This window comes from Symphalangus syndactylus, chromosome 11 (genome assembly GCF_028878055.3).
Source record: "Symphalangus syndactylus isolate Jambi chromosome 11, NHGRI_mSymSyn1-v2.1_pri, whole genome shotgun sequence".
Taxonomy (NCBI): Eukaryota; Metazoa; Chordata; class Mammalia; order Primates; family Hylobatidae; genus Symphalangus; species Symphalangus syndactylus.
Genome location: NC_072433.2, coordinates 23089878 through 23161966, shown reverse-complemented (window position 1 = coordinate 23161966; position 72089 = coordinate 23089878).

Sequence of the window (72089 nt, the reverse complement as noted above, 5' to 3'; positions counted from 1 at the left end):
CCATTAAAATCCTACAAGAAAACCTAGACAATACCATTCAGGACATAGGCGTGGGCAAGGACTTCATGTCTAAAACACCAAAAGCAATGGCAACAAAAGCCAAAATTGACAAATGGGATCTAACTAAACTAAATAGTTTCTGCACAGCGAAAGAAACTACCATCAGAGTGAACAGGAAACCTACAGAATGGGAGAAAATTTTTCCAACCTACTCATCTGACAAAGGGCTAATATCCAGAATCTACAATGAACTCAAACAAATTTACAAGAAAAAAACAAACAACCCCATCAAAAAGTGGGCGAATGACATGAACAGACACTTCTCAAAAGAAGACATCTATGCAGCCAAAAAACACATGAAAAAATGCTCATCGTCACTGGCCATCAGAGAAATGCAAATCAAAACCACAGTGAGATACCATCTCACACCAGTTAGAATGGCCATCATTAAAAGTCAGGAAACAACAGGTGCTGGAGAGGATGTGGAGAAATAGGAACACTTTTACACTGTTGATGGGACTGTAAACTAGTTCAACCATTGTGGAAGTCAATGTGGCGATTCCTCAGGGATCTAGAACTAGAAATATCATTTGACCCAGCCATCCGATTACTGAGTACATACCCAAAGGACTATAAATCATGCTGCTATAAAGGCACATGCACACGTATGTTTATTGCGGCACTATTCACAATAGCAAAGACTTGGAACCAACCCAAATGTCCAAGAACGATAGACTGGATTAAAAAAATGTGGCACATATACACCATGGAATACTATGCAGCCATAAAAAATGATGAGTTCATGTCCTTTGTAAGGACATGGATGAAACTGGAAAACATCATTCTCGGTAAACTATCGCAAGGACAAAAAACCAAACACCACATGTTCTCACTCATAGGTGGGAATTGAACAATGAGAACTCATGGACACAGGAAGGGGAACATCACACTCCGGGGACTGTTGTGGGGTGGGGGGAAGGGGGAGGGACAGCATTAGGAGATATACCTAATGCTAAATGACGAGTTAATGGGTGCAGCACACCAACGTGGCACATGGATACATATGTAACAAACCTGCACATTGTTCACATGTACCCTAAAACCTAAAGTATAATAATAAAAAGATTTAAAAAAATACAAAATTAGCCAAGTGTGGTGGCGCATGCCTGTAATCCCACCTACTTGGAAGGTTGAGGTGGGAGAATCACTTGAACCTGCGAGGTGGAGGTTGTGGTGAGCCAAGATCGCACCATTGCACTCCAGCCTGGGAAACAAGAGTGAAACTCCATCTCAAAAAAAAAAAAAAAAAATCATTCAAGATTAGAAATGGTTACAAAGTACCCAGGCAACAAGTGAATATGGCAGAAATTTCATATAAACAAGGATTAAACATTTCAGAGAGGAGGGAAGACCTAATATGAATAGCATCAGCTTTCCCAATAGGAGCTCTGGAAATTAGAAGATAATAAATGTTTAGTAAAAATTATTTCCAGTGTAGAACTTAATGCCCAGCCAAAGTGTTGCTTAAGCATGAGGGTAGGATTTACCCTGCCCCCACCACCCCACCTTTATACTGATAAAGATGGAAACCTAAAAAAAGAACTCATAAGTATTCAGGGAATAGGTGATTGAACACCAGAAGGAGGCAAATGGAATTCTCAGGATGGTGGTGAAGAAACATCTCAGACTGCAGGGCAGAAGGCTTTTTAGAAACCCAGTCTAATTTACAGCAATAAGACTAGAGCTCTAGGTAACTCTGAGAAACAAAAAATGACTAGGATATATAGGATAGATTGTCTGATGTATTTAAATTTATTCACAGAAAATTCATTTATGTGGAAGAATTTGGGGATAAATTATTGGTAGATACATAGAAAACAGAGCAGACAGAAAAGCAAGGATGTTACTAACTCTTGGAAAAACAAAAAGTTGATACAAAAGAACTGTAATTATAATAAACCACATGGCTTATGTGTGAATAATGTTTATTAATAATACAATTATAATGTATACAGAAAGTAGTATTGTAACAAAACTGTTATGTAACTATATAATGAGAATGTTGTGTGTGTTCCTGTGCACACATGATGTACTTAGGAATTGTAAGAGATTTGAATCCTCATTTTCCATAGTTTGAAATCAAACAATATTTTAAGAGAAAAGCAGGAAACATTAGTAAACACAGATTAGTTAGAAATATGGAGGCAAATACCAGAAGAAACAACTAAAAGAGCTGAAAGTGGTTTCCTCTGGGAAGCAGGAATTAGGTGTGGGAAGAAGGTGAAGCATGGGACCACTATTCCTCATTAGAGGACTTATGAGACTGTTTGACTTTTTCAAACTGTGTGTGTGTATATATATATATATATTATTTTGTTAAAAATAGTTTGTTTTAACTTTTTTTAATTTTTGAGACAGTCTTACTCTTTCACCAGGCTGGAGTGCAATGGAGCAATCTCGGCTCACTGCAATCTCTGCCTCCTGGCTTCAAGCAATTCTGCCTCAGCCTTCCGAGTAGCTGGGGCTACAGGCACGTGCCACCACCCCCAGCTAATTTTTGTATTTTTAGTAGAGACGGGGTTTCACCACGTTGGCCAGGATGGTCTCGATGTCTTGACCTCATGATCTGCCCGCTTTGGCCTCCCAAAGTGCTGGGATTACAGGCGTGAGCCACTGCGCCCAGCCAAAAAATAAATTTAAAAACAATTTTGGAAGACAGCATCTGTCTTTCTTTTTTCTTTTTTGGTCATGGTTAGGGAAGAGACCCATGATCACCATGTATTGGTATTGCTTTCTAGGTTTCAGGCACTAGACACGTTAAGCATGTTAAGCACGTCTAGTAGGTTAAGCCCTTGACATGTATTTTATCATTTAATCCTTTCTATCATCCTGAGATGTTATCTCTTTTATTCCCCTTTTATAGCTGATGGAATTGAAGTTCAGAGAGGTTCAGTAATTTACTGAAGTCACATAGCTCTGTATGATTCCACAGCCCAAATGCTTGCCTGTCTCCTTTTTTTTTTTTTTTCCTGCCATCTCTCCAAAACAGCCAGGCATCTTCCTGTGATTTGCTGCCCTCACCATTTTCTCAGTGAGACTGTGCTCGTGCAGGCATCCCATCTAGAGAACACCCTTTCTTGCTTTCCCTTCTGTCTCCTTTCCTTGTTTTTTAAAGACATCTGGGGTTTGACAGGTTTCCCGTTCTTAGGAGCAGCATCAACCTGGTATGGATGCTACCAGCTGAAACAGGTGGAGTCCAGGGTAAGGTGAAACTCAGTGCTGAGGACAACTCTGTGTAATTTCCTGCTTCTTACTAGCTGTATGACCTTGAGCAGGGCATCTGATTTTAGTTTCCTCATCTGGAAAATGGGATGATAGTAGTAACTATCTTATCAGATTGTTGCAAAGATTAAATGAGTTAATCCATATAAAGTCCTTACTACTGTGACCGGTACATAGTGTTATCAGTGGTTATTATTTGCAATCAGTACTCATTTACAGCTGACTAACAATGGACAGAAAATATATGAATCTGAGTAAATCAATCATCAATTTCCTAGAATAAAATGGGAAAATTTCCCAGATGCTGTAGGTCACAACTTTCCCTCTGGGGTTTTTCCAGGTTAAAAAAGCAACAGCGAATTTTGACTGTTGTCCACCTTCACCTCCCATTCTTTCCTGGGTGTCATCCTTAGATTGGGTTCTCCAGAAAGAGCATGAGGTGGAGATTTGTGTGAAGGAGGTTTTGGGGACATACACTGGGGAACAACATGACTAAAGGAGGAAAGGAAATGGGATTGGACACAGGAAAGAGTTGAACAGTGGCGTAGTTGCAGCAGAGGCCTCAGCAGATCCCATAGGGAGTTCTAAGGCTGGGTTGGCCATACAGATTTGTCTCTAATTGGGGAATGGGGATTGGGGCCTTTATAAACACATTAACTAGTCATTGGTTGCAGGTTGTGCCTGGGGTGGCTCACCTTGGCCAGGTACTCAGCTCTGAGCCACCAAAGCCAGCTCTCCGTGCAGCTGGAGAATGAGTGCCTTAGACATGCAGCTGGGAGCGGGCTGCTCACCATGGCCTCCATTTCAGTGTCCCACTCTCTCTCTGGCAACTAGCACTTCCATATTGCCCCAGCATCTGAAGTTGGGGAAAATAGAGAATCCCATAGAATTATCTATCCTGAAGTTTTCACCTATTGTGTTAGTTGGAATAGATTAGCTTGTGCTGTGGTAACAAATTAACTCCCAATTTGCAGAAGCTTAGCACAACAGTTTATTCCTAATAAACAGTGCATATTTCACTCAGCTCAGTGTTGGATAAGGGTCTGCTGCATGTAGTGATTCAGGGACCCAGTCTTCCAGGTCCGCCTTCTTGCAGCAGACAACCTGGAACCCAGGATTTCCTTTATTGCAGAGAAGGACAGAACCAGAGGGTCATGCACCAACTTTTAATGCTTCTACTCAGCAGTTAATCTTGTCACTCCTCCTCAGAGCCCACTTTTCAGACCTATTCATTTGGCCTCGTCTAACCACAAGAGGAGCCACAGATAATCAGTGGGCAGCCCATGCTTCTGCTACACTTCACTCAAGGATATTCATGTTCTCTAAGGGGAAGGATGGCAGATGAATAACTGCCACCAGAAAAGAGCTAGGCTTGAAGCGTCCTTCAAGTCCTACTCTAAATTAGGGACCTGAAATAGCTGCTCATGAGTGGGCTTCCAGGGATAATGGGCCCTTTAACATTACATGTAAAATTTTGCATGTGTTATACATATTTCTGGGGTAGAAGGTCTGTAACTTTTGACAGATTCTCCAAAGGGGTCTGTGACCCAAAACAAGTTAGAGGTCTCGGCCTTGTAGGTCACTACCTAATGTATCAGCACTTGGATTCACCTACCCAACAAAACAGAAGCTCAAGCTTTATCTCTCCATAGGTCTCAAGATTTACATTTGTCATTTGGAGACAGGAGCTCCATGTACGGTTACCTTTGTACAGAGCCAGCTGAGCATCTGAAGCACAATTCCTGACCAAAGAGAGTCTTCCTGTAGAGATCAGGACTCTGAACTGGGCAATGGGGACCCTGCCTGGGCTTTTAGTCTGAACTTTTCTCAACTTCCAGGGTAACCTTCTTGTTTATTTTATTTATTTTATTTTATTTTATTTTATTTTATTTTATTTTATTTTATTTTATTTTTGAGATGGAGTCTCACTCTTTCGCCCCCGCTTGAGTGCAGTGGCGCGATCTCAGCTCACTGCAACCTCCACCTCCTGGGTTCAAGCGATTCTCCTGCCTCAACATCCTGAGCAGCTGGGGTTACAGGTGTGCACCACCACACTCAGCTAATTTTTGTATTTTTAGTAGAGACGGGGTTTCACTATGTTGGTCAGGCTGGTCTCAAACTCCTGACCTCGTGATCCGCCCACCTCGGCCTCCCAAAATGCTGCAATTACAGGCATGCGCCACCACGCCCGGCCCCTTGTTTATTAAATAGAGGATCAAGTTAAAGATGGTTTCTTCCAGCTCTAAGTTCCTATGACTCTGGCTATAATCTATACCGAAAGTCAGCACAATTCTTCTGTAAAGGACCCAATAGTAAATATTTTTCACTTTGGAGGCCACACAGTCTCTGTTGTAATGACTCAGGTCTGCCACTGTAGTGTGAGACAGCCATAGATGTTATGTAAATGATGAGTGTGGCTGTGTTCTAATAAAACTTGATTTACAAATACAAGCAGTGGGCCATCGTTTGCCAAACCATGATCTACACCAGTGGTTCCCAAAGTGTGATGCAAGACTATCAGCAACGTGACCTGGGAACTTGTTAGAAATATAAATGATCAGGCTCTAGCCTTATAATCGAGCTGCTTCATCAGAATCTTTGGGGATAGGGCCTTACAAAGGCCTTCAGGTAAAATTCTGATGAATGTTGAAGTTTGAGAATCATGGATCTCACGGAAAAAAGCATCGTGATTCCAGATTTATACAGCTACGTTACCTGCTCTCTTGCTCAGGTAATGAGGCAGGGAGTGTTAAATAAAGTAACTAGGTTTAACACTCCGACTTCCTAGAAAGCCCCCAAATTACATTAATTTCCTCATCTTCCCAAGCAAATGGTCCCTTTCTCTTTTGTTCATCATAATCACTGCTAAAGCTTTTAATATAGAAGAAGCAAAAGCTGTAGTTTTTACATGCAAGTCTTCTTCATTATTGTTATTGAGTAACTGATATTACCTTTCATGTGTACCCAGGGACTTCCCTGTAAATAGCAAATAGGTATCTAAAAAAGCAGCCTTTGAATAGTAATAGCACTTGGCAGTTATGTTGTGCTTTCATGACAGGCACTCTGCACATATATCCACTCTTAAAATATGAAGTTATTCACAAATGGAAAGAAATTAACAGAGAATGATGAGTCTGCATCAGAATTCAACTGCAATGAGGCCAGGCACGGTGGCTCGTGCCTGTAATCCCAGCTCTTTGGGAGGCCCAGGCGGGCAGATTACTTAAGGCCAGGAGTTTGAGACCAGCCTCGCCAACGCAGTGAAACCTCGTCTCTACTAAAAATACAAAAATTAGCTGGGCATGGTGGCGCATGCCTGTAATCCAGCTACTTGGGAGACAGAGGCACGGGAAATGCTTGAACCCAGGCGTCGGAGGTTGCAGTGAGCCATGATCATGCCACTGCATTCCAGCCTGGGTGGAAGAGTGAGACTCTGTCTTAAAAAAAAAAAAAAAGTTCAGGCATGGTGGCTCATGCCTATAAACTCAACACTTTGGAAGGCCGAGGCGGGCAGATTACCTGAGTTCAGGAGTTCGAGACCAGCCTGGCCAACATGGCAAAACCCCGTCTCTACTAATAATACAAAAATTAGCCAGGCATGGTGGCGCATGCCTGTAGTCCCAGCTACTCAGGAGGCTGAGGCACAAGAATCATTTGAACCCAGGAGGCGGAGGTTGCAGTGAGCCGAGATCGCACCACTGCACCTGCAACCCAGCCTGGGGGATAGAGTGAGATTCTGCCTCAAAAAAAAAAAAAAAAAAAAAAAATTCAAATGCAGTGAGTTTTGCTGGTTTACAGGAAGGAGTCTGTAAACTCCTTCTGATGGCAGAAGCTATCTCAGTCATGACTTCATGGTGACTGCTAGGTGAAGAGAGGAAAAAAAAAAAGTCTTAGAAAGGCTTGGGATCCAGTGCTTTGGGAGGCTGAGGCGGGTGGGTCATGAGGTCAGGAGATCAAAACCATCCCGGCCAACATGGTGAAACCCCATCTCTACTAAAAATACAAAAATTAGCTGGGCGTGGTTGTGCGTGCCTGTAATCCCAGTTATTCGGGAAGCTGAGGCAGGAGAGTTGCTAAAACCTAGGAGATGGAGGTTGCATTGAGCCAAGATTGCGCCACTGCACTCCAACCTGGCAACAGAACGAGACTCTTTCTCAAAAAAAGGAAAGGCTCGGGATTGTTGTTTCATCAGAGGTATCTTTGTTGTACAATGGAAGTGTAATGCATTTCTGCTTTCACTGTTGACCGGTGCTTCTCTGCCTTGGATTTTCATTTGTGGAATGATTCATGGTCCTAGTAGATTAGGACCTTATCTATCTTTGTGGGTCTTAAATGTTTCACCTTGCACATGGCAGATACGGCAAGGTAAATGAGAGAATGAATAAATGAGCAACGTGTGGGATTTTAGGACTCGGGATAGGCAACCTCATTCTTTGGATTTTCTTCTCGATTCCATACTAGGATGAAACACCCACCACCTCCTTCTCCCTTTCTTCATCATTGTCATTGTTGTCTTTTTCTCAGATGAATTCTGTTCATCACTAACTTAAAAATTAATTTCTGGGCAATTACTATAACTGAATAGTGTTTCATTCCAACATAGCATTATTGTATTTACTGATTTTACTGTGGTAGTCTTTGAATGTGTGAATTTGAGCTCAGTCAATAAAGAAAAAAAATCACCCCCAGAATTCCCAAGATACACTTTGGCACATGTTGGGAGGCTCGGGAATGCTATAGCCATATGCTGGTTTCTGTGTTCCAAATGCAAGACATGGGTTCTGTGTGCCACTCTGGAGCCATCTGGTGGGGCTTCCATCTGGACCACCCACCCCCACCCTAGGGCAGGGCTGGGGACACTCAGGCTTCTTCTGGAGCAGATGAATCCTAGATGTTCAGAGAAAACAGTTCTAGCTTTTGTCATTTTCCACTCACTTGTGCATTTTCCATTCAGAAACTTAACAATTAATATTCCACAGAAGAACAATTCCTACTTTCACCTTCCCAGATGCTCCCTAATGTGAAGTGATCTTGACTTTTCTTCAGCTCAGGCACAAACTGTTAGTCATTGTTTTTGGATTGATATGATTTCTGGTGTTATTTGGAGCCAGCAATCCTGCATTGCCATCTTACCATTGTATTTTCATCAGAAGAAACTGTAAGCTCTTGGAAGGCAACAGCAAGGAGTTTCAGGACTTTCTAAATCCTTTAGAATTTAGCGCTGTGCAGAGGCACACGCAGGGAAAATGATTGTCATTTTGAATAGGTAATAAGCAAATACACTAGTGGTAGGTTTCACTATTAGGATTTTTCCTAAGTCTGACTTTGGAAAATAGTTAGAACCCAGCTTAAAACAGCAGCTTAATACAAATTGCTGCTACCACTGAGGGAATTATTGTGATTTTAAACTTACATTTGAAGAATATGTTGTTTTGCAAAATATTTTCACCATTCGTTTAATACAACTTTTGTAGACAAGGTAAGGTAATTAAGAGATAGAGAAATTGAAATCTCACAGAGCAATTTTCTCACTTGTCACATGGTGATCAAATGAATAAATGCCCAAATGGTAAGTGACATCAAAATAGAACTAGATTTCATTTTGAGTTGAAGTCTAATGCTTTTTTTTTTTTTTTAACACTCCTTCAACAGTAAAGATAGTGGTTTGTGTGGTGTCTCTTAGACGAGAGTTGTTGCATAAGAATTATTAATATAGCCATTTCTCTTCCTCAGCATGGGTCATTTTCAACATCTGCTCTATTTCTTGGGAGTGAGCTTTTAAAAAATATTTTGTTTTATTTTATTTTTTTCATTTTTATTTTTTATATTTTTATTTCTGGAGACAGGGTCTCACTCTGTCACCTAGGCTGAAATACAAGGGCATGAACATGGCTCATTGTAGCCGGAGTGAGTTTCTGGGAAGTCAGCTTAACATCCAGGAATTGACTTTGCTATTTTGTGACATTCCATCTTTCTCAATCCCTTTCAGATACTTCCAGATACTCCCTTTAGCTACAGAGAAAAAAAAAAACCCAGTTCTGATTCTTGCAGTTGTTGGAAACCTGAGGCAGTAACCTGCCTGAGCCTCAGTTTCCTTACATGCAAAATGGAAATAACATGTCACCCAGACATAGCAAGTGTGAGGATTAGATGAGGTACTGGATGTTAAGTGCTTAGCACCATAACTGGCACAGAGTGAGTACTCATTGGGTATCAGCCATCGTTATCATTGATACAGCTGGAAAGATGCACTGAGAAAAAAAGATTTGGGGACAGTGTCATGTATGTAGTAGAAATGAAATAAATAAATGTTTTCTTAATTCTGTTAAATTAGATTTAACTCAGCTTTTTTTTTTTTTTTTTTTTTTTGAGGCAGAGTCTCACTCTGTCACCCAGGCTGGAGCTCAGTGGCATGATTTTGATCTTGGCTCACTGCAACCTCTGCCTCCCAAGTTCAAGCGCTTCTCCTGCCTCAGCCTCCTGAGTAGCTGAGACTACAGGCACGCACCACCACACCCGGCTAATTTTTTATATTTTTAGTAGAGACGGGGTTTCACCATATTAGCCGGGCTGGGCTTGAACTCCTGACCTCATGATCCTCCTGCCTTGGCCTCCTAAAGCGCTGGGATTACAGGCATGAGCCACTGTGCCCAGCACTTAACTCACCTTTCTAAAGGAGGCTCGTTGATCCAGGGAGTGGCGGAGGACAGGGATCCTTGCCCTGCACATATGAGAAAGGGAAATTGTGGCAGGACCACAGCAATCAGGATTGATGTGTTAGATGGTGTGTGTTCCTTCTTACAAAGCCTGGTGATGCTGGCTTGTGAAATAGGGGAATGCAATACCTCCTTTACGTTCATGGGAGAAGATGAAGAGCGATCCTAGCTCCGGATGTTGCCTTCCTTCTAGGAGTAGGGGATTGGCCCAATCCAAGTGCACAATGTGCATGGATGTAAATCCGATAATGTTGTTCCTCAAAAAAAAAAAATAAAGCAAGCAGGCCATACTGATTGCTTATATGGACAGCTGGCGCACCTTAAGAAGTGCGAACGGTTCAGGCGGGAATGTAATAAGGCCTAGGAAAGTGGCAGCATGAAAGGGATGACCTTTATTTGCAATCATGGCTGAGATTTACAGTTTATTACTGATAGCTTTTATAAAGAGCCATTCAGTTCAGAGGTGAGAGGTTTGTCATCTGGAAATGCAATTAACTTTACCTTATCCCAATCCCCCTGGTCTTAGTGTGAGAGCCGCATTCGAGCACTTCAGCAATATCATGATTTCTCCTCTAATTTCATTTCTGTCTATTGCATCCCCAGGTCCCTGGCATTAACGCAGTTGCATATTTTTACTATTATTATTTTCTATTATTGCTACTCCCTGTCGTCGATAGCCAGAAGGCACTTGTGTATTTTTTTTTAAAGATCTAAATTATTTGATTTCTGAAAGAGGAAACCTCAAAGCATAAAGCCTTTTTTAAACCACAGCAGTTAGAGTAGCACATAGAACCGGGGCATGTCGTCTTAGCTGTCTGAAATTAATTACGGAAATGGAGAGGTTCTGGGAAGGTAGAGTTGTTGTTTTACATAAAGACGGGACCCTAACAGTTTAAGCTCTCCTAGCCCTGCACACGTCAGTGAGAGACACGCTATGCAAAGAAAGACGCCTGCTCCCCATGCCTGCTCAGACCCAGGAGGACGTGGAGGAAGCACAACACGATTTGCAACATGAAAAAATGAAAGCGATTTTGGCACCCCTGCTGTGTGTGTATGAGAAGTCCCAAAAGGTCTATTTTTGTTTCACAGGTTCAGTTTTATGACCCTCTCTTGTCTGTTAAGTCAGGTCTGCAGGAATTTAAGAGCCAGACACAAAAGCAAGAATTTAGTACCTTTTGCCAGTTGGTTTAGGTTATTTGAAATATAGCCTAGTATATTTTCCACACTAGGCTGCTGCCAGATAGATCAGAAAAGGGAAGTGGCTCTAAGAGTCTACAATGTCAGATTTTTCAACCTCTCCAGAATTGAGGGAGAGGAGCAGGGTTCTACTGGGGGCCCCATCACTTAATGGCACATTGTCTGAGGCTCTGGCAAACCCTCCTCTGCCACCAGAAAGCCCCTACACCTGCCTTATTAAAAAATGGAGCAGCCTTTTACAAATTTCTAAGGCTCTCTCTGAAAACTATTTCCTCTGGGGTAAGGTAGAGCAGAATAATTACTACCCCTGCGTTTTTCATCCCGATTTTATTGTGGCTATTATTTTCATCAGTGTTAGAGGTTAATATCCCTATTTTTCCCCTCCACTGCCTAAATATAACTGGGGCTCAGCACACGGCCAAACCAGGTAGTGAAGGAAATAGCATTGCCTCCAAAAGAGGTTTGGATTAGCCTGTCTGCAATGAGGATTTGGGGCCCTAGGGTAAGAATTATCGTGCTGCAGCTGATAGCAGGTAGATTTAAACCCATAGTATTTCTGAGAGAGTATTTCTCATAGTATTCACTGAGAGAGGTCGGGTTAAAAGATTCAGAAGGTGAATAGAGCATGAAACGATGCGCTTATATAACTATATTGGCACTACAATAGGATGGCCTCACTAAGAATAAAAGCATCTAAGAGCCATTTTTAATAGGAAGAAGGAAAAGCGGAGACCTCTCAGTCGTACCTTCTTAAAGAACTCTTTGCAGTCGAAGCAGGGTTGAAGGTGCTTACCTTGAGGGACTGTGCTGAACTTGAGAAGGATATTCTCAACGGTGCTTTCCCATAGGAGTACCTTGAAAATTTACTTTTGGAAATCTCACGTTTTGAATCTTGTTTGTCCCTTAAGCTGTGTCTATACTTGAAAAATGGAATGAGAAGAGGCGGGGGTGGTAGCAGGGTACTATTTCCATGGCTGCTAGCAGAGTCCAGAGAGATGATATCTGGGCTTCGCCCAGGGTCCTGGCTTGGAGATAGAGAGACATAAAAGGATGTAAGATGAATTTTGAAGGTAGAGTGTTCAGGACATACTTCCAGATTAAATATGATTAGGAGCAATTCATGCAACGTTCAGGTCTCGAAATGAGTCCTGAGAACAACTTCCTGGAGCGAACGCATTCATTTACACGCACTGCTCACTCACAGTTCCAAATACTACAGAGTTGAAAAACCACTCCCACTAAGAAAACCAGCGTTGTCTGACTGATAAACCAGAGTTGTACCCAGTTACCATTGGTGGCTCAGTGATGTTGCCCAGCTGTTCCTTGTGCAACGGATGCCTCAAGCTGCAGAACGTAATGGTGCATAACTATCGCCTTCACAAATGGCACCATCTTTGGGGGGTGCGTAGACAAGCATGTTTATTACTTAGGATTAGCATCATCAGCAGATACAGTGGTATGAAGATTGAGACTGGAGATAAGTCAGGTGCTTACATGTAGGAAGAACAGAGCATATGGGTGTTTGTTTGGATACCTGTGGGACACCCAACTCTGGGATCCTGGTGGGTCATGGGTATGTTTGTTCTAAAGCCAGCATGGACTGTGAAGGCAGCAATGAGGGTCATGAAAGGGATGAGCTCAAATCCCCTTTCTCTCAATCTTCATTCATTCACCAAGTACCTAATGAGCTTATACAAGCACCATGCTAGGCCATGGCGATTCTACAGTGAATAATAAAATAGACAATGTCCACCCTTACCCATTACAAAAATGAATTTGGAGAGTTTTTGGACCAAGGAGTCATGAGTAAATAATTGAAGTGAGATTAATAAAAGCTTAGTATCTTTTCAACTTAATTTCTTTAGAGACAGTATATTGCTCTGTCAGCTAGGCTAGAGTGCAGTGGCACAATCATAGTTTACTGCAACCCCTGGGCTCAAACAATTCTCCTGCCTAAGTTCCCGAGTAGCTGGGACTACAAGCACATGCCACCATGCCTGGCTAATTTTTTATGTTTTTTGTAGAAACAGGGTCTCATTATGTTGCCCAGGTTAGTCTCGAGCTCCTGGCCTCAAGAGATCCTCCTAACTTAGCCTCCCAAATTGCTGGGTTTACAGGCATGAGCCACTGCATCTGTCCTCTTTTCAACTTTTTAAAAGTGTTGTACCAGGGAATGTTGGAGTCCCCTGGTACTGAGTTCTAAACCCTCTCTCCTTTCTCTACATTTGCCCCTTAGGTGTTTTCATCAGCACCCATGGCTTTATTTACAATCTTCATGTAACTAACACTGAAATTTATATGTCATGTAGTTCACTTCCGCACTGTGCCCAAATGCTTGCTCACATATCTCTATCTGAGACAGGCCTTCCCGGACGACCCTCTCTCTGTCCCTTTCCTTGCATTCGGGCTTTCCATGGACACATTATTATGTAGATACTTGTTAATTGTTTGTCTCATCCACTGGAATGGAAGCCTCAGGTGGACAGATCCTTATTCACTGCTTATCCCCAGAGACAAGACCAGGGCCTGGCTCATACTGGGAGCTCAGTAAGTGTGTGTTGGATGCATAAAGGTGAGGACCAGCTGTTCTCCATCTCCACTGATACAAAGAGTTTGGTGATAATGGAAAATGTAGCACAAGGGTTGGGGAGAACTACTGCCTGGTGGTGAGGTCTGGGGACCATAAAGAAAGGGAGACTGTGGGACGCAGCTGCCTGGGGTGGCACCCTCCTCTAGAACGTTCTGTGATGGTGGAAATGTGCCATATCTGTGCTGTGCAACACGGTAGCCACTAGCCACTGTGGCCATTGAGCATTTGAGATGTAGCTAGTGAAACCCAGGAACCAAATTTTAAACTTGATTTGATTTTTGTTTGTCTTATTTCCATTTATTTACTTGATTAATTTCATTAATCTACTACTTTGAGTAGCCCCATATGGCTAACGGCCACTGCATTGATCAGCATGGGTCTAAGGACCCAAAATCCTCTGCCTAGGATAGCATGACACAGCCAAGTCCTGGAGCTGAGACCAAAAACAAATGCTCCTGATTTTAGAAATAAATGCTCTGAGATCTCCGCAGGTAGTGGCTGGAGCTGAGACCAAAAACAAATGCTCCTGATTTTAGAAATAAATGCTCTGAGATCTCCACAGGTAGTGTCAGTGTGGGAAATGAGTCATGTCTTTCAAGATGCCTGGAGATTCTCCCAAAGCAAGAATTTTCTAAGAACAGTGTCCGATATGCGGTAGTAATTGTACATATGTATTTAGTGACAGCCAGATTAGATAGCTCAGAAGCACACATATGAAGTTACTATAGAATCAAATGGCCAGGTGAAGAATACCATTGAGAGACAGGAGCTGTAGGCCGAGGATGAGATGCAGTTGTGCTAAATACACAGTTCCTTACTCAGGCAGGTATTCAAACAGCCAAGATCCAAGTGAGAAGGAGACTAGCTAACTGCAGAATGGACATATCTGAAAGACACCTATGGCAGAAAGTAGATGACCAGCCAAATGAGGTATGCACAGTGATATGGTTTGGCTGTGTCCCCACCTAAATCTCATCTTGAATTCTCATGTGTTGTGGGAGCTACCTGGTGGGAGGTAATTGAATCATGGGGGCAGGTCTTTCCCATGCTGTTCTCGTGATGGCAAGTAAGTCCTACAAGATCTGATGGTTTTATGAGGGGGAGTTTATCTGCACAAGCTCTCTCTTTGCCTGCTGCCATCCACGTAAGATGTGACTTACTCCGCCTTGCCTACCACCATGATGTGAGGTCTCCCCAGCCATGTGGAACTGTGAGTCCAGTAAACCTCTTTCTTTTGTAAATTGCCCAGTCTCTGGTATGTCTGTATCAGCAACGTGAAAATGGACTAGCACACACAGCAATGCCAATTCCATCTTCAAAGGAAAGGTCTGTGGTGAGGGAGTGGAGGTGGAGAACTGGATGGTTGTGCCTCACCCAAGAAGATTCTAACCACGTCTGGAAAGTTAGCTGTGGTTCACATCCCCACAGTTTAACAGGGAAATAAAATGTAGAAGAAAGAAAAGAAAGGCCACAAAAATGATATGAATGTTGGGAGAACAAACTTGAGTGGACTGACTGAAGAAGTAATTTATATCCTCCCAGAAGAAAGGCCTCTGTGGGGGAGGTGACCACAGTCTATAAATACTTTCAGGGTAACCATATCAATGAGAGAAAAAGATTAGTCACCATCTTCCTGGATGGCAGGGACCAGGAGCCATGGCCTAAAGTGAAGCAAGAAAAAATATTGTAGCCATTAGTAAAAAAAAAAAAAAAAAATTCTTTAAGGCAATAAGGACTGGACTGTGAGCAGAGTTCTCTAGGGAAGGAAGCCAAGTCCTGTCACTACATTCAGAAGTGATCGAGTGAGATACTAATGGAAATGAAAGGAACATCAGACTAGGGACTCTTATGTCCTGTAAAATAATTGGTCTGATAGGGTCAGAATCTGTCTTTGGCTGTGGTGCATGTGCACAGCCTCAGAGGAAGGTAAGACCTTGGCTTGGTGTTTCTCCAGACCTGCCAAAGCAGGCCAATGAGGAAAATTCCCTACTGACCGTTGCTTTACATAGGCCCTGAGTTTAGAAGTTTCATGTGGTATGACCTCATTTGTCCATGCCTTCCTCATCTGCATGCTTGTTTTTTCTGACCAGCTCTGCTGTGGGAGTTAGGCTGAGTCAGGGACCAGGGTGCCAGCTGTTGGGGCACCATCACCAGGATCTCTTGCTTAAGGGGAAGGTGATCCTGTAGTACCACTTGGAAACTTCCAGGATTCATCCTGGCCCTACTGAATCCGCACAGACAAAGCAGGGCTGTGGTAACATTGGTAGGGATCATCAAAATGCTTGAATTCACCCCTTGCCTGTTTTCTGAGACTTTCTGAATTGATCATCTCCTGAATTTTCCCATCATCACCCCATTCTCTAGCATCCTTGACCTTTGTGTTCCAAGGAGCTTCAGAGCTCATCTTGTATTTTTCACAGTGAGAAAACCAAAGCCCAGAGATGTGAAGTGATTTGCTCAAGATCTCACAGCTAGTTAGGAGCTAGACCAGACTCCTGAATCCCAGTCCTTTATCTTCTTCATGATAGTGTCTTACCTCACGAGGGGAGAAAAGTGATCCACCCGTCCATCCATCCATCCATCCATCCATCCATCCATCCATCCATCCATCCATCCAACACATAATGGTATTTGTTGTCCTCTATAGAAATGACCTCTATATGGCTTTGTGTTAAACTCAGCAGCTATGTTGGGAAACGAGTTGAAATATGCATCAGATACAGATTGTAGCTTCAAGCATGATCATCTTCAAAGCAGAATGTGCCTACCTCAAGGGGCGCAGAAGACAATTCATTAGAGATATCGTAAGAAAATGTTAGGGCTTCTATTTACACTTATTTGGCCTCATCCTTGGAAAATGTCTACTATCTGGTTCCAGATAGCAATGCTATTTTCTTGTTTATTTTGGTTGATCATCTCAATATCTTACTTTTTATGACTCTTATGTTTGAGAGTGATATTATTATCTAAATGTTTTGTTTGACATTGAAAATAACACATAATTGATCATCCTAGAAAGGTGGTGTTTTCATTTCTGTGGTGTTTGTAACAAATTACCATAAACATAGTGGTTTAAAGCAATACAAGTTTACTATTTTATGTATTTCTGGACTTTAGAAGTTCAAAATGGGTCTTCATGGGTGAAAATTGTTTCTTTCTGGAGGCTCTGTTGGAGAATCTGTGTCTTCTCTTTTTCCAGCTTCTGTGACTGTCCTCATTCTTTGGCTCATGGTTCCCTTCCACTTTCAAAGCCAGCAATGGCTGGCAGAGTATTTCTAACATTGCATCTCTCTGACTCTGATTCTTAAGTCACCCTCTTCCACTTTATGGGCCTTTGTGATTACACTGGACCAATTGCAATCATCCAGAATAATCTCCCTATCATCAGGTCATCTGATTAGCAAGCTCAATTCCTTCTGCCACCTTAATTCTCCTTTGCCATGTAACGTAACACATTCATAGATTTCAGGGATTAGAGGGTAGATATCTTTAGGGGATCATTATTCTGCCTACCATGGATGGTAGTCAGTCATCACATCTGAGTGCGCTATGATCATAAACAATGTAATATCACTACTTTCTTTATTCACACACCTAAGCCATCTTTTCCTTTGGAGCTGTAGCTGTGCAGTGGGGAGAGAGTTCTGTTGACCACTGGAGCCAAATACATGGTTCAATAATGGGCAATTCAAAGGGATAGGGATTATGGGTCATAACCCTAGGATTCTTCCATATCTTGAACCCTGGGTATGTTTGTAGGATAACTGGGTTATTGATATGTCAACAAATCTCTGGCAAAAAATGGGTTTCCTTTTAAATATCTTTCAGCTTCAATAAATAAGTAGTTTCAGTGGTTTAAAAGGTAGAAATTCCCATTTTACATCTTAAGTCACTTTTTAGCTGTAATAGGTTTTTGGATTGTCATTGATATTCTATATTTGCAGAAAACTAAATGACTGCCTAATCTGGAACTCCTGCATATAAATATAGATGCTCATGCCTATTAAAATTTGAATAAGAATGGTAGCATGATGCTATTAATTCTGCAAGCATTTGATGAATTTGTATAATATACTGTACATTACAAACTAACACAACACTATTATGAAATGTCATTATGACATTTTCCAGGTCATATTTTCAATCAATCTGAAAGAGCTCGTTAGGGGCCTAGCAGCTTGCAAGGGTTTGCTAGGTGGCTTACAGATTTACTTAAATCCTCATGAAGTTTATGATCTAAGTCAGAGGGGACCCCGTATGTGGAAAGTACTTCTAGTTCTGATTCTGTTTTAACTAGCTGTGTAAAGTTGGGAAAGTTTCTTGCTGTCTATGGGTCTTAGATTCCCAGTCTACCAAGTGGAAAGGTTAGCCAAGAACCTTGTCCAAGGTCAGGGTCAGGCTTGCCAGATTCAGCAAGTAAAAATACAGGATGCCCAGTTTAGTTCGAATTTCAGATAAACAATGAATGCTTTTTTAAGTACATGCCCCAAATATGGCAAGGGGCATATTTGTACCGAAAATGATTCATTGTTTATCTGAACTTCAAACTTAACTAGGCATCCCATATTTGTGTTTGGTGAGATAAAGTAAGTTTCTGGTATGTGGGTTCACTGTCCCTTTCCCTCAGCTGGAATAGTCATGTTTCCTAGCATGTATGAGTACAGCTTTCAATTTCTCTCAATGCAATGCCGTAGGTCGCCACTACTCATCACTTACAGTTGGCATAGATGATAAAATCCAGGCTCAGTAAATATCCGTGGAATGAAAGAGTAGTTGGTATCCCTAATTTAATCTGTTATCTCAATTCCACTTCTAAAGTTTGATGATTCTATAACATTTACATAGTGTAAACAGAAATAAAGACAAACAACAGGAATGTATTAATACAGACAAGAACAAGGTTATGGGCAATCTGTAGAGAGACTGATTTGAATGTTTATCTCAGGAAGGATTAAGGTGACACTCAACACCTCTCTTTTCCTATTGAAAGGTAATAGCTTAAAACAGAAGATAGGATTTTAGGTCTAGCTTAGATTTGAAGAGTAAAACATTGTAGAACTATCAGAAGGGTTGGGCTCAGTAAATACTGGTTAATAATATAAAAGTAACATTGAGTAATAGCATAAAAGTTCAATTTTTTAAGTATTCTGGTATTTTCCATTGGTGCCTCCATGTCTGTTCCCATCCTTTCTTCACCCTCCTTTGTGCCCAGGGGGCTGACCAGAGTAGACCATGTTAGTGTGTCTCATTGCTTTCTGGTTTCCACTGGATTTGACAAATGGGAGGAAAGTCCCACCAAGGGATTGAACTTTATAATCTAAGACAGAAGGAACACAGTCTTGGGATCAAGACTGGATTAGAGAGTAAGAGGAGGGAAAGGTTGGGGTGTTTATTCCACAGTAAGTGGCCAAGGGTTGGTAGCATCACTTTGACCGAAGGCCCTGGATCCTTTCTGGTACCCTTCTCATGTGGCTACTCTTCTAAGGTTGTAGGAATTACCCACGTGCCATTCCTCTTCAGATCTAGGGATGTAAAAGCTCCCTACATTTGCTAGCATTAAGATGCTTCATCCTGTCTTGTTTCCTTAAACTCTTCCTCACGTTTGTAATTAGTCCCTTTGTTGCAATCTCAAATCATTTTGAGAGTGCCATCTGCTTCCTGCTGGGGCTCTCGCTGGTACAAATGGGTACTGCTATCAGCTGATTATGTGAGACTATAGGTCTCATAGAGGTTAAGTCTCCCAGCCCAGATCACATAGCTCATAAATGGCAGAACCGAGACCCAGTACCTCTAGGTGAATTTGAAAGAAACAAGAGAGAAGAGAATGGATGCAGGAAGATCCACGAGAATCTGATCGTGGTCTTGGAACTATGTAATGTATTTCTGTTAATTGCCCTGGAAAATATTCCAAGAAAACAAACCTACATCACCATCCATTATATATCTTGTTTTCTATTTTGGGAAGGTGAGAAAAAGAATTCTTTTGCGTTTATTCTTTCTTAGCTCAAGAAAACTGAGAAATAAACAGTAAGGATAATCTCCAAATCTTGTAATTCTCATGTAGTACTTTCTACTTTACAACAGGATGCTTCTGGTACCTGCAGTCCTCATCACTTTTCCTCAAATCGAAATAATTTTACCTTATAAAGAGAAGATTCTTCTGCTGAGCATGAATGTATTCTTGATAAAGCATTATTATGGACAAGGAGAGTGATATATTAGGTTGGTGCAAAGGTAATTGCAGTTTCTGCCATGAAAAGTAATGGCAAAGGCTGGGCGCAGTGACTCACACCTGTGATCCCAGCACTTTGGGAGGCCGAAGTGGGCAGATCACTTGAGGTCAGGAGTTCAAAACCAGCCTGGCCAACATGGTGAAACCCCGTCTCTACTGAAAATACAAAAAAATGAGCCAGGCGTGGTGATGGGCGCCTGTAATCCCAGCTACTCAGGAGGCTGAGGCAGGAGAATTGCTTGAATCCGGGAGGTGGAAGTTGCAGTGAGCCAAGATCGTGCCACTGCACTCTAGCCTGGGCAACAGAGCAAGACTCTGTATCAAAAAAAAAAAAAAAAAAAAAAAAAAGTAATGGCAAAACCTGCAATTACCTTTGCACCAATCTAATACTTAACACCATAAATGTCCTCTGAGATAATGATTTTGAATGGCTTGGAATTAAGTCACTTTTCTCAGATCAGACCATTTTCCATGAGCTTCCTTTAGTGCCAGCTAACATAGGCACAGCGAGTGGCGACAACTCCTGGGAACCCATGTCACTTCTGGTCTGCAGTCCTGCCCTGACTGATGGGTGCTTTAAACAGCTGGACTGACTGTTACGTTTCCACTCACCTTCTTACGCATTTCTCGCTTAGTCCAACATCCCCCATCATTCTCTCTCCACCAAGGGCTAGCTCCAGAGCTTCAGCTCTTCTTGAATTTTGTCATTTTCTAAGTTTCTTCTTTATTCCCATTGATACTTGCTAGGATAGGATGCATTGGTGGCCCCATATGCACGAGTGATATTGGCAAAGCAGAAATGGGCTATGGATGTCAAAGAGATGCTGCTATCTCTTATTCTTGGATGGAGAAGTTTGATGATACCCAGAAAGATCCAGCATGTCCTAAAAGACCCATGAGAGATGTATAGGCAGTCACCCTGGGGATATAGCTGAACCATTTATTTCAGCAGAAGAAACAAGAGATTTTAAGTTAAAATATCTTGAAATTGTGATACAAGGAGCCAACAGGCCTTCGAGGACTGGTAGGGGTTACATTACCTAAGAAGAAGTTGCTGCTGCATGGTTTTATTTTAGCTAATTTTATAAAACTGGATTTTATGCACGCTGTCACTATGGGGGACTAAAGTGACATTGGAATGGAATGCTTTTTCTGTAACGGATTTTACTGGGGGCAGGGGGTGGGATTGGGAGAACTTTTTTCTTCAATGCCATATGATGCATCTGTTTGAAAAAATTCTTCTCCAGGGACTAGATAGGTCAGAAGTTTTAATTTTTCTTTTCTCCCCAATTCCCAAACCTGAAACTGTATTGAAATGAACTGAGAGTAAGCCTCAGGCTTTATTCTACTCACTATCCATAGAACTCAGTCACAGCAGCCAGTCTTACATGAGCCTCCTGGTCAATGGTGTGGCCAAGGGTTGGGGCAGAAACACATGAACCAGGTTTCAGAACATTCGTCTCCATCCGGGAAAATAGAGCACCTTTACTTGGCGTTGAAACTTCTTTCACAGTTGTATCCAAACTAAGCCCATTATTTTTCGTGGAACTCAAATTAGACCGCTATTTTCTGTTCTGCGTGGAGCAAAGAATTTGGGCGGTGTTTTCCCAAGTTAGTTTGGACTGGTAACTGGCCTTGAACCAAAAATGAACTGAATGACTCTGGTCACTACTGAAATGAAAATGTAACTGACTCAAGTCCCAGGTATCCTTTCCTGATGTTTGATTTAAAGTCTAAATGGAGGCATTTGGCCCAAGAGCCATGAACAGTTGATCCACAGCCTTAACTAGCCTCACAATTCTTTCTATTCTATCTTGTGTAAATCAAGTACGTAAGCAGGACATTCTCTTCATAGGTAGTTAGATCAGTGTATAAGATCAGATTCACTGCGTGCTTCACCAAGTTCATATTTCCCCCATGTACACACATTTTTAAAAAGGTAAAGATATTTTAGTAACTCAAAATGTTTCCCATTCAAACAAGACAGATTAGCATTGCAAAAACAACCACTACCCGTTTGCTCTAGAGAATCTGTCTTTTTTTTTTAACCCTTAGGTAGTGACTTCGGTTGCTTGGGTAACCTATGAGACAGATCAATCAATGTGAATGAGTTCTGTTTTTTAAAGCATCATCCTGGGAGCAGGAGGGCAAGGCTAGGATTTAAGGGAAATGAAGGTGGCCTTTTAGCAACTTTGAGAAGGAAACGAAAGGCAGACATTTCAGGGAAGAGGAAAGAGGAAGAAATAAAGTTGGGGTAATACCCTAGAGAAAAACGGGGATGGGAGAAGATTCTTCAGATCAAACTGTGTATCCTGATCCAGACTTTGAGATAATCCTGAACTGGTGAGGCGTTGACTTCTAGAGGACGTAAAACAGAAGATTTAAAATCTGGCTGCCTGTCAAATCCAAGACGCATAGGTATCAGAGGGCTAAGAGCTGGAGACAGAGATGAATTTAGGGAGACACAGGGTGGCTTAGGCTCATAAACTCTGGGACCTCAAGTCACTGGTTTGTGTCTACGTGGCAGTATTCCACAGGCTGTCTGCTGTTTTTGCTTTTAGAAAATTTCCCATCTGTTCTTTCTTTGGTTGTTCCTTTTCTGTACCTTCATTTTGGCCAAGCATCCTACATGGCTGGACCATGAACCTAGAGAGCTCTCCTTCCTTCTCATCTTGAGCCAGGGATCATTCCCTTTTGTATTGGCTGTTTTCCTTGGAAGCGTGAAGCATGAGCTTTAATCAGTTTATAGAGCCCCTGACCTAATTTTACATCTGCAATAAGATCACTATGAATTCTCTGCTTCCCTATGGAGGATAAAGCTCTGCCTTCCCCCTCCCCTCTGCAGTCTTTCTTTGTGATGGACGTTAGAGAGCCTGGCAGGTTCTGTTCCACACTGCATCTCTCCATGAGCAAATTTATTTATATATTAATTTTATATAAAAAAGATTTCTCATAGGGAGCCAGAGATTGAATCACAGGCAGAAACCTGATTTGAGGTTGAAGGCAGGATGGCAGCAAGCAATGTCAAAGAGCAAAAGCGTTGGGGGCGAGAAGTGAGCAGGGATTGGAAATTTGCTTCCAAAGAGCTCTGTACCTCTCTCCCTCTGGCATCTGACACACTGGCACAGCTTGCGTATTAGTTTTCTGTTCCTGTGTAACAAATGATCACAGATGTAGTGACTTAAAACAATACCCATTTATGATCTCACAGTTTCTGTAGGTCAGGAGTCTGGGACCCTGCTGAGCTAGGTTCTCTGCTCAGAGTCTCACAAGATTGAGATCAAGGTGTTGGTTGGGCTGTGTTCTTATTTGGAGGATCTACTAGGGACGGATTCACTTCCAAGCATGGCCCTCCCGCCCCCTGCCCCTGGTTATTCACAGAATTCATTTCCTTTTGGTTGTAGAATTTATGGCAGCTTGTCTCTTCAAAGCCAGCAAGGGAGAGGGAGAATCTTTGCTGCTTACTCTCTGATCCCAGGACCCTCTTTTAAAGGACTTCCCTGATTAGGTCAGGCCCACCTATGATAATCTCTTTTGATTAAAGCCACCTGCTGAGAGATTTTAATTATATCTACAAAATCTTGTCACTATTGCTATATTCTGTTAATAAGAAGCAAGTAACAGGTTCCACACCCACTCAAAGGGAGGGAGTTATATGACAGTGTGACTCATTGAGTGTCACCTATGGGTGTGACCTCCATACCTCATCAATGCTCCAAGATGCCCAGGGTCCCCAAAAATGTCACCATTAACTCCACCCTATTATTTTAAGCTATTAAATGTGGTGAAAGGAACAGGAAAAGAAGCGTCTTTCAGAATAGCTTACATTTCCTTCCTGCTTGGCAGAATCATTTGTGAGTTCACATAAATGGGTTCATGCAGATAATAACCAAGAAATGGGAAGACATTAATTAGAATTGATTTACAATTACACACCTCACTCAAGCCCATTAGTTACATTCTGTTTTTCAAAATTGCTTTCATTTTGTGAGTGCGCCAGACTGTTAAAGATTTGGTAAGGCTTGATGTCAGCCTTCTCCAAGGTCTTTAATACATGATAGGTCAATTTCAAAGAGGGATAATTTTTTTTTCTAATTAGGAAATAACATTTTAAACACTGTATCCTGTACACTGAAGACTCCTAGTTTGTTTTTTTAACATCTTAATTTTTAAAGACTTAATGTATGAGAACTTGAGACAAGGTAAAGAGATTAAGCAATATTTTATTACAATACATTAGTGGGGAAATATTTAGGGGAAGGAATCCCACTTTCTTTTTTAAAAAAAAATTATTAATATTTTAAGTTCCAGGGTACATGTGCAGGATGTGCAGGTTTTTACTTAGGTAAACATGTGCCGTAATGATTTGCTGCACCTATCAACCCATCACCTAGGTATTAAGCCCAGCATGTATTCGCTATTTTTCCTGATGTTCTCCCTCCCTCTGCTCCACCCCATCAGGCCCCAATCTGTGTTATTCCCCTCCCTGTGTCTGTGTGTTCACACTGTTCAGCTCCTACTTATAAGTGAGAACATGTGGTATTTGATTTTCTGTTCCTGTGTTAGTTTGCTGAGGATAATGGCTTCTTGCTCCATCCATGTCCCTGCAAAGGACATGATCTCATTCCTTTTTATGGCTGCATAGTATTCCATGGTATATATGTACCATATTTTCTTTATCCAGTCTGTCATTGATAGGTATTTGGGTTGATTCTATGTCTTTGCTATTGTGAATAGTGCTGCAATGAACATACTTGTGCATGTATTTTTATAATAAAATAATTTATATTACTTTGGACATATGCCCACTAATGGGATTGCTGGGTCAAAGGGTATTTCTGGTTTTAGATCTTTAAGGAATTGCCACACTGTCTTCCACGATGGTTGAACTAATTTACATTTCCACTAACAGTGTAAAAGCATTCCTCCACAGCCTCTTCAGCATCTGTTCTTTCTTGACTTTTTAATAATTGCCACTCTGAATGGCATGAGATGGTATCTCATTGTGGTTTTGATTTTCATTTCTCTAATGATAAATGATGTTGGGCTTTCTTTCATATGTTTGTTGGCCACATAAATGTCTTCTTTGGAGAAGCATCTGTTCATGTCCTTTGCCTGCTTTATTTTTTCTTGTAAATTTGTTTAAGTTCTTTATAGATTCTGGATATTAGACCTTTGTCACACGGATAGATGGCAAAAATTTTCTCCCATTCTGTAGGTTGTCTGTTTGCTCTGATAATAGTTTCTTTTTCTGTCAGAAGCTCTTTAGTTTAATTAGATCCCATTTGTCAAGTTTGGTTTTTGTTGCAATTGCTTTTGACATCTTTGTCATGAAATTTTTGCCCGTGTCTATGTCCTGAGCGGTATTCCCCAGATTTTCTTCTAGGGTTTTTATGGTTTGGGGCTTTACATTTAAGTCTTTAATCCATCTTGAGTTCATTTTTGTACAAGGCATAAGGAAGGGGTCCAGTTTCAATTTTCTGCATATGGCTAGCCAGTTATCCCAGCACCATTTATTACATAGGGAATCCTTTTCCCATTTGTTGTTTTTGTCAGGTTTGTCGAAGATCAGATGGTTGCAGATGTGCAACCTTATTTCTGAGTTCTTTATTCTGTTTCATTGGTCTATGTGTCTGTTTTTGTACCAGTATTATGCTGTTTTGGTTACTATAGCCTTGTAGTATAGTTTGAAGTCAGGTAGCATGACGCCTCCAGCTTTGTTCTTTTTGCTTAAGATTGTCTTGGCTATATGGGCTCTTTTTTGGTTCCATATTAATTTTAAAGTAGTTTTATCTAATTCTGTGAAGAATGTCAATGGGAGTTTAATGGGAATAGCACTGAGTGTATAAATTACTTTGGGCAGTGTGGTATGGTCATTTTCACAATATTGATTCTTCCTGTCCTTGAGCATGCAATGTTTTTCCATCTGTCCTCTCTTATTTCTTTGAGCAGTGGTTTGTAGTTCTCCTTGAAGAGGTCCTTCACTTCTCCTGTTAGCTGTATTTCTAGGTATTTTATTCTTTTTTTGTAGAAATTATGAATGGGAGTTCATTCATGATTTGGCTCTCTGCTTGTCTGTTGTTGACGTATAGGAATGCTTATGATTTTTGCACATTGATTTTGTTTCCTGAGGCTTTGCTGAAGTTGCTTATCAGCTTAAGAAGCTTTTGGGCTGAGATGATGAGGTTTTCTAGATAAAGAATCATGTCAACTGCAAACAGAGACAATTTGACCTCCTCTCTTCCTCTTTTAATACCCTTTTTTTTTTTTCTTTTTCTTGCCTGATTGCCCTGGCCAGAGCTTCCAAATACTATGTTGAATAGGAGTGGTGAAAGAGGTCTTCCTTGTCTTGTGGCAGTTTTCAAGGGGAATGCTTCCAGCTTTTGCCCATTTAGTATGATATTGGTTATGGATTAGTCATAAATGGCTCTTATTATTTTGAGGTACATTCCTCAAATATACCTCTCTTTATTGAGAGTTTTAACATGAAGGGATGTCGAATTTTATTGAAGGCTTTTTCGGCATCTATTGAGAAAATCGTGTGTTTTTTGTCTTTAGTTCTGTTTATGTAATGAATTACATTTATTGATTTGCATATCTTGAACCAGACTTGCATCCCGGCAATCGAGCCAACTTGATCATAGTGGATAAGCTTTTTGATGTGCTGCTAGATTTGGTTTGTCAGTATTTTGTTAAGGATTTTTACATCAATGTTCATACTGGCCTGAAGTTTCCTTTTTTTTGTCAGATTTTGGTATCAGGATGATGCTGCCAGGTTTTGGTATCAGGATGATGCTGGCCTCATAAAATGATTTAGGGAGGATTCCCTCTTTTTCTATTGTTTGGAATAGTTTCAGAAGAAGTGGTACCAGCTCCTTTTTGTACCTCTGGTAAAATTCAGCTGTAAATCCGTCTGGTCCTGGGCATTTTTTGGTTGGTAGGCGATTTATTACTGCCTCAATTTCAGAGCTCGTAATTGGTCTATTCAGGGATTCCATTTCTTTCTGGTTCAGTCTTGGGAAAGCTTATGTGTCCAGGAATTTATCCATTTCTTCTAGATTTTCTAGTTTATTTCCATAGAGGTGTTTATAGTATTCTCTGATGGTATTTCTGTGGAGTAAATGGTGACATCCCCTTTATCATTTTTTATTGTATCTACTTCATTCTTCTTTCTTTTTTTCCTTATTAATCTAGCCAGTGGTCTGTTTTATTAATTTTTTCAAAAAAAAACAGCTCCTGGATTCATTGATGTTTTGAAGGGTTTTTAGCGTCTCTGTCTCCTTTAGTTCCTCTCTGATCTTGGTTATTTCTTGTATTCTGATAGCTTTGGGAATCCCACTTTCTACTTTTTTTTTTCCTGTAAGACCAAGACAATCCCAAATATCAGTTATGCTCTTGGTAAGCAAAATTCTGCCTTCAGAAAATGGACTCATTCTCCCTTTGGTATTCTTCCTTCATTCACAAAACTCAAAGGGCATAGCTTATAGAACTGGGCCCATAATACTGGAAACCAAAGTGTCCTCCAGTTTAAGGGTTTATGAGAGTCAAGGACCCCATTTCAGAAATAAAGCCTCAGGGGAAGGAATTTAGAAGACTGGAATGAGTAGAGAGTCCTTAAAGAGTTTATCTTACCTAAAATAGTTTCTATTTCTGCCTCCTCTTTTTAACTTTTCTTTCCCCATACTTCTCTGTAATTCCTAAAGCCAGGTCTCAGAGGTGGCTCTCTATCTTTCCTATTTAACAAGAATTTTTAGCTGGGTGTATGGGCTTCCCAGTATACATTTCTCAACTTCCCTTGCAGCTAGGTATGGTCATGTGACTAAAATCTGGCCAATAAAATGCGAGTAGAAGTGGTATGTGCAACTTCCAGGTCATGTCCTTAAAGGAAAAGGACAGGTCCCTCCTTTGCTTTATTCCCTTCCCACTGGCAGAATGTGATGGTGCAGGTAGAAGAGGGATCACCCACTTTGGCTCATGTGATGGGAGTCACGTGTTAAAGATGGCAAAGCATCAAGAGAGAAGGATCTCAATTGCCAATAAAAATATGCGGCCACTACACCTACCCTAGACTTTCATGTAAGAGAGAAATAGACTTCTGTCTTGTTTAAGTCAGTATTAGTTTTAGTATCTTGGTTAAATCATCCTCACCTATGTCATAACAAATGTACCAGCTTGATGAGTATGAATCACCAATGGCATCAGGGGAAAGCACAGTGGTTAGCAGTGAGGCTTTGGTATCAGGTAGACCTGGATTAACTTGTAATGCCTTTGCACCACCCACATCTATGGCTGAGCCTCAGTTTTGTCTTTTGTAAAATGGGGATAATAGTATCTGCCTTACAGCATACTGTATAAAACCAAGAGGTGAAGATCCAATGATATACAAAATAGATATGGTCTGCATCCCTATAGAACTCAAAGTGCAGATGGGAAGATACAGAACTAAGCAAATGCATAAATAATTCCAAATTGTAGGTAGTGCTGTGGACAAGCAAAGGAGAATAATGAGCAGAGGACTCCCTACAGCAGTGAAGTCCAGTGAGAAGGAAGCAACCCTGAATAATGCATCCCTGTAACCCTGTTGGATCGGCCTATGTATTCAGACCAAGCCACTTATCCTTCCCCTAGCTCTTAACAAAGCTGTAATTAAAATATTTGAATTTTGGGTGGGCTGTCCCCACCAGCCAGATGGTATGGCCCACGAAGGCCGTGTCCATGTGTGTCTTGCTTGTTGCTGTACTTATGAGCCACCCTGTTATCAGGTGAGTAAAGAATTACTAAGCAATTAAAGCCTGGGTTGCATATCCCCTAACAGAGTTTTAGTTGTGTTATCTTCGAAGAAGACTGAATTGGAGCTAGGTTAGAAAAACTGTTATCTCTGAGAACTCTGTGGTGAAGTTGCTTTATATCATTAATATTGACTACTGAATTCTTAGCACTAAGCACAATGCCTCACTTAGAGTGAGTATTTAATATCTGTTGAATGAATGAATGAAGGAATGAATGAATTTCTAGCAACATTTCAGTTCCCACCATTAGAAATCTCAACACAATGAACATTCTAACAACTAGGGCTGTGCAAATGTGGAATGGGCCCCTTTGGGAAGCATTGAGCTCCTTATTTCAGAGGCATTCGAGAGAATTGTTCAGGATTTTGGGAAGGACATCATGTTCTGAACAACGGGCCATGTCTTCCAAATGTCTGCCAATCCTGAGAGTGTATGTGCATTGTTTGCACCTGGGGTATTTGGAACTTATGCTTAAGGAGCTTTAGGCATTTTTACTGAAATAATTTCTGTGTTTTAAAGTTGCTTACATGAAGCTTTATGGAGTATAAAGATAAACTGAAGGCTGACTTTTGTCCCAGTGAGTCACAAAATCTGAATGGCATCAAGGTTTCCTGGGCTTCTCGGACACAGGAGAGCATATGAAGGTTGTCACAGCCACCTTGAGGCCAGACACATGGTCCAGGTTTGATCACTTCACGCTGGTGAAATGCTGCTTCCTGTGGGGAACCCTCCAACTCTGTGCTCCAATAATAATACCATTTACGTATTTTCATCACAAACACCCTCACATAATAATAATATCGTTTGGGGTCTGTTTCCTCCACTAAACTCTGACTATCTTGTTGGTGTCTTACTCCCATTTTATCCCAATGCCTGACACATTGCTTAGCCTTGATGGGTGCCCAATAAATATTTACTGAATTAAAAAAAAAATTCCCTATTGTCCTCATGGGGAGAGAGAAGGGGAAATACTTTTCTGATTTTCATAGACGAAAAAACTTAATTGTAGAAAAAGAGTAAGTTGCCGCAGTACTGACATTCACAGCTGATGTTCTGAGAATCTGACTTCTGGCTTGGCCTTCTTATGGAGGCCGAAGGGATCCTTACTCCTAGTGGGTAGTGGTATTTCAGAGTTAGGGTTGCTATCCAGTCTGCAGTGGAAGCACACTCACAGACACGAGGGACCCCACGGAATTCCTGATGAGAGTGTGAAATAGACAGACTTCTGCTCTTTGTTTCTCTGTCCTCTGCAAGTTACAGACAACCCTTCCCTCCCTTTCCACCCCCGCCATACCCATCTTTTCCCATTACTGGCTTTCAGAAGCCCTCTGCCCCTCACCGTTTCAGATTCCCACAGCTGTTCTTCGGAAGAGACACTGAAGCATCTGTAAGCCCACGTTTGTTCCTGCATTTCCTTATGGTGACTAATGGGTAACACCTGTCCCGTGCATTCCCTCTTGCACTCTTACGATTGGATTTATCACTGCAGTAGTTTAACCATAACTAGAAAAATGTAGCTCTCTAAAGTCCCCATAATGTTGAGGTTCCTAATGTGGTTTAAGTTATTCTTGCGTCATAAATAACATAGACGGCACTATTATGGACCAATACCCTGAAAAGAAAAGGCACCAAGATCATAAATAATACACACAATAGGGGCTTGAGGAGACTCAGCAAAATGCCCAGGGGGGAGAAGGAGTGGGTTCCTGATGTTAGGAGCGGGGGTGGGGCAGGGGTGGTGGGGGTGGGTGGTTTCTAGGAAAGCCTGGGCTTTCCGGACCCAAGCTTAGAAATGTCATCCTGTTCTTGCAACTCTTTCTGATTCAGCTAACCTAATTGTGCAGCCGAGGGGTTGCACCTGGTCAGAGGCCAAGGTCAGCTTTGTCTCCCTCCCCAGTGAAGGGCCGGAGGAGGATCAATCTGCCTGTGCATTTTTCTTGTCTTGCACACCCCCTATTATTGCCAGGAAGGGAGAAGACAGAAGCAAGTTCATGTTGTGTGAATGATCTCAGGCCCGGCAAGGACCAAAAGCCACCTTTTGCGATCACATATTTTTCTCATCCATTCTAGCCCGTGTCAGTCATTCCATTGAGAGTAGCTGCAATTTTTACCGGATTAGGCCTATCAGATTACACTCTAAAGATGAAGAAAATGCTACCCCTCCAACAAAAACAGTTTCCACTTTACACTCAAAAGCTTCTTATTCTTTTTGCTCTGAGGGAAAGAGAAAGAGAGTGAGAGCATGTGCAGTGCCCTTTATTTGGACTTTTATCTTTACCTGGGAATACCTGGTCTTCTGTTTTCTTCCTTCTCATGTAACTCTTCATTGATTTTCTTTAAATCAAACAAGCTGCCATCACAGACTCTTACAAAAGAAAGTCAGCCATGGAGGAACCCTGGGCTTGGAATAGAAGCCAGTCTAATTTTAGTTGCCAGTGAGCCTCTCTAAGCGGTGGAGAGTGGTCAGAAGTTCATCTTGGCCTGTGCTATCAGGACCCAACAGGAGCCAGCCGCTGTCACCCGGCCGTGGGAGAGGGGCGAGTGCCTCACTGATGACATGTTCCACCATCATTTTATGATGAGGCAGCGTGTCTGCTCCAAGTAGGTCTTTCATCCTCTAGTTTTTGAAAATTAAAATTGCTTCTGATTTATGGATTAATCTCTTGCCGACATCATGGGTGGGGGGTGCAGTGCCTCATTTTGATAAGCAGCTGAGCCCCAAGCTCCTGCTTTTCTTCACGGGAGGTTCGATTCCTTGCCTTTGGCTGAAGTCAGAGGCTTGGGCCGACTGTGAGCGGTCAGGACAATTCCCAGTTCATGCCTGCAGGATTCCTAAACTTCACAGACCATCCCACTGAATCTTGTTATAAGGATACTGCATTTTAAAAAATTGAATTGTTTGGTTTGTTCATACTAATAAGTTCTTGTAGGATTCTTTTTAAAAGGAAAATGTGGCATGGAGAATGACTCATACACTATGCACTGTCTTGAAAAACAGTCCAGGCTCCATCTACTTATCGATACAATTAAAACTGGATTAGGAGGATAGAGTATAGAGTTTCCAAGGCCGTTAGGGAGTTTAAACTCCAAGCTTTTCCTATCTTTTTTTTTCTTCTTTCTACTCCTCTTTCTCTCATTCAGATTTATATATGTCATTATATGCAATGTAAACAGGTGAGAGTCTTAGAAATGGAAACTGGGTTGGCAAAAGGGGAAAATGTCGGGAGATAACAAAGGATCTTTGAGTAAAAGGAGATGTTAGAGATTAATCAGGGAGTACGGATGAGTGGTTAAGCAGGTGGGATCTAAAGTCAAGTTGCCTGGATTCAGACCATCAAATGATGAATGAATTCATCGTTCACCCACACTGGAACTCCCTGAACTTCAATTTTGTTGTATGTAAAGTAGAAATGACACAAGCATCTCCTTTGTAAGGAGGGTGTTTTGAAGATTAAACAAAATTGTATGCGTAAAGTGTCCATATAGTAAACATTCAATAAGTTATTGTTACTATCATGTAGTTTAAACTCTTGAGTTTGAGGGGGAAAAGGAAACTGGGGTTCTGAGAAATCTGTGAAATTTGCCTGGAAATGCAGAGCTATAGGCAGAAAGACCCTGAGTGAACCTTCTTTTATATATGTTGTGTCATTTTCAAAAACCCTCTGTCATTAATCTCTCCTTTTTTTTCTTTATGTAAAGTTTGTGTCTTCCCTCAGCTGAAACAAATAATGTGTAGAAAAGCCTGTCTCAATTCAGATTCATAAATCCAAGGCTAATCAGAAGTAAAGGCCTGAAAAACAAAGTAGCTTCTCGTGAGCACCCAGAGTGGGATGTAGGAAACATTTGTTTGTTTACTAGGACACCTCTGTCTTACTACAAACAATATTCTGGTGCAGAGGAGAGCATGTGGCAGCTGGGGCTGCAAGGTCAGCCCAAAGACAATGGAAAACCAGAGATGCCAGTGTATGCCATGATTCTCGGGGGTACCAGAGAGGTACCTGCTCAGCACGAGTGGTCTGTGGCCACCGAGATGTAAAACGTACAAACCTCTCTCTTCCTGGAGTCAAGAACTGGGTTTCAGTACAGAATTCTCTAGCCTGTGTCACTCTCCTTTGCCTTTAAAATGAAAAATAGTTTTGAATTGAGACCGTATTTGGATAGGTCTACAACACAACCAGAGGGGAAAGACTAAAAGCAATAAGATAGTAGATCAGGCTGTGGACGTTTTTTGAGTAGAAATACTTGTAGCTCGGTTGATGTGCATTCCGTAACTGACCAATCTGTTCATGAGTCAGTAAGTCTGGGAGAACCTACTGTGTTCCTAGCTGTCTGCTGACATGGTATGAATTCCAGAGGAGTTTGCAGTGTGGATGGAAAGACAAAATACACAAGACATTTGGGAGGCAGTCCAAGAAAGTATAAAATTGAATCAGATTTTACACACACACACACAGACACACACACACACGTTGATTCTTACTATTTTTCTCCTTATTATTTGCAGCAGTTATAGTCTATAAAGACACAACAAACACGGAATTAGTAGATACTGCATTATTTCTCCTAGGGGAATTACAGGGTTAGAGAGTCCTGTCCATCTCTGGTCACAATATTTTGTCAACCTATCAATATGTAACCTTGTTTTATGAGTGTTTCTCTTAAAAAAATAAAAAACACCTTATTGAATGTATATTGTTGATTAATTAGCATTGAACTTGATGCAGGATGGGCGATCCCTAAAATTGGGGCTTAGCCCAGTGGCGGTGGGGGTTTGTCTTTGCCCGGGAAAGAATTCGAGGGTGAGCTGGTGGTGTCAAACAGCAATCTTTCATTGAATAGTACTGCTACCTTGCTGAGTAGGGCTAATACACAGGTAGTGTTCCCAGAGCCAGCACCTTATGGGCTGTTGGCAACTGTGTTTATACCCACTTAAACCCACTTTTAATTACATGAAAATTAAGGAATGGGTTAATATAAATTGAGGGAAGGGTTATTTAGGACCTTCTAGGAAAGGACCAGTAAATTCTGGGTCATTGCCGTGGCAAAGGGATGGTAACTTCTGGATTGTTGCCATGGTATTTGTGGACTGTCATGGCACTAGTGGGAGTGTCTCATGCAAGTGAGCAATGAGGGCAGCTAGGGATTGCTTTGGTCACCCTTTGCTGGTTTCCTCTGGTTTCTTCACTTTATCCTGTCTGGGCCAGGTCCTGTTTTGGTCAGCAGAGTTACAACCAGAACACAAGTGTTGCCAGCCTCCTACCTCAAACTCATGGCCAATAGCACCGTAACTCATGCCTGAATGTAGCTTATGGAACACATGTCTTAAGGCACATCACAGCCTTCTTGTGCTTAGGAACGCTAACCCACACTTCAGCACTGCACTTAGGGGTCATTTTAAGTAGCAAGATCACCAACAATACACACAAAAATGCACAGGTCCACAAATGACCCATGAAAGTGCCTTAAGTATTGAGTATGGAGTTACAAATATATTGTAGCAAGTATGCAAATTCTCAAATAATGAGGATCTGCTGTACCTGCAAATGGTATCTGGTTTTATTGGAGGTACCTGCAAATGTTATCTGGCACTGCAGGAGGATGTGAGGAGACATATCTTCTGAAAGAGTGTCCATACTGGGGAGTACTGGGAGATGGCCTCAGATATTGGTTACTATTGCCCTCCTGGTATTCATTTCCCCTTGTCCTGGTATCCCTTGGATCTTTGTGCAGGAAACACACTCACTCAGTCGACATGGTTTGGTTAGGGCTGATTCTTCCCCCAGCTTCATGGGTAGACTGACCCAAGTGTGGCCAGCCAGGCTGTTTTGTTCAGGAGTTGGCCAAGGAGACTCAGCTCTGGGAGTGTTTTCCTGCTGGGATTGACAGCCAAAAGATGAAACATGGAGCTGTTGGGGACCAGGAAGAGAGAGGCCATCTCAGAAGAAAACCAACACAGGGAGAAAGAGAGGAAAAGAGAGTAAACAGAGACAGAGTATGAGACTGGGCGTCATTTTAAAAATATGCCTCAGTGCAGCCATGTCTGAAGGAAACTCTGGACTTTGAGATTGTGTGAGCCAGTGCATTTTCACGCATTTTTATTTCCTCAGATAATCCTAGTTGGGTTTCAGCCAAAAGACTGGGAGAGTAAATAGATCTCCCAGTCAAAGGATTTTGAGTGAGGAGCTGACACATTCTCAAACTAGCTGAAATCAAAAGGAGGTCGTTACAGACCACAGAGACGCACATGGAATCCAAGCTCAAGACATTTACCTGGGCCTTGGGAAAACTGGAATTGGAAGCTGAAAGCTGGGAGTTACTCTCCTATGTATAAATGACACCGTGGACGAGCTCATCTTTGTTTCTCTCTGGACCACAGCTCCATCCTCATTTCTCTCTTTCTCTGCTTATAGATCTTATGGCCAGGCCTGTGCCCTGGTGTTTTGACATTGTTCCCCTTGTCTTAGCCACCCGTTTCTCAGAATCCCTGTTCCAAATCCCCAAGAGAATAACCTGATTGACCTGGCTTCTTTTCTCATAAGACCAGGCTGTAGATTCTTTCCCCAGATAAGTTCCTGCCCCAGATCCAATTGCTGTAAAGTATCAGGTAGTGACTGTAGGAATGCAGTCAACAGGCATCACTGACACAAGGGAGGCTGGATCTGAGGAAGTGTCCAAAGCTAGATGGGTGCATTTGGAGTTGAGGCTGTGGAAGCAGGAAGATAGAGCTCTCAGAAAATAGCTCCTACTTTATGTTTCTCTTAGGACCCCTAACTTCCAATTTCTGAATATGAGAAGATAGGGCTATAAAAATATGCATTTGTATTAATAAAATCATTTTTTTATTCTTAAAATGTTACTTAAAAATATATACATGCAGAAACATGCATTTAAACATATGTATGTACATAAACATATATACACACATATACACATATACACATATAACCATGTATGTGGTTAGACATTGGTTTGTGATCTTTGCAGGTACAATGTTGTCCAATGATTGAGAGTATACATGCATATTTTTAAAAACTAGAATGGATGATGACACTGTTTCTTAAAACCCTGTAATACTGGTATACTGTGTTTTTTCTACTCATGGCTCCCTAATTTAGTTTATGACTATATGTTTATATATTATTTATTCAAAACATTGTACTCAGTGCCAAATAGTGTATGGGCACTGAGTACTTGTTGAATAAGCATTTGTCAAATGCACAAGTGAGTGACTTTGTGCCCATGGATTCAAGGACTTCTTACAGTACGTCCTGGGTTCTTCCCAGAGGTCCTCTGTCCGTATCTTTTGAAAAATAGTTTTGAGGCATACATAGTTTCTGGGAACCCAGGTCTGTTTATTCCCCACAACAGAGTCACCACACTTCAATTAAATGGATGCAAAATGCTGCCTTTCTATTGAGTTTTCTAATGGGTACAACTCCAGATATTTCTCAGAACAATGCCCAGGCCAGTAGACCTCTAGGCCCCATTTTGGATTTTTATGCTCAGTATAGATGGTTATCATAGTCCCTTAGGTTGTTATTTAGTCAAATTGTGTTCATTTTATCGCCTGTGCTTTTCCTCATATTTCACTCCCTTTGATTTGTTTTTCTTTTCTTTTCTAAATTCCCATCAAGGCATCATATTACCCCTAATTGCCTGCAATGTTCCAGGTCTGGTCTCATTGCTGACACAGAGACAGACTCTCTTAGCCACGGTTTGGGATGCCTGTGTGTGTGGCTGAAATTTTTACTAGCTCAGAGACTTGCTGAGCTGCAGTGCCCGCCTCACCTCCTCATGGCTTTTTTCCACTAGCTCACTATTTTGTTGTTTTCTTGATGACTCCCATCTAGGAATCCCCTTCAAGTTAAATTCCCTCTTAAAGTTTATTCATCCCCAGATAGATCATCTGCATTTTTTCAACCAGAGCCTCATTGTGTTATTTTTGACATCTGTTACTAAGATCCACACATAGCTTGGTATTATGTGCCAGTCTTCCACTGATGTTAGGAACACCTCCCAATTTAGTGTCATCTGCAAATGTGATTATCATGATAATAGTAATAAGATCTTCCCCTCTCTTTCCTGATTCTTAATAAAGTTGGTAGAGTGAAGCTGTGTCTTTGCAGATCATACACTCCAGACCCGCTTCTCACAACTCTGTCAATTTCCACTCATTGCTGACCTTGGTTTAGGATCTGTTTTTTTCTTCATGTGACGATACAAAAGATCCATCCAGACTTCCCTTTATGGAAGGACTCTGCAAATGCAACTTACCAAACCTAGGGGAAGCTGTCAGCCTTGGTTTCTTTCTCCCTATTGAGTTCCTTTCTCTCCAGTTCCATCTCAGAGGTAAGGTGCATCCCTTGACTCTCCACAGGAGATTACAGATTATTAGCCATTGGATGGATGGATGAATGGATGGGTAGTTGGGTGGCCAGGTGAGTAGATACGTAAGACACTCAGGCACTAGCCTGTTTACTGCTCTGAGGCTAGTAAGTATGGTTTGGGAGGCCAAGGAGACAGTTACTTACCACTGGTTTTATGTACATCATAATGTTCTTTGAGTAATCCAGTCTTCTTCCATTTAGGGTGCAATTCAGGGCCATCCAGGCTGCCCTTCAAGTAGGGAGCTTCGACATCTTCTAAATCAAACCTTGTATTCATGCTTTCAACTCCTCAGATTTTGCATTTATCCACTGCAGGAAAAGTCAAACGTTGCATTTTGTGATGCATTCTGGGGCATGTGGCATTGGTGTCCTGCCTTTTCTCTTCCCTGGGACCCTCCCACACAGTTATACATAGTATAGTGTTAGGAAAGGTTACCTGGTGCTTTATTTTCTCACTAGTTGGTCTTTGTTGTGTTATTCTATATCTCTTTTGGGGTTTTTTAAATACTTCATAATAACATAAAAACATAGAGATGGAGATATGGACTCTGCCTTCAAAAGGCTTCCTGTTTGAAGATTTGCATAGTAAATAGCTGTAATAAATTATGAGAAAGCGCTACAGATGAGATGGGTCTATAATGGTTCCAGAGATGAGGGAACCCTGCCTGGAAGGTAGGGTTCCTACCTGGAAGTGGTGGTGGTGGTGGTGGTGGTGGTGCTGTTGCTGGTGGTTGTGATATTATCGGGGTGGTGGGAAGGGAGTGATATAAACAGGATAAGCACAGGAATCATCCTTAGTCTGACCCTTGAAGGAGAAGGAAATTTCACCAGGCAGACAAAACAATAAGGGTATTTTAGGGAAAGGGCATGGTCAGGTAAAAATACAAAATGCATGTGGCAAGTGGTCCAATATGGCAGTATCTAGTGTATTTGGAAGGCTGAAAGATTGGGTAGTTTAGAAAGGTGAGTTTGGGGCCAGCCACGGTGGCTCACGCCTGTAATCCAAGCACTTTGGGAGGTTGAGGCAGGTAGATCTCCTGAGGTCAGGAGTTCAAGACCAGCCTGGCCAACATGGTGAAACCCTGTCTCTACTAAAAATACAAAAATTAGTCAGATGTGGTGGTGAGTGCCTGCCATCCCAGCTACTCAGAAGGCTGAGGCAGGAGAATCGCTTGAACCCAGGAGGCAGAGGTTGCAGTGAGCCGAGACTGCGCCATTGCACTCCAGCCTGGGCGACAAGACCAAACTCCGTCTCAAAAATAAATAAATAAATAAAAGAAAGGTGAGTTTGGAAGATTATGCATGCCATTTATACTAGGCAAAGACACTTCAATTTTTTCTATAATACCAAGGGCTCTTAAACGGGACAGTGATATAATCTGATTTTAGAAAAGCTAGCTAGGCAGCAACATGAATGTAGATAAGCCTGGAGGTAGAGTGATTGGTTTTGAAAGAGGTATGGGTAGAGATGTTGGGAAGAATATACTAAACAGAGGGTATAGCATGAGCAACAGCATAAGGGAGGAAGATAAGGTGCATTTATATCAAAGAAATAGAGTGTAAGTCTTAAAAACATTTGGAGAATGTCAATGAATGAATGAAACTGGAGATCTTGAATGCCAGATCAGGAAATCTGAAATTTATTTACATGATATTGTGGAATAACATTAGGTTTTTTAAAAGGGATGACTTGAAGTGTAATTTTAGAAAGATTTAATAGAAGTTTATGGTAGATGGAGGCAATCAGAACAGAAGCAGAGACCTGTTTTTCTTTCGTATGACATGTAGTTACCTTTTGGGTTTTGTAGTTTGGACTTTTGACTTAATAATTGTCAATATCTCTACCTTATAAATATTATTATTTTTGCATATTGCGATGTTTTCATCTTTTTCCATTTCATTGATGAAAATTCCCTGTGAAATTTCAAAATGTTAGATTCTACATTTTCTCAGGAAAATCCTGAAACATTTGGAGTGGTTCCTACAACCCACTTGATAGAATATTATCCCCAACATCTTTTGCTTTTATTGCAAGTATTTGTGAACAAAGGGCAGAAATCTCCCTAAGAGGTATTTGACACGTTCCATTTAGCTTTATGATAACAAAATTGACAGTTGATGTGCGAGGGTATAGATCTTTGATTCCAGATTATTCTCTGAGAAATAAAGGGTGACTACTAATTTTGGAGCCTAAGCAACTGGTTGTGGTATTGACATCATCTAATAAGACTTGAAAAATACTATGGGGCATGTGTGTGTGCGTGTTTGGTTGAAGAAATTCTCTTTTGGCAATATTCAATTTGAGATGGCCGTTGGCCATCTAAATGGAGAAATCAAGTTGTATATATACAATAAGTGTATATCTACACATACATACATTACCTATACCTATACTTATATCTATCTGAGGGAGGTGTCTCTCAAGAAATGTTTTTGGGACTAATCAACATAGAGATTTTCTGTTGTTGTTGTTAAATCCATAGGACTGGTTAGATCACCTAGTATATTAGTCAGGGTATGCTAGGTTCTGGTGCAGAAACAAACAAATCTTGGAAATTGTAGTGACTTAACCAGGTAAGATTTATTTCTTGCTCACTCAGAGACAGATGCAAATGTTCTAGGTAAGTAGTTCTTTAAGCAAAGATCTAAGGAATTTTTTTTTTTTTTTTTTTGGAGATTTTTTTTTTTAGAGTCTTACTCTGTCACCTAGGCTGAAGTACAGTGATACAATCATGGTCACTACAGCCTCGACCTCCCAGGCTCAAGCAATCCTCCCAACTTAGCCTTCTAAGTGGTTGGGACTATAGGCATGAGCCATCACGTCTGGCTAATTTTTATTATATTTTTAATAGAGACAGGGTCTCCCTGTGTTGTTCAGGCTGGTCTTGAACTCCTGGCCTCAAGTGATTCTCTTACTTAAACTTCCCAAAGTGTTGGGATTACAAGTGTGAGCCCTTGCACTCACCCCTGTAAGATATATGAGCTGCTTCTACTGTGGGACACTACCAGTAGCAGAGCAGATCTACTTGGACAAACCCATTTGTGAAACAAATGTGCTCCATTTGTTTTCTATTAGTTCTACTATTTTTGTTATTTTTAAAAAAGATTGATGAAAAATTTAAACTCAACTTTAGAATTCATGGAATGTTAATAATCTAAAACACAGTCCTTATTTTGAAAAGTGTGTACTTTGGCAATAAGGAAAAAAAAGGCTAGTCTCTTAATAGTAGGAAAGTTTAGACTCTGGTTAATTAAATATATGGGAGATTTTGGTCTGTTCTGTTTTCATATAAATGATAATTTCAGGGCATTTGTTATCTTACCTAAGGAATGATTCAGACTGCTGGATAATTTGGTTAATTTAATCTTGATGTTGGGGGAGCCCAAACAGAATCATGCCATTATCTAAATGGCTGTGAGCTCCATTGTTTTGATATTTTAAGAAAATTGGCCCTCCATACAGGAAATCATCTCATCTCTGAACTCCTACTCATCACAGGACAGAAGTCCCAAGGGGGCTGAAAATAAGCCCCTGGGCTCCCCGGAGGGACTTTTCTAATCTGTTGGCCCTGGAAGATGACTCTGTAGTTAATATTCTGTCAAGAGACTATGAAGGTGCTGTATTTCTGTTTCATACCTGGGAATGGTTTAAAACTAAGTGCTATCAAGACTTCTCTTGTTCCGTATATAAGAAAGAGATTTATAATAAAAATCGTAAATAAGAGACAAAGGAACCCTGAAGTTTCTTTTTCCTTCTGCTTGCTTTTCCCTGTTCAGTGATAGAACAATTTATGAATCTGACAAATTCTCCCCTAGATAATGGTAAGAGTAACATAGTGCTCAGCTGAGTGACTCCAGGCCACTAAAGTTTATTAGACTGTGGAGCAACAGCGGCAGGATTGACGCAATAATCAAATGATATGCTTGATTTGGGCTCTCTCTGTCTCTCTTCCCACCCATTCCCCTCCCATTTCCTTCCCTCCCTTTCTCCCGCCTGTACTTAAAAAAATAAAAAATAAAAAACTAAATAGAGGCAATTTGAAATCGAATAGGTTGGCAGGGGTAGACTCCTGATTTCCACAAGCAACATTCATTCAGAAAGTATGAGAGGCCTGTGCCAAAAGGGTAAATGAAAATAAGGAACATGGCCATAAACACATTTCAACTAAATTTTTGGTTTGGATCTGGGTAACCTAAGAGGAAGAGAAGACTCATCCAGCTGCCACACTCTTAGGCCAAGCCTGAATTGTCAGGACACCAGAGATATAATCAAAGGGTATCGATAACTTGAGTTACACCAACACCAATGGGTCAGAGTTGGCAGGAAGACAGTAATTTAGACTGGAAAGTAGATCATGCTTTGAAAACTGTGGGATCCATAGGGCATGTTCATAGTAAAAAGAAAGCTTTTCCGAAGTCACTTAATCCATTGTCTCAAAATGACAGGTGGAAGGCTAAATCTGGCTATACACGCATTTGGTTTGAACAACACTATTTTGTAAAGTTGAATTTTAATGCCTTCAGGGCAGATTTTCATAGTCTACTGGACTGGACTTCACCTCTCCCTATTATCTTCTGTTATTTCTGTGCATATATACTTTAGTTCCTGACCCATGTGGGCCTTTGTGTCCGACCCAGGAGTCTATGCCCTGCTCCTTGTAGGACGATGAGTGACTCTTGATTGAAAAGAAAAGAAAATCTTAAACTAGCCTCCTTGTCCTCTGCTCTTAAGGAGATGGAATTCAGTGGAAATTGCTAAATGTCACCATTGTTCAGGAGACACTGAAGAAGTTAACATATTATGAAAAACCTACTAGGCTGGCACCCAGCACAAGAGACCTTCAGCTTTTTCAAGACAGTGAAGGAAAAAGGTCTCTCAAATATCAAGAAACGTATTTTATAACCAGAATAGTCTGTGATGAATGGGGTAATAATATTCCACCCTTCCTATAAAGAAAAGTGGTATAGACATTATTGCTTTTTTGGACACTGGAGCAACTGTATCACTCATTTCTGAGAGGTTGTCAAAAAAAATTGAAGGGTTTAAATATATGACCTTTTACAGGAATTACTTCAACAATAGCTTATTCTACCAAGTCCACTGAAGTTGTGGTTGCAACAATGAATTTCCTGTTGCGAGATGCAAATTGTGGGCTAATTGCAAGATTTAATCCAATCTTGTTTGGGGCAGTTCTTGAAAAATTGTGTTCCTGCTGCACTATTTCATGGGTCAGTATCAAATATTCTGTCAAGAAGATGAAATAACACGAGGAAATTTTTAAAGAGAGAGAAATAGTAATATTCAGAATGCAAAAGCTGTCAGAAATATCGACTGGTCTTGAATCAGATGGGTTTTGCTTTGTGAATCAAGGTGGTAATGAGACACGGAAGTCATGCAGACTATGCAGAGCTCCAGCAGAGGCTCCAAAAGGAGGGGCAGCAAAGATGCCAACCAGATATGCATCATAAAGTAGAATGAGGAAAATAAATCTGTGCCTGTTCCTTGGTTAGTAGTCACTCTTATGCAAGACATCACACTATTATACCTGCCTAGACCTTGTGTGTGATCTGGCCTGAAGGAGAGAATTTCAGAAATACCAGGGTGAGGCAGGAGAAAATGTTTACTGAAATAGATAATTGAAAGCTCCACTTCTAGCCTGTCAGTTTGGCCAGCTGAATAATTGCATCTGAAGCCCCGAGTAAACTCCATCTCTAGATGAGTTGTTCCGATTAAATGGTGTCACCTGTAGTCATTGACAAGTCCCTGGATTGTCTCTGTCAAGCACCATCTGTGCACACCAGAGACATATCCAAAGGCTACTGGCAAACATCTTTAGATAATGAGCGTAAATTAATAACTACTTTTGTACGTCACGAGAGATCATGCCATTTTAATGTTATGCCCTTTGGGTGAACAAATGGGACAAAGATCTTTTAGATACTAATGAATAGTGTCTTACAAGGATTAATTTGCCCAACTTTTTGCTGAGTTGGCATCACATGCAATGTGGTCTGATTTGTTGGATCTGTGGTGGGGGTTGGTTTGTGGAATTAAAAGAGGGAGAGTTTTAATTTTGAGCATGAAGACTATTATGTAGAGAGGATGTCATTCTGGATCCTTAATGACTCAGCTTTTCACGGGGTCACCCAGTAGGGTTGTCCAGGCTGTATTCACATTCACATAGATTCTGTTCCAGATGCATGGCGCCCCCTAGAGTTGTGTCTGCAGCTGTTTGCAGTGCTTCCATAAGCTTCTGAGGGCTCTGTCCATCATTTCTTTCCAGGTGACAGCGTGGAATACCAATGATAAGTGTAATATTCCACTGGATTAACAAGAATTTGGTTCACAGCAAGGATTTATAGTCATTCCGATAACAAATACGGTACCTCTTTTTCTTGTATATATATATATATATGTATGTATATACGTGTATATATATATATATATATGTATGTATATACGTGTATATATATACACACGTATATATGTATGTATATACACGTATATATATATATATAGGAGTTACTTGCGTATATATGCATTTCCTAATAAGAAATTAGATATAAATTTTTAGCTGTCATACTTCCATATATTTAAAGTATAGATAATTGTCAGTGTTGTCTAGAGGACAGAGAAATAGGCATTCTCTTAAATTCTTATTTGGTAGCATATATTGTTAGAGCCTTTTGACTTTTAGGAAAATTTGGAAATAGCTATTACATGAAAATGCTCACATCCTTTGACCAAACAGAAATGCTTCCATAAGCATTCAAACATATGTATAAGTATTGTGTATTGTAATTTGTAATGACAAAGACAGTCAGATATTTACGCACATCCCAAAGTGGGAATTTAACGAAATCAGCTGTGGAATGTCTATCTGTGCTGTAGAATGCTGTGAAATGATCAAAGAGTGAAGCAGATTGCCTGGCTGGTACACAGTTGGTCGTACTTGCAAGCAAGAATAGCAGACCTATCTGTTTATAATAACCGACCTGAGTTATATCATTAAGTAGAAAAAAAGCAAGTTATAGTTCAGTTTGTAGAATATCATCCCATTTATATAAAAATTCAGTAAATGAAAATTACATGCACTCACTTTATGGTGGAAACAAGTCTGTATGAATAACTGCACTGAATAACCTCTGGTTATCTCTGAAGGATGAGATTATAAAGGACTCTCATTTCCTACCTCATACATTACTGTAGTTTAAAAAAAATTTGATGATGACATAAATAATGACAACTTTTTCCATTTGTAATTAGAAATAAACCTGCCAGTTTCCTTACTGAAAGTGCATTTGGAGTTTCTGTTGGTCACATTAGATCATGAATTATCATGAAAAGGTGTATACCCTAGGCAAGAAGTTGCAGTCTCACACTGGGTGATGAGACCACCCATGAACTAATTCCTAGCTCTGTAGAAAAAAGGGGAACCCTGATTCTTCCCAAATAATGGTGACCACAATCTTTTGCAGTGGTTACTTGCTGTGTATGCTTAAACCCAAATTTTGACAAGGCGCTGCTATATACGTATTTTCCCTAGAACTCACATTCTAAATAGATATGAACCAGGTTGACCACATCTACCCTCACCCCTCCAAGAAGTCTTTGTAATTTTTATGTGTCACTAAAGGATCAAAATGATGCAATTTTGAATATTTGCCCTGGGCTAATATTAATAGAAGACCAGCACCCATCCAGTTATCTTCTAAATGCTGCTGGTGGTGGAAGAGGTCTTGGCCATTTTGGATGGTCAACACTTATGAGAATCTAGTGGAAACTATGGAAACAATAGTCAATCTGTTAATACCCACACACCCTCTTCAAGCACATTTCGTAAGTAACTTAGAAGCTTTCTGTCCCTTTAGAGATATTCCATGAAGGCACTATTTTTGTAGGTGTTTAAAATGGGTGAACTAGACAAAGGTATGATAGAAAGTAATATGTTTGTGTTCAGAGACATGTTTAAAAACGGCTGTAACTTCAGTGTAAAGATGGTCTTAGAAAGGTATAAATAGCTTTCTTCAAATATTTCAATGAGGAAATGTCATTGTAGCTTTATGCTTTGGAAATTTGAGGTGGTTATGAGTTGATGACCACTGTGTTGATGATATGCACCCTTGAAATGTGGATCTGCAGAAGAAATTTCTGCTTAATGTCACTAGCAGCAGTAGCTGGACTTCTGGTTTTTTCTTATTGTGTGAACACTGGGGACTTTGTAAATGATTAAGGTTTCTCTTTTTGGCTTTGTTGCTAGAAAGACTTAGAATAAAATCAGTGGTCCCTTCAAACAAATGGGTAAGACTATATTCTATTTTGTATTCAACTATTTCTGGATCCATTGTATACCCCTTCTGTTTGTCTTTCTTCCCTCTCCCTCCTAGTTTCCAATTTATGCTGTTTGTGTAATTGTGAAGCAGCTGTGAATCTTTCTTAAGAATAAAAAAGGATATAAAAGGAGTGGAGATAAGTAAATAAATGTGGGTAGTCTGGAAATGATGGTATTTTGTCTCCTACTTGATGAGGCTCAGAGGTCAAACTTCTGTGGGTCTAACTGGAGAGTCCAAGGCTGTTGAAAAGAGATTCCAAAGCTTCCTGGCTGCCCAGAGCTGCTTGGAGCTGGCTGAGGTACAATTAAAAAAACACCTGGACAATTTCTTCCACCTCTTCCACCCATGTCTTAAGCACACATGCAGCATGGGAGGGAGGAAACTATGGAGACTGTTTGTGAGAGAAACTGTAGACCTGCTTCTGGAGCATGGAGAAGTGGCTTCAGGTAGAGCATGAACTTGAGGATTCAGAGACTCAAGAGACTTCACGTCTTAGCATTTCCCTAATTGGCACTTGCTGTCCATTTTTATCCCAACTTGACTTGTGAAGTGGCTGTTTTCCTTAAGGCTTGTAATTCTGTATGTGGGCACTTTCTAGATAAACCATTTTATTATAAAAGGTGGCCCATTTTTTACAAAAATTATCTGGGCATGGTGGCGGGCACCTGTAATCCCAGATACTCGGGAGGCTGAGGCAGAGAATTGCTTGAACCTGGGAGGCAGAGGTTGCAGTGAGCCAAGATCATGTCACTGCACTCCAGCCTGGGCAATAGAGTGAGACTCTGTCTCAAAAAAAAAAAAGGCCCATTTTTACTGATTCAGGTAACCAGTACAATGGAAACCTCTTTTAATTTCTCACTTAAAGAATGTGCAAAGTCTTTTCACATAGATACTTTGGCCATCTCATAATCAGTTGGGTATATGAGGAGGTAACTTCAGGGTGTCCCTCAAGTGGAGGCTTCTTTCTTCACAATTATTTGACTTTTCAACTCTCTTGCATTCCATAATGAGAAGCCCCTGATGGAAGGCAGGGGTACTGCTTTCTTCACACATTTACCGTGAACTCGAGAATCTGGGGCTTGGCAGGTCTTTGTCTATTGAGTATCATCTCAGGATCTGAACCCCAAGAGAAGAGCAACAGCAATGTGTTGTTTAGTCTTTAAGATGAAGTAACTTTCAAAGTATTTTGTATTTGTATTTTGCTTTTTTGTAGGGCATTCAAAGCATGGTAAAATGAATATCATGCTATTATGGATGATGTCTTGCTGAAGGAAATAAGTGGCATTTTTTTTTCTTTTTCTTATGATTTGAGAAGCAAAGGGCCAAAGAGAGATGTGGAACAATTAGCCCATGATGGATCTGGGCTAGAAGAAAACTCACCTGCCTGCCATTTGTAGCCCTGACCAACAGTCCCCACTTAAGGATCAGAGTGAAATTTAAAGGATGTTCATTTTTACAGAAAAGATCTCAACCTTTAGGGAGCGAGCCTTCCCCAGCCTGCCTCATATCTGCTCAGTCACTTTTTGGCATGTTTTTGATGGTAGTTAATGACACAAAGCAAGCCCAGTGCCCAAGGAGTGTGTAGAGGAATGTTAATTCTAGGAGCTACCATAACTTGATTTTCTTGATTTCCTTGAGTTTAAAGTCTCAGCCACAATATTACATTACCAAAGTTATTTGCATTTGAAATATAATACCTGGGGGTTGACATTTAATTAAATTACAGTGGTACCTCCAGGCTGCAAGGAACCGGGCTGGCATGCTGTGCTGATGGTGCTGGCAGTAACGTTGTGCCCTTCCTGAATGAAATGACAATCAGAAGATGATGTCCCTGAGAGGGACTGGGAGGAGGAAATGCTAATGGTCACCAAGTGCACACAGTTGGCTGATTCGCAGTTAAAAATACAGAGTGGAGGTGGACATGAAAGAGGTCATTGGGGTAGAGAAGAGTACTGTTTTCCTCATGCCTTGGGGCTCCAGTCTTCACATTTTCTAAATGTCCTTAAGGAGGAGAAATGGTGAGTGAGAGCCCCTCCCTGGGCCTTATCACAGCCTGGACCAGCCTAGACCAGCAGTGGACCCAGTGAGAAGGGAAACCAATTGTTTGGCCTTCAGAATAACTGGGGTAACTGTGTCACCCTTTCTCCCACCCTTTTGGGAGTGCGTGGTAGTCAACAGACAGAAGAGTCCACCCTGCACCCCACTGATCACAGTCCCTTCCTTCCCTGGCACTGACTCACCAGGCATGGAAGCAGGAACAACCAAGGTGTGCCCATGGAGCTCCAGACACCTCATCTCCTACAGCGTCAGTTCTCAATTTGGGGAGACACTTCCCTGCCAGGGGACTTTTGCAACATCTGGGGACATTTTTGACTGTTATAACTGGGGTGGGGGTTGCTATTGGCATCTACTGAGAGAGGTCAGGGATGCTGCTAAATAACTCGTAATGCACAGGACAGTCCCCACGACAAAGAATAACCAGCTCAAAATGCCAATCATGGAGCAATCGAGAAACCCTGTTGTAACAAAAGATGAGATCATGGAAGAGTGGATTCCAACCACTGAGTCAACAGTCAAGACAGAAGATCATCTGTAAAATGCACAGTGTATCTGTCAGAGCCTAGCCGGGAAAGCAGAAAATGCTTTGGTGTTGGGAAGGGAGCAAGTGCAATGCAGAGATTTAGTTGTCTAGGCATTGGAGAGGCTGAGCAAAAGGGAGAATTGTGAGGCCAGGCAAAGATTAGCAACAGCAGGAAGCCTCGACCGCTCCTTGTCCGAGGGACAGAGGAAGGAGATGGCATTGCTGGTGCCTAGGGGTTATGGATTAGAACCACAGTCTGGTCTGGTGGGAGTTGGAGTCACAGAGAAGAGGTTATAGATGAAAGGAAGCTTCTGGAAGTACATCAGAGGAAGGGGGAGAAATACCCTGATTTCTCCCTTCCTTCCATCTTGTAATCTTCCACGGGTGCCTCCTCAGCAGGAATCCAGCCAACATGGAAACCTGGGAAACAGCCTGTAGAGAAGGGGGCGGGAATGAATTTGAGTACAAACTGGCCAAAGACTGGAGCCCTGTGAATGCCCCAGAGCACCAGAACCAACAAAACAATGGTGTCTTTGAGCAACCTTCACAAGAGTTCTACATTATTTCTGGTACTCTTCCACCATGAAACGTCCCCTTTTCTTATACCTTGGAACTCTAGCATAAAAGAATATCCTAGTCTTTGAGAAAGAAAGGGCAGACCCAATCATTCCTTCATCATTCAGCCTTAGAACTAGCAAACACAATGTGTTGAGTGGCCTCACGACTTAATGAAGAGTTTCATGTCTCTGTGCAGACAGCAAGGTTTAATGGAAAGCCATGTTAATGTGCACAGTGGATGTTGTTAATTTGGCTATGACTGCGGCAAACTTGATCCTTCAATGTCTGGCTTCAGCTCATTTTAGTCGCAGCGATCTTGCTTCTTGCTTTGCTTAGATGTGTCCTCTTCATGGGTCCTGCCCCTCTCTAAGCTGAAGTCAGGCTGAAAGCACAAGGTTGTTGGGAGCTAGAGAGCCTGCTGCAAGGGTTTTATTTTTCCTTACAGTGCAATTCGCAGCATCTAGACAAAGCAAAGGAAATTAACTTGTTTTCCATTTGAACTTCCCAACAGGTCCCCAAAATTACAGGGATAAAAGTGCCTGATTCAAAAGAGTGTCTTCTTTAAGAAAGTTCCATAGATGCTTATTTTTGCCCCACTTTTGATTAGCTGCACTAATGGAGATGTGGAGGGCATAAATCAATAAAATCCCTTGATAATCCCCCAAAATCTCAACGTTGCCATTAGTTTTGACCTCCTCCCCCACCAAACCTTTTATCAGAGCTGCTAAAAAGTACCTCTACACCCCCTGGGTTCTCAATATATTCAACTTGTTGACAGCCTGACTGATAAAATTGTCTGATTTGAGTTTTATCTCTTTTTCCCTTCTCCTGCCCACTCTCTGGGGGAGGTGCTAATGAGCAGCAAAAGAACAAAACCACAGGAAAAAGAGACTGCAGAAAAGCCAGGCTAACACACAAAATGATTAAATAGCTCCCGTATCCCTGAAACTTTACTATATAATGTCAGCTTTGTGGGATTTTTTTTTTCCTTTTTCCCAAAGTAAATTGAAATGACTAAAATGGGCCAGGTAGATGGGGCCTTCACAGACCCTTGCTTTGAAGCTTTGAATAGCACAGCTTTTGTATGGAATTCATTTTCTAGGGAAAGATTTTTAATTGTTAATCTTTATACATGGTATTGATATTACTCTTCATGATGGTAAAATATCCGGGCATTTTCTTAGACAACTTCAGAGCAACTGAGATGGTTATGCTGTCTTCATCCCACAAAGGATGATCACAAACAAGACACAGCTTGGAGAGCAGGTTAAATTTGTTTTTCTTTGTTCTGTTTTGGGTTTGTCAAACGTATTTGTTATCAAGAATGGAGTCACAGGCTGAGTGCAGTGGCTCATGCCTGTAATTCCAGCATTTTGAGAGGCTGAGGCAGGAAGATTGCTTGAACCCAGGAGTTCAAGACCAGCCTGGGCAACACAGCAAGACCCTGTCTCTACAATGAATTAAAAAGAAAATAACTGGATGTGGTAGCATGTGCCTGTAATCCCAGCTACCTCGGAGGCTGAAGTGGGAGGATCCCTTGAGCCCAAGAGACTGAGGCTGCTGTGATGCTGCCACTGCACTCCAGCCTGAGTGACAGAGCGAGACTCTGTCTTAAAAAAGAAGAAAAAGAATGGAGTCACAGAAAACCATAGAAAGAGACTCGAACATAGCTGGCTGCAAACCCAGCCAATGCACCTGCCCATACTTCTCCATATCCTCTATGCTTTGGGAATTTGACGACATTGACCATGAATAAAGCATATGTTGATACACACAGTGATCTCTTGAAATTCGCAACTTGGATTATTCTTCAAGACCTGTAACAATACCCCTGTTTGGGTTGGTGCCTGCTAAAGATGGCCAACTGTCTTCCCATTGTGCCAGAATGCAACCCTAAATGAATGGAGTGGCTGATAAAGTGTGCATAGGTGAAATCGGGTGAATGAGTGGAGAAAAATGAATTGACATCTGATGTGATCCTTGCAAGGGAGCCAGAGACTCTTTCCCTTTGGTCTGTACTCTCCACTGAGGAATGAAGTTTCTTTTCTGAAAGAGAAAAGCAGGGCATTTTCTGATTTTCCTCTCTGTATTTTCTTCAGTCCCTTTTATTTCTGTTTGCCAGATATCATTTGAAAGCAATTTCATAAACATCAAAGTGGCTATGAAATTCAGTGTTTGTATCTGGCAGGTGGCTCATAAAATCAAACTCAGGAACCACCTGCATTTGAGGAATGAGGATGATGTTTCAAGGTTTGAGCAGAGAAGCAGAACCATCATGAGTGAATAGAATAACGGATTTGCTGCAGAGAGTAGACCTTCCATGATTGTGGCAGCTCAAAGATTGGTCCATGCAGGCTGCTGCCCCTGCATCTAGTGTTGAAACTAAAGTAGCCATTGGTGAGTCAGATCAGCAGTTGGAGAGAAATGCTGAAAATGCACAAGGGTGAGGATGAACAAGAAAACCACGGGGATCACTGAATCTGTGAGCACAAACTAGAATCCCCATCTGTCTCTGACCATTTCTGACCTCAATCCCATGGTGACCTGAAAGAAAAGATGGCATCCTGCCTCAAGGAGCTGTGTGTGCATCTGGCCCAGAACTGAGAAGCTGAAGGAGCAGATCTAGCAGGAAGAGCTGTGAGTCCAGTGCATATTACCCTGGGGGAGCTAGGAGATCCCCAATAACATATATGAGCTGTCACCATGTCTGTTGCTCAACCAGGTGCACCAACCTTCAGAGCATTAAAAAAGAAAAAAAAGAATGGCTGGTGCTTCATTTTGCCTTCCAAATCTTGCACAGAATGTCACCTATGGGCAACTCTAATTCAAAACCCTACAGAGAAGGGGATGATGAGAAACAGCTCCTGCTTAGTTAAGGTGGCACTGTACAAAGCCATGGGATGAGATGGCTCAAAAGGGAATGTCTATGGGGATGCATGCATGTAACAGAAACATCACACTTGGGAGAAAGGCACCTTTTCAGGAAACTTCCTTTTTGCTGAATAGCAAGATGTCATTGTTTGGTGATAGTGGTTTTCTCAAATGTACAGTGATCACATATACATTTGTGTTTCAAACCAGGTTATTTTTGAGAGTGAGAGAGGGCTGTGTTTGACAGTTATTTATTAAAAGTTGTTTTATTGTAAGCGTATGATTCCACTTATTTGAGATACCTAGAGTAGTCATATTCATACAAAGTATGATTGCGGTTACCAAGGACTGAGAAGAGGGGAGAATGGGGAGTTCTTGTTTAATGGGTGCAGAGTTTCATTTTTGCAAGGTGAAACAAGTTTTGTGCGTGGGTGGTGGTGATGGCTGCACAACCATGCCAATGTGCTTAATGCTCCTGAACTGTATACCTAAACGTGGTTAAAATAGTTAATTTAATGTGTCTTTTCTCACCATTTTAAAAAATAAAATCTGTATATATTTTTCAAATTGTCTGTTGTATTGGTAGTTTTATAAATAGTTCTACTAAAAATTATTTTTAAAAATATTCCTTCTGGAAAATAAAATAATACATATCAGTGTGTATTGCAGCAAACTAAGAACAACTTTTTTTATATTACTATGTAGATATTTAAAAATAACATGCACAGAATAAATTATTCTTGGTACGTATGCACATACTGTAATAAGTTTCTTAGCACGTTTCACATAAAGCATCACTAGTATTCTTTAGAAAGTATTTTTTCAAATTTATTATTTTTAATACTTCATAAAATTTTCTACATTTTTCATAGTTTCATATTTTAGTTGAAATTGTGGACACACTTAATTGATGAATCTTCATAAGCCATCATACTTTTAAGTGGGAAATTATTTTCTCTACAAATGCTAGCATATCAAGTAAACTCAGAGATAATTCTATAAATGGAATATATCATCAATTCTGTTTTTTCACCTTGTACTATGTAAATATTTCAGCCAAAATATTTTTACAGATACTATCTTACTGCTGCCATTCAGGGAAACTCTTTGTGATACAAAATTTATGAGCTAAAACTCAGAACATTATCCATCTCTTCATAATTCTTTTTAGTATTTTACCAAATTAAGATGCTACAAAATCATAGGCTTTCTCAATTTCAGTTTATTCTAGTTAAAAATATGGATTTATATACTTTTTAAAGAGTAGCTCCATCAGAATATTCTTGGGCAATTTGAGATATTCCAAAAGTCCATCCCCAAACCCTGGGCCATGGACTGGTGATAGTCCGTGGCCTATTAGGAACTGGGCTGCACAGCAGGAAGTGGGAGGGCGGGTGAAGCCAGCCAGCATTACCGCCTGAGCTCCACCTCCTGACAGATCAGCGGTGCTATTAGATTCTAGTAGGAGCACAAACACTATTGTGAACTGCGCATGTGAGGGATCTAGGTTGCATGCTCCTTGTGAGAATCTAACTAATGCCTGATGATCTGAGGTGGAATAGTTTCATACCAAAACCCTCCCCCACCTCCCAATCCATAGAAAAACTGTCTTCCATGAAACCAGTCCCTGGTGCCAAAAAATTGGGGACCACTGTTACCAGGCGTAGTTAAAGAGTTTCAAAACAAAATTTTGTACATTATTTGAACTCTCATCACTAATATGTTTAAATATCCTTCTTGCTTTTTGGGGGATGTATTTTAATGTGTTCTCATATACAAATTTTTCAAATAATTGCCCTTCACTGAATTCTTCAGCTGTAGTTTTGTAGTATTCATTTGTGGAGGACTTAATTAAAGCTTTGTGACTAATGTTGAACAAAATGCAACTAAAATTTAGAGGACTCATTTATTGACAAAATTAATATTATACAACACTTAGGTTGACTTTAAAGTAGTCAGCACAGTTCTATATCTAATCCCCAATGACAGGAAAAAGTTAATGATGAACAAGAAAGAAAATTCATACAGCTATATTGAAGTCTTTTTTCAAAAATTAATTTTATATCAGCTTAGTCACAAATTGTACTTCAATTAGTATAATTTGGAGGTATATAAAAATATAAATTTTAACATCTGTTTTTACTGAAACCTAAAATGAGTAAAATTAATTGAGAAAACCAGTCATTTGATCTAAATGAAAAGTCATGGTTGACAGAGTGATATGCATTTGCACCTCTGCAGCTTTATGAGTTAAATCATCATTTTTTGGTATGTCTTCTAAGAATAACTGTTAAATTTTTTAGTAGAAGATAATACTTCTTCAGCAGATTTATGTCTTTTGCTTTTCTTATAGTCAGTGATATCATTTTGATTTCTCCATGGTGGATAGTAAATGCCAACATACACTTTGTACAAGTTCCACACTCTTATTAACTTTCTTGAGAAGTAGAAATTCAGAACTTAAATTTTCTTTAAATGCTTATTTTTGTGGCTTTGAGCTCATTGCTGCCTACAGTGAAAAAAGCATTACCTAACATTAAAATAACTGCTAAAATCTAACTGCTGTAGATCCTCACCATACACTAAAGGACAAAACCCAACAGCAAGAGTACACAGACTTCTTTCTATATGATCCATGACAGGACTGCTGTAATTTTCCACTTCTCCTGCTGAACCCACCACCTTAATGTAGCTTATAGGCATGGATCATGACACAAGAAACTAGCAAAGGCAAATACTTCTCTCACCACCACCATAGACCACTAGAGCTAGCTTTTCCAAAATGCATATTTTATCAGTGAGTGCCCCACAAGCTGTCCTTTAAAGAGAGGCATAAGTTGCCCTTGGAAAGGGTCTAGAAAAGAGATACGGGCTAACACTGGTCATTTTTCAGATGTGACTGTGAATTCTGTCATCAATAACTAGACAAATACCATAGTAGAAGCTAGAAGCACAAAGTACAGGTCTTATTAGATCCATTCTGGATTTTTAAAATGTAAATATGACTAATAATACTTCATTAGTAAGAGAGAAATCCAGGACAAATCCTGAAACTTATGAAACACCAGAATAGCAGGAGTGATCTGGAATTGTCCTGGGCAAATCCAGACATATGGCCACCGTACTCAAAGGCAATATTTCTTTTCTGTTTGTATTTCACTGTTTGTTTAAAGAAACTGAAGCAGATTTGCTGAACTCTAATCCTTCTCTGTTGGCCAGCAGATAATTCCAGGGATCATTAGGCCTTTGGTGAAACCTTCAGAAAGTAGCCCTCTTTGGAGTATTCTTTTCCCAGTAACAGAGCCTGGGTGTTAATAGTAAGTGTTAAAATTCAGAGTCAGCCTTCCTTCCCATTTTGGGAGAGATAATCCCATTTGGTTTGATATGATCAAACTTGAGGTTATTCTGAATATTACACAGTCTAGAAAACTCTACATTTTTTTTTTACACTGGCTTAATTGGTAGAGATGCTTACTAGATGGAATGAGTTTCATTCAGAGTTAGAGTAATTTCAAAATTATAGCGTTTGCTACAAATAAAAACACGCCAAAGCCTGAAAACCCCAAGTAGGGTTCATATTTTTAACAAATCAGCAGGTACTTGCAAGAAAAAAGTGACTTTATTCTGCTGGTCTATTTTACAAATTGTTATCCATTCAAAATATGCTGAGTTCTCTCCAGTCTATCCTTCCAAAACATGTGTCTTTAACACCTCAGTCCTTCTATGAAGAAAGCCTCTTCTCTTGCAATTTGAGCCTAAATGATGCCTGCTTACTGAAATGTTTTGGGTTAAAAAAAATCTTGTTTGGTTTTATTTTGAACATAATGTCCCATTTGCATTTTCTTATTGTAGCCTGTCACTTCTTATTTCAGAAACTTTTCTTGAGGAGTTCAGAATGGGTTTTTTTCACCCCGAACATCATTGGTTTCTGTGTATGAGCTGCTATAAAGTGCAGTGATTGCTGAAAAAACACTATAGTTACTTTAAAAAGATGACTTTGATGGTGTGTTTTTTGTTCCCATCACAATAACACTTTGCAGGTGATTATTAAATTAGAGATTTTCTTTGTTTTTCTAACAAAAAAAAAACACCCTTTTTATGTCAGCGCCAATTGAGTAGTAATTTTGCACATTTTACAAAAGATTTTTCTGTCCTACCTCCACGCCCCTCCCCCAAATAAAGAAGGGCTTTGACATTCTATGACAGGGTGGGTTTTTTGCATACACAGTGCTTTTGACTTTTCTTTTAAAAAAATCTGTTGACTCTATTGAAATGTGACAGGACAATATTTAACCTGAATAGAGGCATGTTGACTCCTCTTATTAAAACTGACAGTTAAGGACGTTTCTCTCTTTATTCCTTCTGATACACACAGACAAGTCTTCACTGCTAACTAGTATACAAAATCAAAAACAAAAAAATACAGAGCGCAGAGATGACTACCTTATAAACAATATATGAATGACAATCGCAAGTTTAATCTAGCAAAGAAACCTTTTTTTATCCTTTAAGAAAATTAAAGCCCTTTCAAATTAGTTTGACATATGAAGATAGACTGACATCATTGATTTTCAAGTCTTCACTCTTCCTCCTCAGCTGTCTTTCCTCTCGAAGACATGGAATGTTCCGCTAAGCCCTGGACAGGACCACAGCGACACCTACGGAGAGAGCCCAGGGTTTCCTATGAGGCTGTGTAGAGCTGGAAGCCCTTATTCCTTGTCTTATTTGCACTCTTCAGACAAAAATGGTGGCCATGGATGTTTTTCCCCAGCTCCATACTGGCACTTGTTCTCTTTGTTTGAGAAAATGGCCGGAAATATCATGCTTTCAAGTTCTTTCTGTCCTGTTGGACCAATAAAGGACTTCATTAGCATAAATGAGGCTTAAGTTCTTTTCAGTCGCACATGAGTGGGCCTCTTGGGAAGAGCACAATTAGGAACCTAATGCCAACTCTCCAAGATAGACGGGAACCATATGGAATTTAGATGTCTCCGGGTACTTGCCCGCTCTCCTCAGCTTCCATGAGCCAAACCTCTTCAAAGGAATGGTCTGATTCCTTATGTACAATGCACTGGATTTGTATATGACATAGGCGAACTGTCCACAGAGATACGGGATTCTTTCCTTCTTTCTCTTTCTCTCTTTCTCTCTCTCTTTCTCCTTTCTTTCTTTCTTTCTTTCTTTCTTTCTTTCTTTCTTTCTTTCTTTTTCTTTCTTTCTTTCTTTTTCTTTCTTTCTTTCTTTTCTTCCTTCCTTCCTTCCTTCCTTCCTTCCTTCCTTCCTTCCTTCCTTCCTTTCTCTCTCTCTTTCTTTCTTTCTCTTTCTTTCTCTCTCGCTTTCTTCTTTCTTTCTTCTCTCTCTCTCTCTTTCTTTCTTTTTTCTTTTTGTGAGGGCAGGGTGTTACTCAAGGGTTGATCATTGAGTGATTTTGTTGTAACAGAATTTGAGCCATAAAAAAACCATGAATGAGTGCCACTGTCTGACACAGTGCAAGCAAAGTTATCTCTTATTCTCATTTCCATATTCTGTCCTTTGCATTTGTCATCAAGTAAGATTCCATCAAATGGTCATCAAGTTTTTCAATACATTGATTGTGGAGAGTCAGAAAAGTAGCAACTTATTCTACGGTAGTCTTCTCTATTAACCATGTAGAAGAATCAGCCTTCTGTGCATGGATATTGATCTGTCCAGTTTGCAGAAATGACCCTGTTTGTCTGGTTGTCTTGAAAGGGCTTCCATACCATTCTTAGGAGAGTTAATCCCATTTGGTTTGATATGATCAAACTTGAAGTTATTCTGAATATTATTTAGTCTAGTTAGCTGTACATATTTTTTTCACTAACTTAATTGGTAGAGATGGTTACTGAGGCAGCCTGCAGATTACACATGGAAGCAAGTCTAGATTCTTCTTCCTTGAGAAGAGGGACCCCATAGAGCCTCATGGGACCTAATAGAACCTGTGACAAAGGAAACCACCCTCAAGTCTTCAGGTCTAAGAGGTGTCAGAAGACATTAAAAACTGGCATGTCATGGTTCTAGTTTCTGTCCTTTGTGTATGCCAAGATTGCAGGAGAGGTTGGCAAGGATGCCATGGTGTTTTAGTTTGGGTTTCTGCAATAGTAGACCTTAGGGCAAGGATTTGAGGTAAGTCATTTATCTGGGAAATGGCCCAGGTGTTTTTTTTCTTTTTTTCTTTTTTTTTTTGGTTTGTTTGCTTTTTGTTTGTTTTTGAGATGGAGTCTCATTCTGTTGCCCAGGTTGGAGTATAGTGGTGCAAACTCGGCTCACGACAGCCTCTGCTGCCCAGGTTCAAGGGATTCTGCAGACTCAGCCTCTCAAGTAGCTGGGATTACAAGCATGAGCCATCATACCCAGCTGATTTTTTGTATTTTTTTAGTAGAGGCAGGGTTTCACCATGTTGACCAGGCTGGTCTCGAATTCCTTACCTCAAATGATCTACCCACCTTGGCTTCCCGAAGTGTTGGGATTACAGGCATGAGCCTCCACACCATTGCCGGCCCAGGTGTGTTGTAAGGGAGGTAGCAGGGAAGGAAGACAGTCAGCAGTGGGTGTGGTGAAGTAGACTGGCACCATGAGCAACTGGAATTTCTTCCTCTTGGGGACCCTCTCAGAGACTGGGCAGACTACCCTTCAGAATGGGGCTGTTGAGAGACAAGAAAGATGTTTATCTCTATGTTCTGACCCTTATTAATTGACAGTCATTCCCAGAACTTCAGACCTACCTTCTTCCCTGGCTGAACACACTGCCTCAGCTGAGGAGAGGAGGAAGGCAGTGTGGATGGGAACTGTCTGCTGGTTACTTCTGGGTGCCACAGGGAAATATAGTAAAGGAACCAACAGCTCCTGGTATGCATGATTTTCACGGTTTAGAGACTTAGGTGCAGTTACATTTAACTGTGTGTGTGTGTGTGTGTGTGTGTATGTGTGTGTGTGTGTGTGTGTATGTGTGTGTGTGTGTGTGTGTGTGTGTGTAGGGGGTTATTCTTTGCATTAAGGTAAAGTATTATGTGCTATGAGGGCAGTGTTACCACTACAACTCTTGAGCAGAGGCAGGGGGCTCTTTTTAGATACAGACGGAAAATTCTCACAAGCAGTAGCAAAGAGCTACAGATTCCCAGTTCCTTGACTGGGCTGTTTTAGCTCTAACTGAATGCAAAAGCCAAGATGTTGAGGAATTGAACAGCATGGCCACCAGTAACTCACAAGAGTTATCTCATAGGAGACTGAGTTGCGGGCTACACATTACATTTTCTCTTTATGTCAGCTACCATTAGCCCTAGAACAGCAAACAGCACTGTCCAATAGAACTTTTTACAATGATGGGACTATTCTCTATCTGGGCTGTCTAATATAGTAGTTGCTAGTTAAATGTGGCTATTGCGATTATATTAGTTAGTGCCAGTTGACATAAGAAAATACACAAATTTATTTTCTTGCAGTTCTGGAGGCTAGAAGTCTGAGATCAAGGTGTCAGCAGCGTTGCTTTGATTCTGAGGCCTCTCTCCTTGGCTTGCACACAGGGACCTCTCTCTGGCTCATGTGGTCTTTCCTCTGTCTATGCACATCCCTGGCCTGTCTTCTCTCTCTCTCTTTCTCTCTCTCTCTCTCTCAATCCAAATCTCCTTTTCTTATAAGAATATCAGTCAGATTGGAATTAAGTCCATCATAAGGACCTCATTTAACTTAATTACCTCTTTAAAGACCTGATCTCCAAATACAGTCACATTTTTAGATGCTGGGAGTTACAACTTCAACATGTGAATTATGGAGGGGGGGGGCATAATTCGGCTTATAAAAGGGACCAAGGAGCTGAATTTCTAATTTTAATCAAATTCAAATAGCCACATGTAGCTAGTGGCTACCATATTACACAGTGTAGCCCTGGAAGATTTACCCGTTAGCTTTTCTCTCATGAGTCCAGAAAAGTCCATAGCAATGGGATTTCTCCTTGACCACCAGAGGGATGGTTCAACTGGAACCCCAGGCAGAGAGTTGTGTCCTGATAGTTGTTCACATCAGAATGAGCAATAACTCTTTGTGAAACAGTGACATTCAAGGCTGGAGAAGACAGAAAAGCAGATTCCTGAGGTTGAAGGTAAAGAGTAGAACCATTAGCCAGAGATGGAGTCACATACCTAGAAATGGGATGGGATGGGATCAGAAGAAAACCCGGAAAAATGCATAATGAGTCCTGTACACTTGCTACAACTCTGATTAGAACTGATCTCATTTTATCCCTGAGTTGCCACAATCCTTAATGGTGGAAGAAAAATCGAAACTTGTCACCTCCGGGTAACTCCATCTCTTCTAGTTTAAAACAGTCTGTAGGTGAGATTCATTCTGTTTAAGGTAAATGTTGGGTTAATGAAAGATTTGAGCACCCTTTCATGGAGGGTTGTTTCTCTCCTCTTGAACCATTTAATCCCACCATACTCTGTTACCCCAGTAGCGTCTGCATGCAGGGGAAGAATATTTCTTCTCAATGGTAGCTGAAGGAGAGGGTCCCCAGTGTGCCTGCTGTCTCTGGGGGCTCCTCTCTGGCTTGGGTGGGGGGTCCCCAGTTGTGCAGCTCTGCTGCCTGCTGGGATTCAACTGGATCTGGCTGCTCTTTTCAGGATCTGTGTTGGTCTGGCCATTGCATCTGGTCCCCTCCCTGGATAGAGTCTTCTTTTCCTCCAGCTCTGCCACTGGTTCCACGTCCACCCCTGTGGAGGCCCCTAGTCCTCCTGGATGGCCTGTATTCTCACACAGGCTGTGAGAACTAGGATCCTACCTCTAGTCCTGCGCTTCTCAACAGGGAATAATTTTGCCTTCTCCCCAGGGAATGTTGACAACATCTGAAGACTTTTTGGGGTCCCAACTGGAGGGGGATGTGCTAGTGTGCTACTGGAATCTAATGGGTAGAGGCCCAGGACGCAGATATAGTTTGCATATTTGTCCCCCTAAATCTCATGTTGAAATGTAATCCCCAGTGTTGGAGGTAGGGCCTGGTGGGAGGTGGGTCCCTCATGGCTTGGGTGCTGTTCTCATGATAGTGGGTGATTTCCCACAAGATCTGGTTGTTTGAAAGTATGGCGCCTCCTCCTTCCTCGTGCTCCCGCTGTTGCATGTGATGGGCCAGCTCCTGCTTTGCCTTCTGCCATGAGTAAAAGCTCTCTGAGGCCTCCCCAGAAGCTGAGCAGATGCCAGTGCCATGCTTATATAGCCTTCAGAATTGTGAGCCACTCAAACCTCTTTCCTTTATAAATTACTCATTCTCAGGTATTTATTTATGGTGATGCAAGAACGGACTACTACAGATAGCTTTAAACATCCTGCAATGCGTAGGACAAACCCCCAGTGCATAGGACAATCCCCACAGCAAAGCCATGTCTGGCCCAAAATGCCATATTGCTGAGATTGAAAACCTCCTTCTAGTCCATTCTTGTAGATACCACCTTAAACCACTTCCATGCCGTGCCTTGGCAGCAATATGTCCTCTGGGTGCCATGCTTAAATTGAGTACTATTTCAGGAGACTCGCACTTTGTTACACATTTACCCTCACAATTTAAGAGCAAGCCCCACTGTGTTGGAAGGAACTACACATTTATGTGAGGGTTTCCATCACCCCTCACCCCTAGACCTTCTCTAGAGTTTTGGCCCCAAAGGGTAAGTTAAGACATTTGCATCTGATCTGTTACCTTTTTCCCCTTATCGTTAGTCTACTTGTATTCCTCTTCATGGCAAATCATTTTGGTGCCCCCAAGCTTGGTTCTGTCACAAGGAACTTTTACCTATCTACCCTCCCCTTGAAGCAATGAAACCTATTTATTTAATGGATGGTGAAAGGAATCCATATAAGGACAGAAATTAAATGGTTTAATATTCTCCAAATATCTCCTTTCCCCATAATGCTGTGGCTTAGTGGGGTGACCGCAGAGTTGGTTGGTGAGCATATGGGGCCAGGCGTGTCAGGCTGGCATAAAGGTACGGTGCCTGGGTTGATGTCCTGTTTTGTAACTTGAATCACTCATGGTTTGAAGGGGAAAGTACTGTCCATCCCTACTTCCAAGTGGCTTACATCATGTCCTTAATGTTGTTCTAAACAGTTGCTGAGTTGAGAGAATTAGAGTAGGGTTCAAAGGGAGGACTTACGTAGCTCCTCAATGCTTTTCCATTTTGTTCTCTTATCCCAGGCCCTAAGCAGTCTGTATTCCACCCTATTCCCTGATTCCTCCCTCAGCCTATACACACACACACACACACACATACACACACACACTCACACTCACACTCTGTTGGAGGTAGTGTCAATAAGACCCCTGTCTCCTTGGGGCTCTCAGTTGCTCATTTTGCCCCTCCCACTGATGACCACAGTTGGCTCCAAGCTTATCATCTTCTGGGCCTTCCTTCTCTTCCTTTGGCATGGGATGCAGAGGAACTGTCGCCCTCCAGGTCCCGGCACATGTCTACCTCCCTGCTGCCTCAAGGAAACAGGGCCCTCTGTGGCCAGGACTTGGCAAAGCACGATGCATTTGAAATCAGGCTGGGCCAAGAAATGCAGGGCTAGTTTTCTTTTTATATATAAGAGCCTTTTTAAAAATCTTTAAATTTGTTCTTCAAGAAGAAATAAACCTTTGTTAGACCCTATGTATTGCTGTAAATTTGATTGACCAGATGTTTGTCAGATTTAATATACGCCGGTTAAAAAGTTGCTTTCTACATCTCGACTGAGGCCCTTTCTGGTGAGGAAGGAGCCAGTTTATAGGAAACAATGAAATCATTTTTTACACCTTACAGATGCTCTAATCCCATTACAGACTGAGGTGTTTAAAATTCTTGGTGTTTTCTTTCTTTACTTTTATGGCATGAGCGATTTTGGAGGGAGAAGGCTCAGGCAAGGAAATATTTCAATGAGGCATCCCCCAAGGGGGCCTGGTGAGGGGTAGGGGCGGAGGAGGGATGCATGGAATGGTTGAGTGTTGTTAAACACTCCTGGAGTTGTGCTTTTAAGAATTCTTTCTGTTTGGTTTGCTTTCCAACCACAACTACTGGCTGAAGCTGAAAGACTGCTAGAACTTTGATTAATGATGCGGAGGTCTTGAGCCAAAACCGAGGAAGTTGCTAGGCAGAGGAATTCGGGGCTAGTTTCTCTCCAGTGCCACTAAACGGAATGTGGCTTCCATAATTCCCTAAAATTCTCTCCTGACAACAGGCCATTCGTGTGTTTCTCAGAAGGATACCAGACTCAAATGCCTACCAGGGCTGGGCAAATAGCAAAAGTGAGCAAGTTAGGCCAGACAGTGCACTGTGGCCAACTAGACACCCCAAGTCTCACCAAAGGAACAGCGGGGTTCTCAATGATGACACCTGGTTGCCCCATGAGGATGTGACCTTTGTAAAGAAATATCTCCCAGTTAGCAAACAAAATTCATCTGTGGGTATTTTCTGCCTGATGACCACAGGTTTGCAAATCTTGTTCTAGTAAAATGTGTATCAATAGAAATAAGTCATGTATACATTGGTAGTCTCCAAATTAGAATTGCTGAGACTAGTAAAGGTTTTAAATTTTGGCAGCTCACACAGGAGTTGTCAGCCTTTTATTTGGTTATGTGAGGGTATTAAACAGACAGAGTTACTATTTATTATCACCAACCTGTTTCATAAAAGAAAGGACATTTCAATATTCTCCACCTACCCTTATTCACCCCTCCCAAAACAAAAGAACAGGAAGGAGGCTGTCTCATACTTAAGGACAGCTTTTTAAGATGAATCGTGCTTTTATGAAAAAATCATCGAATTATCGTTTCTTTTCAAATTTCCCAGTGAACACCTTATCAGAGACCAAAGGCGATCTACTATACTGCCAAAGCTGCCTCACCTATTGATAAAAGTATAGATTGTTTTCTTCGATGCTTAAATAATCAGGGTGTCGTGGGTTTCATCCTCTTCCTCACCCTTCTTGCTGCAGGTAGCTTTTGACCCCTAGAAGCAGAGATCATCAGAGTTGGAAAAATTTTAAAGATCGTTTAATTCAGCCAGTTTATCCTACATTTGAAGAAATTGTTTCATGGGTCATATAGCTCATTGGCTTAATACCTTGGCCTATAATGATTTATGTCACACATGAGAGAAATATATTTTTTTAATTACAAAAATAATACAAGCAAAACAAAGAAAGTAAATATTTCCCCAGTCCTGTTTTTATGTGATGACCACTATGAACATTTTGGTGTATATCCTTCTCATTTTTTTTCTAATTGTGTTTTGTTTGGGATCCTCCTGCCTGTGCCATTTCATAATCTGTGTTTTCATGTCAACAATACATTGTGAACATTTTTCTTTACTCAATAATCTTCAAGAACACGTTGTAATCGCAGAGCAGCATTAAATTTTATGGCATAATTTAATGTTTATGGTCATACATTCATATTATTTCTCACTTTGAATTTTCTGAACAGCACTGGAATCAATATCATTAAGCTGAAGAATCTACCTTCTGAATATCTTATTTTTCTTATTCCTTTTTTTTTTTTTTTAGTACTTCCCAAGATCCCTACTAAACTCTCTACACATAAATACAGGTTTGGTTCACCTGTATTCCTAGCCTCAGCCATTTGTAAAGTGTTCAGAGAATCAACAGTGAAAGATCAGTCCATGGCCAATGGGGTTGTGTTTCTTACAGTGGATATTGTTAGGTAATCTGTCTGAAGTAGGATTGAGCCACTTTGGTAAAATGGATGGCAGGTATGGTCCCATTAATGGAAAGGAGAACATTTGTATTATGTCATGGGGCCTTAGCATTTAGCTTGAAGACCACACACTTATCAGGAAGCCATGTGAGAATCAATGGACTCAATACTGAGATGATTGGAAATGTAAGGAAAAGGTTTGGAATTGACCATCCGATTCTACCCGTCTGCTAGGAAAAAGATGGGAAATGACTAGCTCTCTTACTATCTGCTTAAATCTTCCTGCATTATTTAAATAGATACTAAAAATTATAAACTGTACCCTTTCCAGAGAGATTTAGGATCTCTGTAAGATCCAGTTTGCACAGAAATATGGCAAACTTTTTTTGCGAGCCCTTCTTACCCATATCAATGGAGGCAGTTTCATTAAATATGTCATGGTTTATATCCCCACTCAGAATCTTCTCTCCAAATAGCTCACCTTTACAATTTAGTTCTCCCTTAGAAAAAAAAAATACGCTTTTCTAGAGATCTGGGCATATCTAATTTTCATGCCAGTGTATTTCATAGAGTACGCTGCCTACTGTATTTTGAACTATCTTCTCTGAATGGGAGATGAGAGAAAAGAACTTCTGCATTTGAAAGGAGTTTAATTTTGCTGCCTAAAAATCAGAGCCAAGAGTGAGAAGATTTCCTGGTTCATAAAGTCAAGGTTAATTTTAGGAAAATAGTGCTGGTGTCTCAGATAGCTTGAAATTGAATTCTGACAGTTGGAAGCTGTTTTTTTTTTTTTTTTTTTTTTTTTTTTTTTTTTTTTTTGAGACGGAGTCTTGCTCTGTCGCCCAGGCTGGAGTGCAGTGGCGCGATCTCGGCTCACTGCAAGCTCCGCCTCCCGGGTTCACGCCGTTCTCCTGCCTCAGCCTCTCCAAGTAGCTGGGAATACAGGCGCCCGCCACCACGCCCGGCTAATTTTTTGTATTTTTAGTAGAGATGGGGTTTCACCGTGGTCTCGATCTCCTGACCTTGTGATCTGCCCGCCTCGGCCTCCCAAAGTGCTGGGATTACAAGCGTGAGCCACCGCGCCCGGCCTGGAAGCTGTTTAATGCACTCTTCATTTTTCACAAGTCCAAATGAGCAATGTTCAAAGCATCATCAACCAATTGAGTACCATGTCACCCTCCTTGGTTTCTTTGAATCTGTCCAGAACAGGAGTGCCTACTTATTGTCCACTGCTCCATTAGGATGTAGGTTCCATGAAGGCAGGGACCTTGTTCATTTTGTTAACAGCCATAGGCCCAGTACCCTATTGAGCACTAAGCATATAGGAAGTGCTTACTAGCTACCAAATGAGCAAATGGATGAATAATGTTTTTTTTGTTTTGTTTTATTTTGTTTTGTTTGAGACAGGATCTCTCTCTGTCACCCAGGCTGCAGTGCAGAGACACAGTCACAGCTCACTGCAGCCTCTACCTTCCGGACTGAAATGGTCCTCCCACCTCAGTCTCCCAAGTAGCTGGGACTACAGGCATGCATCACCACATCTGGCTAGTTTTTGTAATTTTTGTAGAGACAGGGTTTTGCCATGTTGTCCAGGCTATTCTCGAACTCCTAGGCTCAAGCAATCTGCCTGTCTCAGCCTCCCAAAGTGCTGGGATAACCAGTGTGAGCCATTGTGCCTGGCCCACTAGTGGTATTTTTTATAACTGCTAATAATAATTTCCCTTAGGCATGAACAGATTCCAGAATTGAGATATTGCTCTCATGGAGCCAGGGTCTATAGCAGGAGAACCAAACATCGCTTCCTCGCCTGCATCTTTGGGACTGCTGAAGAGCAGATGGTTCATGGGTGGGCGTGCCAGTTAGGAAGAGGGCTTGGGTGGGCTTCAGAGTCCAGTTAGAATTTCTATTTATCACAGATTGAGATCCTGGCTCACTAATACAGATAAATGGTCAGCAAATCCAAGGACTGGGAAATCAAGAGCTGACACAGAGCCAGACAGGATGATGTAAGAAAATATGGAGGAAGAAGCCCAGGTGCGGTGGCTCACGCCTGTAATCCCAGCACTTTGGGAGGCCGAGGCAGGCAGATCACCTGAGGTCAGGAGTTCAAGACCAGCCTGGCCAACATGGTGAAACCCCATCTCTACTAAAAATACAAAAATTAGATGGGTGTGGTGGCACATGCCTGTAATCCCAGCTACCTGGGAGGCTGAGGCAGGACAATCACTTGAACCCGGGAGGCAGAAGTTGCAGTGAGCCAAGATCCCACCACTGCATGCCAGCCTGAGTGAGACTCTGTCAAAAATATATATATATATATATATGGAGGAGGAAGAACTGTGGTGAACTGGGAGACATAGATCCTGCCCAGAAGCATTGAAATTCAAGTTTTAAAAATATCATGAGGCCAAATAAAACATGTCTGTCCGCCACACGTGACCCCTAGGCTGTCACTTTACAATCACAGAATAAACCCAGTGCCTTATTTTTGATGAAAAAGTTAAGGATATTAACTTGGAAGGACAACAGATAAATAATCTGTTCTTTCCTGAACAAGGAGAACAAAAATGAACCTTGTGCCCTAGATTTCCTAGATGTTTTCATGCTTTTTGCAGTATTAATAATTATCAATAAACATTTGTTGAAAGAAATGGCTCATTGTAGAAAATTTGGAAAAAATGGAAAAGTATGAGAGAAAACAAAACTAACTATACCATTATCACACAGGGATAACCCCTTTTTCTAGTGGTTATAAGTAGCAGTCTCTTAGAGTTTTTCCAGTATATCCATAGAATCATATACATCACAAAATTATACAAAATTGAGGCTGTGCCATAAAATTTGTTTCGTTTAACTCAACATTATAGTATATTTTCCTGTATCAATAAATGCTACTTTAAAAGCATGATTTAAAAGGGCTACATGACATTTTATCATATGAATGGACCAAATTTTATGTCACCATTTAACAGTTAACTACGGAAATGGACATTTAGGTTCTGTATAATTTTTCTCCCTTTTAAATGATAGCAAGATAAAATTCTTCATACATACGTCTATAGGTAATTTTTGTCATGTTTATGATCAATTTCCTACCACTGAAGTATATTGTCAAAGAGTATAAATATTTTTAAGAGTGTTGATAAATATTGCCAGATTGTCACTCAGAAAGGATGTTCCATCGTATACCCCTAAAGCCCGTGTCCACAACTCTTTTTCCACACTAGAGATTGTCATTAAATAATGAAACATGAAACTTTGCCAGTGTGTTAAAAAGAAGTTGTTATAATTTTGCCTTATCTTCCATTTCATTGATTATTAGTACTTATTGGTCCATTATATTTCTCCTTTGTGAACCTTATTTTGTTGAGATTGCCTGTTATTCTGTGGGTTACTCGTCAATCTCACAGATATTTATTACATGGCTTGTATGTAACAGGTACTGTTCTAGCAGTGGAAGATAGCCATGAGAAAAAGAGCAAACATCTGTTGTTTAAAGAATTAAATGAAATAACTTTAGGAGGCCGAGGCAGGTAGATCACCTGAGGTTGGGAGTTTGAGAGCAGCCTGACCAACACGGAGAAACCCTGTCTCTACTAAAAATACAAAATTAGCTGGGCTTGGTGGTGCATGCCTGTAATCTCAGCTACTCAGGAGGCTGAGGCAGGAGAATCGCTTGAACCCAGGAGGTGGAGGTTGCGGTGAGCCGAGATCGCGCCATCCATTGCGCTCCACCATGGGCAATAAGAGCAAAAACAAAACAAAACAAACAATTAAATGAAATAATGCCTATAATACCCTTAACACTGTATTGCCTGACTCATACAAGATTTCAGCAAGTTATTTTCCATCATTCTTGGTGTAGCTGTAAGAGTCTTATAGTAGTAGCATCAGCTACTATTTTGGGAGCAGGTTGTTTCTAGAAGTTTTATTGAGTTGGCTAGCAATGACCCAGGTGTTCCTAAGCATGTGTGTGAACCTCATATAAATACATTTATCAAAGGCAAATTCAGTGTAACCAGATTCCAAAATGCTGGTGACCACGCAGGTGCCACCTGACATAAAGGGAGGTATAACTGGGCCAGTGTGAGAAGAGATTTCACTGCTTCACATATCTTACTTTTGCAAACTTTGCCAAAACATAGATTCTTACTATGGTTCACCTTCCTCTGGGTGGGATAGATAATAAGTGCTTGACCGGCATCACTCAGGCTCAATACTCAGATGGGATCATTGAAGCACAATTAGAAAGTGAAAGTTCAAAGTGACCAAGATTCTTATTTATCGTTCTTGATACACAGGGAGATTTGAATCCAGTGCACACTGCCTGTTGTAGCTGAACATGTGATATCAAGGGTGACAAAGAATCAGGCAGCCTTAAGCAGAAATACAAGTTTAATGGAACTTAAACCTTATGCTGATGGCTTACATTTCATATGATCTGACGGAGGAGGGCTGGTTTTTGTTTTTAAACATGATTCAGGCCAGGCGCGGTGGCTCACGCCTGTAATCCCAGCACTTTGGGAGGTCGAGGCGGGCAGATCACGGGGTCAGGAGTTTGAGACCAGCCTGGCCAATATGGCAAAACCCCGTCTCCATTAAAAATACAAAAATTAGCTGGGCATGGTGGTGCGCACCTGTAGTCCCAGCTACTCGGGACGCTAAGGCAGAAGAATCGCTTGAACCCAGGAGGTGGAGGTTGCAGTGAGCCGAGATTGTGCTACTGCACTCCAGCCTGGGTGACAGAGCGAGACTCTGTCTCAAAAAAATAAAAATAAGTACATAAATACATAAACAAACATGATTCAGCTCATGGTCTGCCTGTGTAAGGTAGCACCATGTAAATTCCAGGTCTCCCACCCTCAGCTAGACTTCAGTCCCTCTAAATTTGTCCCTTTGCAAATGTCCCTGCCAAACAGGAGCAGGGAGGGAGAGACTTGTGTGCTTGTTGTTGTTTTTATTTAGTTTTATTTTTTGAGACAGAGTCTCGCTCTTTCACCCAGGCTGGAGTGTGATGGCATGATCTTGGCTCACTGCAACCTCCACCTCCTGGGTTCAAGTGATTCTTCTGCCTCAGCCTCCCGAGTAGCTGGGATTACAGGTGCCTGCCACCATGCCCGGCTAGTTTTTGTGTTTTTAGTAGAGACAGGGTTTTGCCATGTTGGCCAGGCTGGTCTCGAACTCCTGGCCTCAAGTCATCTACCCCCTTTGGCTTCCCAAAGTGTTGGGATTGCAGGCATGAGCCACTGTGCCTGGCCCACTTGTGTGCTTTTAAGAGTAGGTTCTTGTATTTGGAGAATGGAGAGATGGAGGGGCTGGGAGGAGTGGAGAAAGGATAACATGTTAGGGTTTGAATTTGTATGAGAATAAACATCCTTTCAAGGAAGCACCACTTGGAACAAAACATCACCACATCCTCGCCTGTAACCAAGAGCAAACAGGCCACTTTTCATTCTGCACTGTGATGGCTGTTGCGCTCTTTACGCCAGAGCCACAGGCTGGAGGGCTACATGCAAAGTGTGGGTAATTGTGCACTTCTCTGTGGTCCGCCTCCGGAACAATGTCTCGTAAAAATCTTAAGCGGCTATCGCTTTTCATGGCTAATGAACTGGGGAACTGGGAATGAGATCTAGAGCCAATTCTTGGATTAAATCTTCTGAGCCTCAAACGAGGCTGTGTTTAGGAACTGGGGGGAAGAGAGAGGTCCGAACTTGGAGATGAAGGACAGTAAGCTCCAACCCTCCTCGGAGCCTAGCAACCTGCTTGAAGAGCTCACCAAGGACCAAGCAAGTGGGGACATGAATACCAAAAGTTTTGTTTGAGCGTCAGAAATGCATTTAGTGTAGTTTCCCCCTCTTGTTTTCTATGTGATTTCTAAGAGGCTTGTTCTCATTTTAAGAAATATTTGAGGTTAGGTACACTTACATTCACATTCACATGCTGATCAGTAACCAAAGGGTGGTGGCCTCCAGTGACCAGTAAGGAGGGCACCGGGGCAGGGAGTATCAGGAAACTTCTGGCACAAAGAGAATAAGTCAAATGGGAATCGGTGGTCTCTGTTATAGGTGGGTGGTCTTTGGAGAAAGGAGTTTCAGGGCAGATTCCATCCTGTGATGCACACATACAAGTAAGTAAATAAGCAAGCAAATAAATGCACGTCCTCTTTCTTTTTATTCCACACTAAAGACAATATCTGCAGGTGCTTTAGCCCCCTGGGGAGAAGTGACAGCAAGCTAGAGCCCAGGTATAACTGTGTTCAGAATAGTTCAGGTAGGTCCCAACTACATCTCTGTCTTTCATCTGGTTTTCTTCTTGAGATACTGCAAATTTCCTTTTCCTTCTTTTATTTTTCTGCTGTTCTATGGTGCTCGCACTCATTTCCAGCGAAGGATGTGAACATTCTTTCATATGGCAAGGTGAAAATAATTTTATTTTCATCACTTTCCTTACCTCCCCCTACCCCAACCTTATGATGGATTTACTTGAAAAAAAATAATGACGGGGCTTCACAAACTGGCCTGACAGTTGTGATGCAGAGAGCGAGCCGGCTGAGTAGGGACGGTGAGGCATCTCTGTACCTATTATGGCAAAAATCGATAATGCTTTCTGTAAATTGCTCCTCCCAAAGGAGCCGAACAAATGCAGAAGACAGGGGAAGCCATCATTCTGTGTGAAGGCCCTGCACGCTCGGACCGGTGCAATTATGAACAGGAGGGCAGTTAGGTCTGTGCGTGAGTGTGTGTGTGTGTGTGTGTGTGTGTTCAGAGTAAGAATTCTGGGGGAGAAAGAACTTATTCATCATAAAATTTTAATTGTTCTCTTAGGTGCATCCTTCCATCTGTCCTTGAGAGATGGGAGGCCCTGAGTTCTAGAAACCCTAGCAGATCCTTTGGAAGTTGGGAGGGGTGGATTAAGGAAAATAGCCTGTCTGTTTAATTGTGATTTCCTGGCCGGCAACTTAATTGTTGTGGTGCTTTTCTAGAAACTCCCTTACCCCGGCTGTGGAAAGTACATGCTGAATCTGTGGCTGTAAACAATCTTGTATATTTGGGCTGTGTTAGAATTTTCTTTACGTTCCAAATCTCTCAACTTAGTGATCTTTGAAAAGATATCACAAATCCCTTGAGGGACATTTTTTTTCTGTAAGTTTATGACTCCTTCCCAGCCACCCATTCCCACCCCTAAACTGCAGAAGAAATGGAAGTAATTTCCATAATGATGGTTCTTGTGGGCCATGGCTATATTTACTTTTTTTCTTAGCAGGAGGAGCCTAAAACTTAATTACTGCCATGAAACCCAAGTTGATGGAAATAGACAAAAGACTTCAATAAAATAATTTTTCAAACAATGTGTTGGGTTAGGGAAATGGAGCACCTGGAATGCAAAGGTTTTATGCAGGTGGTTGTTTAAAAAATTAAGATGTAGAGGAAATATGCTCTGTTAGAAAGACCACTGGATTTGGAGCCAGGAGACCTAGAGCTTTAAAGACTAGCTATGAGCCAGGCGCGGTGGCTCATGCCTGTAATCCCAGCACTTTGGGAGGCTGAGGCGGATAGATCACGAAGTCAAGAGTTCAAGACCAGCCTGGTCAAGATGGTGAAACCCCGTCTCTACTAAAAATACAAAAAATTTCGCCAGGCGTGGTGGCGGGCACCTGTAATCCCAGCTACTTGGGAGGCTGAGGCAGAGAATTGCTTGAACCCTGGAGGCAGAGGTTGCAGAGAGCCAAGATTGCACCATTGCACTCCAGCCTGGGCAACATAGCGAGACTCTGTCTCAATAAAAAAAAAAAAAAAAAAAAAGACTAGCTGTGGTACTTGCTAACTTGATGATCATAAGTTTCAGCCTCAGTGTCTTC